This window comes from Amblyomma americanum, chromosome 8, assembly GCF_052857255.1.
Source record: "Amblyomma americanum isolate KBUSLIRL-KWMA chromosome 8, ASM5285725v1, whole genome shotgun sequence".
Taxonomy (NCBI): domain Eukaryota; kingdom Metazoa; phylum Arthropoda; class Arachnida; order Ixodida; family Ixodidae; genus Amblyomma; species Amblyomma americanum.
This window is the reverse complement of record NC_135504.1, coordinates 99,359,962-99,431,722: the sequence shown is the minus strand read 5'-3', so window position 1 is coordinate 99,431,722 and position 71,761 is coordinate 99,359,962. Positions and strand designations below refer to the sequence as shown.

General features: G+C 47.3%; 2 protein-coding genes and 1 long non-coding RNA gene across 4 annotated transcripts; 1 reads left to right on the top strand and 2 right to left on the bottom strand.

Moving 5' to 3' along the window:
- Positions 1–35,878: 35,878 nt before the first annotated feature.
- Positions 35,879–37,844, bottom strand: LOC144100582 (uncharacterized). The gene is made up of 3 exons (XR_013307744.1): positions 37,753–37,844; positions 36,624–36,704; positions 35,879–35,971 (listed from the first exon to the last, which is right to left on the bottom strand). It is a non-coding gene; the product is annotated as an uncharacterized LOC144100582 (long non-coding RNA).
- A 2,529-nt stretch (positions 37,845–40,373) lies between these two features.
- LOC144100581 (uncharacterized) lies at positions 40,374–63,305 on the bottom strand. Of its 2 annotated transcripts, none has more exons than XM_077633478.1 (11): positions 63,196–63,305; positions 61,277–61,323; positions 58,990–59,218; positions 56,563–56,669; positions 54,642–54,688; positions 52,146–52,362; positions 49,914–50,004; positions 48,787–48,867; positions 48,044–48,134; positions 46,060–46,194; positions 40,374–40,518 (listed from the first exon to the last, which is right to left on the bottom strand). In XM_077633478.1, exons 4-7 carry the CDS (start codon positions 56,613–56,615, stop codon positions 49,920–49,922), a joined length of 402 nt encoding a protein of 133 aa, XP_077489604.1. In that variant the 5' UTR covers positions 56,616–56,669; positions 58,990–59,218; positions 61,277–61,323; positions 63,196–63,305; the 3' UTR covers positions 40,374–40,518; positions 46,060–46,194; positions 48,044–48,134; positions 48,787–48,867; positions 49,914–49,919. The 2 variants fall into 2 exon arrangements, with proteins under 2 accessions (XP_077489604.1, XP_077489605.1); XM_077633479.1 differs by having other exon boundaries at positions 63,196–63,299.
- Positions 63,306–66,629: 3,324 nt separating this feature from the next.
- LOC144102640 (uncharacterized) lies at positions 66,630–67,436 on the top strand. The gene has a single exon (XM_077635860.1). The coding sequence runs from the start codon at positions 66,630–66,632 to the stop codon at positions 67,434–67,436; it is 807 nt and encodes a 268-aa protein (XP_077491986.1).
- The last annotated feature ends 4,325 nt before the right edge of the window (positions 67,437–71,761 follow it).

Genomic DNA, 71,761 nt, shown 5'->3' with positions numbered 1-71,761 from the left:
CTTAAAATATCCAAAAAACATCTTATACAAGCTTATTCTGAAATCAAACATCAAATCTCGCATTTTGTTTTTCATTTTCAGAAATTATATAAAGCGCACTTAGGACAACGGACAAGGGAGACCAAACACAAGTGTTTGGTCTCCCTTGTCTGTTGTCCTCAGTGTGCTTTAAATAATTTTGGAAAAGGGAAGATGGTACTGCACGTTTATGCTTCTTTTATTTCAGCATCTCAAACGCACTTCTGCTACTTTCAGCTGTCAGCGGCGCTCGGCTGATCGACAAAATAAGATCTTCGCAATCCGCCTGCAATATGCCCGCTGTATAAGGAATCTGCGAACAAATTTCATGTCAGCCAGGTGAGAAATTGCATATGCCTTCTGTGGAAGGGCATAGAGTGTATTTTCTGACGACTTCCTCATTACTAATTCCGAATGCATCACTGACTTACTTGTCCGACCCTTTCGCCCCACCTCGCCGTATTATGCTGCGTCGCTGAGGTGCACGTCGAACAGAATTCGGCGCGAGGTAATATACTGGAAGATGTTTTCTACACCGATGACTGACATAGAAACTAGAATGAATATTAAAACGAGGAATGAGACTTCGTCACGGCTCGCGCAGGTATTAGCATATACATGGTAGTTTTAGGAGAATAAATGCTTGAGCGAGTGTTGAGACATGCTATGCGAAGAATGGCGCATTGCATCGACACAAACAAGCATTTCTGTGTGTGTGTCCTCTTCTGGCACTTGCCAGTTCCTGCCGCGTCAATCTCCTCATAGTTTCAAGATTTGGCGTTGACAGGAGTACTGTGGTTGGAAGCGCACTGGCAAAACATGTGATTACTTAAGCCATCAAAACCTATTCAGTGAGTTAAAAATTGATATTGAGATACAAAGTAAGTGTGTAGAACACCTTATTATTATTGTGCCAATCTATAAGTTGTATTCACTGCGTGAAAGAAGCATTCAGGACAACAATTTCGGAAAAACAAGGTGTGAATTGCTCAGCATCCTCCGATTTCGTCATGATGTAGTCCGCCATCCATTTTATCGAATCTATTGCTCTCTGCAGTCTACAAGGGCCAGCAACCTGAAGTGGATGGCCCACCACGCCAAGGAGTGCAACAGCAGGAGCTCCAGGGTGGCTTTTGTTGCCAGCTGGCCAGTTGCCAGGTAGGTAGTGTTCCACTGCAGCAGCAGGGAGGTTTCCTCCAAACCTCAGCGCCTCTGCTACACGGTGGTGCAGGCAGCCAGAAGGCAGCCGACAGGCAGCAACAACGGGCCACGAGCATGATGGGTTTGATGGGCCCAGATCTTGGACGCAACAAGGTGCACATTCGGCGACAGGCAGCGGGAGCTGTCCCTATGGGAGGGGACCCCACTGGGCCGCCATCCATAAAGCCAAGCTCCATGCAGAATGAAGGTGAGCTTTCAGTCAGGTGGGAGCAGCAAAGTAAACATGCAAAATGCAAAAGTAAAAATCCAGCCCCTTCCTAAAACTCTGTACATCGTCTCGTAATTCCCTTGGGGCACTGTGGAAGATAAAGACCTCCTCAGCCAAACAGGAGAGCGCCATGAAAACTGTTCCTCCGTCCCTCGCCGTTTCTTGTCGTCTGCTTACGGCGTATACATATGTGGTTAGAAAAATAGAATAGGCGATGTCTATATATTCACGCAGATGCAGCGACACGTAGAGATAGAGCATCCGCCTCGCGTGCAAGACTACCGAGGTTCGAATAACTGTGCCGCGCAATTCTCCACCGGGTTAAAAAAAAATCCCCTGCGTCGAAGTAGGTGCCTGGAGGATTAGTGCTCGGGCAGCTGCATTCGCAGCTTCGTTACCACGGAGTCCCTGCTGTGCCGGCGCCCACACGATGCGCCTAGGCTTGGGTTAGACGTTTACTAACGGCGTTCTAGAGTATATGTGATATGCTAGAGGACATACCTCGCCCTTGACATAGTTGTTGCAAGCGAAGCGCGAATATGTGATGGCAACCTTGCATTGGAGGTCTGCAACCTCGAGGGCGATAACGACTTCTTCAGCCCGGTGGGTATTCTCGGCGTCGAAGGAGATCCCATTGCAAGGAGAGCCCATTTCAAGTTCTGGGGGACTACGACTGCTGTCTAGTGGCCCAATAGAGTCGGACCTGCGACGCCAACATTGAACACGGCGGGATTAGAACCAGGTTGTGCATCCAGCGGCCGAGCACGCGCTGTTTTCCGGCTTTCGTGTGTTTGTGTGTGGCAAGGTGTTGGCCCATAGCCATTGCCACCACAGCTCTGGGATATGGAATGGTTCCTCCAGGATAGAGGGTATGTTATTTTTTGAGGCGAGTGAGTATACGTCCTCCTGGCCCCGTCTGCTGCAGCCTCGTGTATTGGCTAATGAGATGAGCCTCCCACAGCTCCGGGTAGGCATTGAGCACCCTCAGGGCCGTGAGGCGGGCCGTGGAGGTGGTAATCGGGAGGCCCAGAGCTCGTTTCACGACTTTGAGAATGCTGACGTCTAACTCTTTTTTGTTAGCTGCAATGAGGCAGAGGTAAGGCGCCGAGAACAGGATACGACTAGAAACACAAGCTTGAGCGAGACTGAGCGCATCGCGTCCGCGCGAGCCACCGCGTCGGTTAGACACGCGTCGTAGCATACGGCCTACCATTTCACACACGCGCTTGAGTTTGGCGACGGTGGTGTCTGAATTTAGCGAGCGATGAATGTGTAAGCCCAAGAATCTGATCTCGTCAACCTCGCAGACAAAACCCTCGCGGAGGGTAAGGCACATCGCGGTAGAGTCGGTCTTGCAGGTACGATTTTGTAGCAGCTAGGATATGGCTGGGCAAGAACGAGCCCGCATGAATTGACGTAAGTCTCGATCGACTATGGTCGTGGCTTGCTGGAGGTTCCCCCCCATCTCACCGGCGCTGTCTTGGTTGCCCATAGTGTTATGTCGTCAGCATACATTGCGCGGTACACTCTCTCCACCCACTCTAGCAGCGAAGGTAGCTCCATAATTGCGATGTTGAACAGCAAAGGCGAGAGCACAGCGCCCCGAGGAGTGCCCCTAGTCCCCATGCGGCAAGGTCCGTTCTTTTGGTCATCCATCCAGAGCAGGGCCTGCCGTTGGGAGAGGAAGTCCCGGACATAGCTGAACGCCGCAGCTCCGCAATTGGTGCGGCTGAGGTTGGACAGTATGCTGCCGTGTTTGACGTTATCGAAACCGCCTTTAAGGTCTAATGAGAGAATAGCGTGACCTCTGCGTATGGTTTTTCGAGGAATGGTGATATCCTCGCGGAAATGTAAGAGTGCGTCTTGGGCCCACATGTGCGAGCGGAACACGTACATGGTGTACCCAAACAGACCATTGGGTTCGAAATAGGAATATAACCGGTCTGGAACCATCGTCTCAAGAGTTTCCCAACACGAGAGGTTAGCGCAATTGGTCTCAAGTTGTCAAAATGCACTGTCTTTCCAGGCTTAGGAATGAAAGTTACGAGGAAGGTTTCCCATTCCCTAGGGAGGGGAATCCCGCGCCAAATCTGATTGATATAGTCCAGGAGTTGAATGTACGTCTGGTCGGGCAGGATCGCTAGCAGCGTAACTTTAATGCGATCGCGACCGGGAGCCGTACCCTTTCTCATTTTGTCTATGGCTACTTTGAATTCATAGAGCGCGAAAAGAGCGGCCAGGTACGTGTTGGGTTGTCCTGCATACTGGAAGTCAGGACCTTGTGGGTCCTCTGTGCAGCTAAGGAAGCGCTCACAGAGAACCTCAACTACCTGTGCATTCGTGCCCGAGTATTGTGCAGAGCCCCCTTTAGGTTGCATTGTGTTTCACCTCGCGTGTTGGACGAGTCGAGGAGAGCGCGAAAGAAGTGCCAGGTTCTCTTGGAACTCAGGTGTCCTGCAGCTTGGTTGCAGCGTGCGGTCAAGTTGGGGTCAACCAAACGCACGGCATATTCCACGGCCTGTGTAGTGAGTTGTGCTATGCGTATCCTGCGACGGCAGTTCGTCTTGTGTGTGCGCTTCCATCAACGGATGACACCGCGGCAGGCCACCGGTGGTCAGCGCAGTGTGGTCGCGCTGCAGTGCAGTGATGTCTGGCCCAAACGTTGTACCCCTCGGTTAGTAGGACGTTTGGGATCGGAGCCTTGCGGAATTGATGCCACTTTGTGAGTTGGGCATGGCCCCAGCGTTTGCGGGACGTGTTTGTGTGAATGGTGACACGGAGTATGCAGTGGTACCTACCAAGGGTATTGTTAACTTGCGTGTGCAGTGGATTTGGCGAGGATGAGGTTGCGTACCATGGACGCACCGACCCAAGTGGGGTAGATGGGGAGCGTAAGGGGCGTCAGTTGGAGCCGGGAAATTAGTTCGGACAGACGTCGACATCTAGCGTCGTCCTCACGGTGGCCCCACTAGATACTGTGGGCGACGATAACGATTCGAGCCTTGCCTGCCAACCGGGTAGCCTTGTAGAGGATCTTGTCGAAGGCAACCCTAGTCCATATGGGCGGGACATATACGTTCAGCACTAGCAGGGAAAACTCCCGGCGTCGCAAAGGAAGGATTTGGACCATTGAACAGTCGGTGTAGTCGTCCTTGGCCACCGCGGAGGAAACTTCGAGTATTACACTGTTAAATCTCTAAGGGCTCTGCTTGAGGGGAACGGTTAAGTGTTTTGGAACTAGCCATGGTTATCGGCAAATGATCGAAAGCGAAATTCGTAGCCTTTCAAGAAAGTCTCTCCAGAGTCAGGCAGGGCTGGGCTATGGAGGCGGTCGCCCCTTCTTGGGCATTAATGGAGCGTCTGACTTTACTCATGACCTCCCCTCGCGCAATGTCCTGAAACTGTTACACTTGAGGATAAAATAAAGGAATAATTTATGCGTTAGAATGTCAAATAATGTTTCGTGTGCTAACCTTCTTATATAAAGAGCTTAATAAAAAAAAGCTGAGAATCTGGAAACTGTTCAGTTTCTACAAAAGCATTGTACAGCACAGCCAACTGTAGGCATGGCTGTCAAATCGTGGTATTCGTTCCTTTTGCACAAAATATTTCAATGCTCGCATTTTGTCTCTTTCGCATCACAGCCCTTGCTGATAAATGTGCGTTTTTCTGTCAGTATTCCTTGCAGGACTTTTTTCGGTCGCTTGTTACTAAAGGATACTTTTGTTTTGGAATCGAAGGCACTGCCTCTTTTTTTCGGCAAATGAAAGTGTTACGTTTGAAGCCAAAATAGTTTTCGCCTCCGCGTGGTTCTTTAAAAGCAATAACGAAACCCTAATTTTTAACAATGCAAACGCTGTGCACCGGAGCGGTCAACCTCTTGTGATGAACCAAAAAGGCCGAATGTTGATGAATGACGGCAATAAACAAAGTTCAGGTGTTGCGCGACACCAGCTGCGCCTGATTCACAAGCCCGCGTCGTTGAACTAAGGCGAGGTAGAACACTGTGCATCTATCGCGATTACGGCAAGCGCTATGCAGTGAGAGTAACTATACGTAATGATATGGGTCGTCTCGCGGAGATACCCGTGAGGAATCTTCAGCGCGTCCGTTCTTTTCTCCCTCTTGCAGTGTCACTGCCGTCGCCTATAGGGCCCAAAAGTGGGCACCTCAGGCCCGCTCAGTTGTGGCTGTCGGCCACCAGCGACCAAGACGGCTCTTATGACTCGCCTGGCATCCCCGCGACACCAGTGTCGACCACCCCTGTTTCCACTGGACAAGTACGTACCCTCGAAAATCCCAGAAGAGGCGAAAGTTGGCGAAAAGTCAATCGAGAAGTGTCGTGCGCTTACAGGCAGCTCTTCAAGCATGCATGTTGGCATTTTCCAGACTTCTGTCTTTCCATGTCAGCACAGTAGGCAACAAACTGAAAAGGAGAAAAGCTCAAGATGCCAGCTTCTTTTTTGCAGGACGGATCGAAAATAAGCAATTCAAACTACCTCAATCAAGTCATTTAAAATCCTTGATGATTTCTATTATGCCCCTGCCTGCTAGTGTGACTAGAGACTAGTTTCGTGCATGTTACTAGACCCAGTGCGTGCGAAGGCTGCTGCAGTGCAAGTTGCTCGTAAATTTTCGAAAAGTCCACTGCCAATTATTTTCTTTGAGTGCTCGTTATGATAGCGTGCACAGGCAGGCAGCCTTAAGGGCACACAATAAGTCGCAGGTCGGCAGGCGGCTACTTGTGTGGCGACCACTCATCTGGGATATTTGGCGAAAACTGTACCCAGATTTATGGCAATCCCTTGTACCCCTACATGCATCCCCCCTTAACTTACCAGTCAATTAGATTTTAATTCGAAAGCATTATATGTCGCATTAGACCAGAAGCCGCCGTCCGCTGTCTATGGCACAAAATTCTGAGGATGTCAGAACATCGTTTGGCGCGGCACCTGATTTCATTTCGGTGCCGCGTCATCGTAGTCAACGCCCCTGCGCATGACCACATGTGGATCAAGATTTTCGCCCGCCAACGACCGACCCCTTGACAGTGCATGCATCATCATTCATTGTCAACATGCGCAGAGTACTGTGCGCCGGGACTCCAGGTGGCGGCACAGTGCAGTCAAGCTATAACTGGGCCTCGCGCTGACTTTGCAGTCACTGGGCACGGGCTTTTTGAGTTAGAAGAGTGTTCTTTTTTTTTCGGCGTAGCAATTGTCAGAGGTGTAGAACAACAAAATGCACCTAAGACGTGCTAACTAGGAGGCTAGCTAACTAAACTATATTCATTTTTAACTATTACTGGTAGGCTCCCTAATTATTGAGTGGCGCGTAGCCCACTGTAAGTTATATAATAATAATATTAAAAATAATAATAATTATAAATGGGTTTTGGGGAAAGCAAATGGTGCAGTATCTGTCTTATATATCGTTGGACACCTGAACCACGCTGTAAGGGAAGGGATAAAGGAGGGAGTGAAAGAAAACAAAAAAGAGGTGCCGTAGTGCAGGGCTCCGGAATAATTTCGACCACCAGGGGATGTTCAACGTGCACTGACATCGCACAGACACGGGCGCCTTAGCATTTTGCCTCCATAAATATACAGCCGCCGGGGTCGGGTTCGAACTCGGGAACTCCGTATGAGTAGCCTAGCGCCCTAACCACTGAGCCACCGCAGCGGGTAAGAGCACATCTTTAAATTACTAAATTCAGGATAAAATGTGCAAAATATAGACAAATATCAAAAACTTAAAGTAATATTTTCACGCTTTATGTAAATTGTTCTAATCATGGTCCATATAATAGCACTAACAATCAGTAAAGTTTTTACTCTTGAGTACTACATTTCTAAATATAAAGATTCTGCCTAAATTGCACGAGAACAAACTCACGTAGAGAAATTTCGGAGGGCACCCACGTCCGCCCACGTGCAGGGATGCGAAAGCATGCAAGGAACTTTCTAGAACGTTTTTTTCCACGGCGACTGTAGGCATTGAATTTTTCCTGTCGTTTGTCACTTCTTTTATTTATTTTTCACTTACTCTTGTATAATCTTTTTACTTATTTTTATGTAATATCCGCATCAGTTTTTAAAATTTTGAAAACGCGTTTACCCTCGGTGCTGTGGCCCGAGAAATTCTGGCTTCATCGTGCCAAAATACATGCGCTTTTGACAAGGTTGCACACAAAGCAAACTTTCCAGCACACGTAACTCGGCGAAATATCCGAAGTCTGTTGAGCCACAGCCCCGACAGTAACAGCATTTTCGAAAATCTGATAACTGACATGTATATTACATGATGTGGACAGCACGCCTCTAAATAATTAAGGAGCATAACAGTAATAGTTAAAAGGTTAACTATTCAGTATTAGTTAACCAGTTTCAGCTCTATTCTAATGTGCTACACGGTTGACAATGCTATGATGAAAAAGCGCTCTTCTAGTCCAAAACACCTATTTTTAAAAACCTCAGGTAAAACACCCTGTATAACACTTAGCATTCTCACATGTAAGCAGTCAATTACATATTACAGAGGCATTCGTCATTCGCCACCTGCGGTGTAACCTAGGGGCTTAACCACGACGTCATGACAGTCAACACCATTGGCTGGAGGGCTCTCTCTGAGCGGCCTTCCCACGCCGGATAGAATCGGCTGCTTAGAAACTGTGCGTGTGTCGCATCTGTGTCATAGCGTCATTTTCTACCAGTGCGGCTGCTGCGACTTGGTAGGAGCGTTTGCATATTCTCAATTATTTTCTTTTTTTTCAATAAAACTCTAGTGGCAGATGGATTTTGTTAAACCCCCAAAAACCCCATAAACGTTAAACCCCCATAAACCAAACCACACATAGCTAGCATAATGGTAATTGCGTCGTGATTTTGATAGGAGCAATTTTTGTTTTCGGTGAGAAAAAAAATGGGAGTTGAATGCAGCAGATGGACTGTTGTCCCGCAATTCCGCTGGACTGCACAACACGGCGGCAGCGGCGCTCCTCGGTATCCTAATCTTCCATGTGCTCTCACCCTGACTCTCACATTCAGGCCAGGGGGAGGAAAGCGCGAGCAAATTCCCTTTCCGGCTAATTGGAGAAACCTTCGCCGAAGCCGCAACTGGTCCGCTATCCGCTATGAACGTAACTGACGGAGGAACTGGCGCTAGCGTCTGTGATGAATTGCGAGGTATAACCTCAAGAAGTTTCTGAAACCAGAAAAGATGGATCTCTCTCTTTCACATTCTCTATCCCTTCTTAATTTCTGACCCGCGCGGCCGTTGTAACCGCCTCGCATTCTTTGCGTGTTTCGCGAACTCGGTCCGTCTCATTATCTCGGGCCCTGTCGCCTGCTTTGCGGCGTCTGTTACAGACGCTTTGGCGTCGTGCTCCTTCATGTGTTAGTGATGTCGGTGCTGCGAGAGCTACGGTAGTGTTTGGTTTTGTCCTTGTGACCTTAGAAATTGCATGCGACTAAGTTCTGCGACACTCGCACGGATACGACGAAACCTTCTACCTGCTCTTGCTTTCTAGGGAGCCACTGCTCATTTCGACGCCGTGGAACATGAACTATGATTTAAGTACTGCTGTTGACGAAGGAGTCATTTTGTTTTGTCCGCAGAAGAGTCGGAACATCGTGGGGACCGATTATTAAACTATATGTTAACCGAATTCCATTTGTATTTGGATCCGGGCCGCTCCGGTCGCGTTTCGATGGAGGCGAAATGCTAGAGGCCCGTGTACTGTGCGTTGTCAGTGCATGTTAGAAAATCTCAGGTGATCGAAATTTACCGGAGCCCGCCACTATGCGGCGTCCCTCATAGCTTAAGTCGCTTCGGACAGTAACCCCCGTAAACTAACTTTGATATCGCATATATTATTAGCATGGACAGCCAAGGCCATTGCAAGCAAGTGGTTTGCTTTCATTTGCTTAAATGATCCTTCTGTATCGTGTGAAAACTTTGCATGGAATGCATGTATTGCGTGAATGATGCGCGAAATGATTCACTGAAAACGGCAGCCACGCCGTTTGAGAGAAAACGCCTCTGGTGCATCGACACATATTATGCGCATTGTACGGAATGCTGTAACATGGTCATATAAGTTTATTTTCGGAAATATCTCTTTTAGACTGAAAGTAACGGCAATGACATATGTGTCAATAAAAGCATAGAAAATAAGTTCCCTGTGCTCTGTATACTGGTTCAGCGCTGCTGTTACCATTATCATTGCTGGCCCGCAGTGCAACCAATTTTAACATGCCGCAATAGCAAAGAAAGGCGTACGAAAACCAAGTAAAGCGCTGCGCGTTGCCATGCGCAGAGCTGGCGGACAACGATGCATGCGCCCACCACCCCTAGCGGGCCCCATTTTGGACCGGTCCGTTCGTAAAGATGATGCCTTGCGAACACCCTCGTTGTCATATAGATTCCCTCTGCCTCCTTCCACTTCTTTGTGGAAAACAAAGCTTGTATGTATGAATCGAAAGGTCAAAGGTCATGAGCAGGTGGTGCGACACCATGATGGTCCACAGGGTTAGGCTGAAGGGCTTAGCTGTGGTGCGACTTATAGCCATACGTGACCTCTAATTCGATGATGGTCAAATTTAGTGCCCCGCGAGACCATAGCGCAGTGAACCCTTCGCTTCAAAAAGCCGCCGCGGTGACTCAGTGGTTATGGCACTCGGCTGTTGACCCGATAGACGTGGGTTGAATTCCGGACGCTGCTTTCGAATTTAGATGGAGGCTAAATTCTAGAGGCCCTCGTACTGTGCGAAGAAAGAACATCAGGTGGTCGATATTTCCGGCGCCCTTCACTATACCGCTTCCCTCATAGCCTGAGTCCCTCTGGCACGTTGAACCCCCCCCACCAAAAAAAAACCAGTAGGTTAGGAAACAAATAAGAGATAAGTATGTCAGCGCTTATATCGAGAGTACGAAACTGATGACAGCAGACGAACAGAAAATGGATAGTCATCCGGACGATCTTCCAAAGGAAAGGAAGTGCAGCAGGTTGTGGTAGGGAGTACGGTGAGTACGTTCGTTTCAAAACCGCACTGGGGAAAAGCTGTCTTCCTTGGCATGCATCAATATTTACGGCTCAGTGTTGCACTATCGTGGTCACTGTGGGGGAAAATATAAACGAGAGAATCAAGGGCAGTATTATCTGCACTGAAGCACTAAGCACACACAGGTCAGTGCACTGGTAATGCAGTCTTAGCATTACTTGCGATAATAATACGTAATAAAGCCAGTGCCACAACAGATGGTAAAAAAACTACAGGATTGGTCTTGTCTGCTTTAGAGCGGAAATGCGAAAGCCTTTCCCTTTCCTCCTTCTTTCTTTCTTCATTTTTCATTTTTTATTTTTGAAATTTTGTTTGCATAATTTATATTCTGTATTTTATTACTGCTTTTTATTTACTAATTAAGCCTTCTCGTGCATTTTTATCGTTTTTCATCAGATCAGTCACACGAAACTTGATTCAAATACAGCATTTTTCATTAAATCAATTTAATTAGCTTATTGCAATGCATCAAACAAGCTTTTCCTATTTCAATATCCACTCATGCAACACCTAAAACAATTAAACTTTTGAACATTTATCTCATCAGAACGACGTAATGACATAATCGTGCGGAGAAAATTTTCGGACAATTTTTGGCCGGCTCGTCATAACCATATAATGCTTTCTTATTAATAATCTGAAATTTCGCTGGGTCCCCAGTTTGGTCGGTATTACTAACAGCGAGCGAACGGAACTGTGCACTGCAAATGCACGCAACGAGGAACCCAAGAACAATAAATGTGGCTCACATAGATTGCTTGAAGTTCATGATAGTCCTTGAAATTCATGATCCTTGAAGTTCATGGTGGTAAATAACAAATTACGTCTAGTTAGGCCCATAATATAGCAAATTATTGTTTCATGCAGCTAGCTCGAGTCACTTAGGACGCTTCTCGCAACCTAATAATCAACCTCCCCAATCGCATCAGAGAATATTACATGGAAGAAATTGCGGTCGTTGGCGGCACTTCCTGTGTTTTACTACTTTATAAGAACCACACCTTCTGTACAATTATTATTTTATTAAACCTTTAATTATTTTATACAGTTCAGAAACAGCCTTGCGTTTGTCTCGTGATGGTTTGTTTGTTAAGCCCCATGATGCAATGCTTGCCACATGACCACTTAGTGGCCTGAGGCAGGTGAGAGGCTTCTCCTCGGGCCTAATTTCTTCGGTCAGTCCACTTCCTATTCTGTTGTGTAATACTGGTTTGCGCTACACAGAGCATCTCTAGTGTGAATATCAAGCAGCACGCTAATCCCGCACGTATTCGTCATATTTCGCCAGAGATAGTTTGAGTTAACACTCTCGGTTGAGAACAAGGGAGTTAATTATAAGGAGGTTCTGTTTGATGCTGTTTCAGCATGCTCTGGTTTATAAAGCAACAATTTCGTGTCCTTTATGCTCCTTTAGGCGCATATTTCTTGAATTAAAAGGGATATCGTTCAGCACACTAACCTTTATTTGCATGAAAGATGCGGTGGGAGGCTTTATTTAATGACCTATTTATCTGCTTTGCCGCACGCAATACGATCCGGTATGGTTCAGATAGACTGCTAGCTTTGCTCCTCAAATATCTTCCGACGATTCGCCATTGTAGCAAGTCGTTTAATCTACTGAACTCCACAATAGCGTAGTCAGTGCAGGTACACGGTCGTCCACTCTTAAAGGGAACACGCGAGCGCGTGGCCGCGCACTTTGCAGCAGCACTGCATCCCACACGGCCGAGCATCAAGGCAAAATTGGAGTAGGGGTACATGGAGGTGGCGCTCAGTCTGCTACATCGATTGCAATACTCGCGTTTGCAAATGCAGCATATACACATTAGGTGTCAGCTTGGACTGTTTCGTATATTTGTGTCAACCACGTATGTACAGAAGAGATTTTAGAGCGAAAGCTCTACTCTTGGCACAGTTCCCAAGGTCAAATTTTGCGCGCGTTTGACCTTGAGCCGGCGGAGCGGAGCTGCGGCAAGTGACATCATACCACGTGACTTGCTGTGGAGAGGCGCCGCAGCTGCGCTGGCTCGGAACCTCGCCGCTTCTGTTACACGTGACTAGCGGGGGGTATGACAGCTGTGCTCAGTCGTTCAGTTTTGCCATGGATGAGGCGCTCCCGGCACCGACTCTGGCGCCAAACTATGGGTAACCATGCTTAAGAGAGCTTTCGCTCCTATCACTATGTTTAAGAAGCGCTAAGCCGCTGCCAGTGTTTAATCTTTTTCTGCCTATCACGCGCTCATCGCAGCCCAGGCCATTGGCGCTGTTTCTTCGTTGTCTTGGAAACACTGTCGGAGGCGGGGACACCAGAGCCTTTCCTCTTCTCGTGGTGCGTGCATGGAGAGGCTTTAGCGATGGCCAAGCTTGTATCGGCATGGCGTCGCTCGAGCGAGTGCAGTACGGTGAACATGTCCACGCCGCACGACCGCTCCCCTTCGCCCGAAGGAGCGGAATGCAAGCGGTGAGCACCTGCATCCCTGGACAAATGTAGCTCACAGCGGAGAAACTCTCCTTTTTACTCTTGCAAGGCATCAGTTCTTGAGAGAGCAGATTTGATTATTGGAGCACCGTGAAAAGATGGTCGCACCGTAGAGCCTAGAGAGCGGTGCGTCAAGCAGTGTTCTCTATAGACTGTCGCCTGGAGCCTCCTGACATCTTGAGTGACTGGTGGAAACACTCTCGCTGAACCAAAGTACTATGTCAATCGGATGCAAAAAGACGTTGAATATTCTGTGAGCACTTTGAAAAGGATGGAAGCTGTGTCAAGTCGAGCTTTCTCTGGCAAAAATTTGGAATTTGAAAATGGAATTTGGAAATTCGTAAGACACTGTTATGGAAATATTGAAGGTAATGGTCTATCATTCTGCTATGTAGCAAAATTTTTCCTTTAAAGTTTTTTCTGTCGGCCGTATCGAATAATAAAACTGCCATAGAAAACCAATGGGGAGCGCTTTTGACGATAGGAATAACGTGATAGGAAAAAAAATAAGACTGCCGTCGGGCGCTTCGCGAATATATTGTTACAGTGAAATCTAAGTGAAAAAATTGCGTTCATAAACTGTATCGCACTAAAAATGTTTTTCTCCCCACTTTTTGGGCATGAGCTTGGAGACAAGTTGCTACAGATTAATAGTTGACAATAGCGCGGTGGATAACACGGATTTGTAAGGAAGACAGATTGGAGAGTGGGTCTTTTCTCTGGCTGGCTGTTCGTGGCTTTGTTGATGTATCTACTGCGGTAGAAAATCATGCGTTCATTGCCGAGACAATCAGGTTTTAAAATTTTCCTGCCTCTTGGTTCAAACTCATGACTTGAAGGCCTGAACAGGCTTCCACAAGTTAATAGCAATGCCGTCTTGCCTGAGTGATCCGTGCAGCAAAACTCTTTCTTGATAGCTTGCTTCTGAAACCTGCCGAATGTGGCGACACCCATATATGATGTGTCCAGCGCAGCTATTAAGCGCCCGTTCCTATGTGCAGCACCGGTGGCGTTATAACCTTAAAAGCTTGATGGGCAGACTGGCAAGGGGAGCGTAAGGAGCCAGCATTGCAGTAAAACACGCAACGCGAAGGAAAGCATATTGTCACAAATGGGTTGCAGAATCAAAATGAAAGGCACAGGCCGCAAGGAATCTAGCAGTGTCCCAGCTTCTTCTTCTTCTTTTCCTTTGTAAGCATGTGACATACACACGCATGGGGATTGGCCAAGGTTCAGTAGATAATCCCAACGAGGTATTTGTGCGCCGAAAAATAGGCGTCAGAAGACTAAATCAATATAAAAATTGGAACAGTCAAATTATTTAAAGAAATATGAATTACCAGGAATGGAAGCGAGCACTTTTGGACGTGCGGTAAAATTTTGTATACAGCTAACAAGGTAATCAACCAGCTGCAAAGAGCACGCGCGACTCAATTCTTTGTCCTCAAGGCGCTGCCCGGGGACACCTGGCGGCATTATTCCCCCTCCCCAAAAAAGGAAGCAAATACGTGGGTGCACTTGGAGCGAACCAGGTGCCCGTTACTGTGTAAAGTACGGCTTTATATGCAGTACGTGCACGACCTCAGGCTGCAGTCGACGGCGCGAACTGGGCAGAGTGCCATCGGGGAGGACCTTATACGTCACATCCGTGATGCGTCGCAGCACTGTGTAGGATCCAAAGTAGCGGCTCAGGAGCTTCTCCGACAGGTCGGGGCGACGTACCGGGGTCCATACCCACACTTTATCGTCGGGGTGGTACTCGACGTGGCGATGTCGTTGGTTGTAGCATTGTGCATCCGTTGCCTGCTGCCGGCAGATGTGCATACGGGCCAGTTGGCGGGCTTCCTCTGCGTGCCGGGTAAATTCCTCCGCGTCTGGCGTGAGCGCCTGGTCGTCAAGGGGGAACGGAAGCATGGCGTCGAGCATCGTTTGGACATCACGACCGTAGCCGAGCCGAAACGGCGTAAATCGAGTTGTTTCCTGAATCGCCGTGTTGTAGGCAAACGTCACATATGGAAGGATATCGTCCCAAGTCATGTGCTATACGTTGGCGCACATTGCGAACATGGCTGGCTACTAAGGTTTTTTTTTTTACGCGCTCCGTGAGCCCGTTTGACTGCGGGTGGTATGCAGTAGCCTTGCGGTGGTTCGTATGACTCAGCTGGAACACCTCGTGCATGAGCTGCGCTGTAAACGCGGTGCCCCTATCGGTGATGACGGAGGACGGGGCGCCCCGTCGTAAAACAATGTGGTGTATGAAGAAGCGCACGATTTCAGAGGATGTACTGTGCGGCACCGCCTGGGTTTCCGGATAGCGCGTCAAACAGTCAGTCTCAACTATGATGCACTTATTGCCAGAAGACGACACAGGGAATGGGCCCAGAATATCAATGCCGACTTGGTCAGAAGGTGTGCGAGGTGGCGCAATTGGTTGGAGCAAACCTGCGGGTTTGAGCGGTGGTGACTTAGGACGCTGGCACTCACAGCAACCTCTGACGTAGCGGTGGATGGTCTTTGTAAATTTAGGCCAATAATAGCCCTGACGCACTCGAGCAATCGTGGGGAAAATCCCAAATGGCCAGAGGTGGGCTCATCATGACACGCCGAATGGATCTCATCGCGGAGGTCTGATGGCACGACTAGGAGGTAGGGCCAGTCACCGTTGCTGGAATTTTTCTTGAACTGTACGCCACTGTGAAAGCAAAAAGAGGGCAAGTGGCGGGAAAAGTGTCCAGGTATGTTAGAAGCATGGCCCTCCAGGTGATCCATGACAGACCGCAGGTCAGCGTCAGCACGCTGCTTTGCCACTAAGTCCGAACTGCTGATCACACCCAGGAAACTATTGTCATCCTCTGTGCTGTCATCAGCTTGCTCGACGCGTGCGCTTGAGTGCGTGTCGGCGTCTTCGTGTTTACGTCCGGACTTATAGGCAATTGTGGAATCAAATTCTTGAAGACGAAGGCTCCAGCGTGCTAGGTGGCCTGATGGGTCCCGGAGATTTGTAAGCCAGCACAAGGAATGGTGGTTAGTGTCCACTTTAAAATGACAGCCATAGATATAAGGCCGAAATTTCATCGTGGCGCAGACGACAGCGAGTCACTGCTTTTCCGAGGTGGAGTAGTTGATTTAGGGTGTGCGAGAGTGTGCGACTCGCATACGCGATCACACGTACGTTCCACGCCTTCTTGATGTTGAACGAGGACGGCACCAAGGCCGATGTTGCTAGCGTCGGTGTGTATTTTGGTAGCAGCCTTCTCATCGAAGTGAGCCAGCACAGGGGTAGTGTGCAGCCTTTGGCGCAGCTCTGTGAAAGCTGCCTGTTGCTCGGCAGTCCAGACGAACGGTGTATCGTCACGTGTTAAACGGGTGAGGGATTCAGCGATCTTGGAGAAGTCGGCCATAAAACGACGGTAGTAGGCGCAAAAACCCAAGAACCGCTTCAGCGTTTTCTTTGTAGTTGGACGGGGAAACTTGGCTACGGCAGCAGTTTTCTCGGGATCGGGTCGTATGCCATCGGCGCTCCCAACATGGCCGAGATACTTGAGCTCTTTGTAGCCAAAGTGGCATTTCTCGGCTTTAAGTGTCAAGTCGGCCAACCGCCGGGCATCCAACACGGTCCGCAGGCGTTCAAGGTATTGGTAGAAACTTTCTGAGAACACCACCACGTCATCTAGGTAAACTAAAGAGGTTTTCGAGGCCAGCCAGGACAGTATCCATCATGAGCTGAAACGTCGCTGGAGCAGAGCAAAGGCCGAAGGGCAACACCTTAAATTCATATAGGCCGTCGGGTGTGATGAAATCCGTTTTTTCGCGGTCACGTTCATCAACCTCTATCTGCCGATATCCGGTCTTTAGGTCGATCGACGAAAAATACTTGGCGCGGCGAAGTCTGTCGAGCGAGTCGTCGATGCGGGGCAGCGGGTAGACGTCCTTTTTCGTTATGACGTTCATCTTTACGGTAATCCACGCAAAAGCGCAGTGTCCCATCGTTCTTGTTAACAAGCACGACGGGCGACGACCACGGCCTCTAAGAGGCCTGAATAATGCCATCTGTAAGCGTCTTCTTCACCTGCGTTTTGATAGCGTCGCGCTCCTTCGGGGGAAACGCGGTACGGCTGCTGTCGTATGGGGCGAGCGTCATCGGAATTATTATCAGATCCTTCGTGATCGTCGTTTGCCGCACTTTCGAGGAGGATGCGAAGCAGGTTTTGTACTGGAGCAGTAGGGCGCGGAGGTCGCGCTGTTGAGTCGCTGAGAGCCCACAGCTAATATTGATCCGATCAAGGGACGTGTGCAGATGGTCCATGGCCTCGGACGCAAAGCACTCAGTGACATCGGCCAATTGGTCGGCCCACGCGACGACAGTATCTCGGGAAAGGTGACGAGGTTCGCTCGTATAATTAGTAATCAGGAGTTCCGACCCACCGTTACGGAGGTGTACAACACTTCGGGCCGCGCAAATGCTATGTGTCAAAAGCAAGGAAAGGTTGCCCTCGGCGACTGCAGGCCCATCACGTAGCCAATCATCGCATTCGACGTTTGTAAAAACACTGGAGCGCGGCGGGATCAAGACACTTTCAGTCGAAATACGAAGGGCGGAGCTGCGTTGCCGAACGTCGGTGTCGTCGGCTTTCGCTGTCGAAAACGTAACGGTTCTGTGCCGCAGGCCAATACAAGCACCGTTCTCACGGAGAAAATCTACGCCCAAAATCAGGTCACGAGAAAGGTCGCGGAGCACCATGCAGCTGACTATGAATGTCGAGTCGCTGATCTGGACCCTAGCCGTGCACTGTCCAAGCGGAGTAATGATATGGCCCCCCGCCGTCCGGATCTGCACGCCAGAGCAAGGGGTTGTATCTTTCTTTAGAAGTGCTGCCAATTTGCCACTGATAATTGAAAACTCCGCTCCTGTGTCCACCAACGCGCTAATGCTGTGACCATCGAGAAGCACGGGTATGTCGAGGAAGAAGCGGTCCTTTAGTTCAGCTGCTGTCGTCGACGTCGTCAAAGCTCTATCATCGGATGTCTGCGTCGTCTGCATCGTCAGGGGGTCTTTACAGCGTCGATATCCAGCGGCCACGCCCCCGGAGGTCGCTTTCCTCAGTTTTCCCGGTGAGGGCTGGACGAGCGGTCTGCCGTCGCTCACGAGGAGTTCTGCACATTCGGTGAAAACGACGGACGGCGAGGTGACGGTGATCGAGACTGAGGGTGCGCCATGGACCACTGAGGTTGCTGGGTCAGGTACTCTTCAATCTCACGGGACAGTTGGCCAAACTGGGGTCTTGGTGCATCGGAGGGAAAACCCTGCAGGTGAAGCATTCGATATGGGCGCCGGCGGAACAGGTGACCGGGCTCCCCAAAGTGGAAGCACGAACGCCGGCGGTCAGGGCCACGCCAGACGTCCGCTCTGCGCAGGGATTCTCGATCACACGAGATGCGGTGCTGCCCCGGCTGCACGGAGGATAGCAGGACGTCGTGATGGTTGGGAAAAACTGCCGCTGGATTCGGGGCAGGGCGTCACAGCGCGTCAGCGTAGGTCGGGCGGCAGTAGTCTGTCTGGTTGGGTGGTGGAAATGCCGGTGGATTTGGGGCAGGGCGTCGCAGAGCTTCAGCGTATGTCGGGCGGCAGTAATTTTTCTGTGTAGGCTGTGGATCGGTGTGTAGTAACGGTGGCCTGATAGCTTGCGGCACCTCTTCGCGGATAACGCTCATAAGGGAGCTGGCCGCTGGCTGCGACGTACCACAAATCTTCTGTAGCTCCTCACGGACAACAGCGCGGATCATGTCGCGGAGAAGGTCGGTATTGCTGTTGGAAACCGGGAGGGACTCCGTAACAGAAGCAGCAAGGACTGACCGGTCGTACGCGGTGGAACGCTGCCGGAGGACCTGCTCCATCGTGACTGCCTCTGCTAGAAACTCGGCAACAGTGATGGGGGGGCCTGCGCACGAGGCCGGCGGAGAGCTGTTCTTTAACACCGCGCATTAGGTGGCGCAGCTTTTTGGCTTCCGACATGGCTGGGTCAGCCCGTCTGAAGAGCCGCGTCATGTCTTCGACGTGCATGGTAACAGTGTCGTTGGGCATTTGCATACGGGACTGCAAGGCTCGTTCAGCTCACGTCCGCATTTCTTTCAGATCGGCCCACTCGAAGCCCTCAGCAACAGACAACTAAGTGAATCTGTCTGATTTGCTAAGTACGCATTTGACCACTGATGCGCCCGCCGCGGTGGCTCTGTGGTTAGGGCGCTCGGCTACTGATCCGGAGTTCCCGGGTTCCGACCCGACCGTGGTGGCTGCGTGTTTATGGAGGCAAAAACGCAAAGTCGTCCATGTGCTCTGCGATGTCAGTGCACGTTAAAGATACCTAGGTGGTCGAAATTATTCCGGAGACCTCCACTACCGTGAGATGTGGCGCCCCGGGAAAATAAACTCCTAACTGTAAGCTATGCAGGCCTAAAACACGATGAGATACGAACGCGTGAACAGGGCATCCGCATTCGGTCGTGTTACCCAACCCTGCAGGACAAAGCCTATACCATGGCACTGAACTCGAATATTAACTTCTGGGAAGAAAGCAACTTGTTTTTGTAGCTCTGGGGTCCACTTAAGGGGACAGGGTAAGAGAAAATCTGAAAATTTTCGATTTTTCATTTCTGTTAAATTGCTAATTCTGCATTCTTTTCTGCACTTTTCCTGTATCGCAATATTTTCTGCGTTGTGTATTATTTCACTTTAAAGAATAGCTTTGCCAGTGAGGAAGCACGGCCAGGCCCCATTTTTGGTAAAGGCAATGTCTTACCAGCGATTTGAAACACAATTCCATGACCGGAACTAAATGTCTCTTACTTCAGTTTGAGTAAACACACATTTAGGAACAATCTCGGAGCTCTCACGCTGCCTTATATCATTTATGGCCTTCATTCGCGTCATCTGGTCGCAAGATCCAAAAAATACATCTTTAGTACCAGAAGCACTAAGTATGCGCACAGCAGATGCTCTCATAACATGGAACGGTGCTAAAATAGCAAGCGCAAAGATCTGCAGCCCTTTTGGCTAACCTGGAGTAGCAACTCTCTCCACCGGCTGAAAGACGTTGACCGGTGACTAGTTTCGTCTTGTGACTGAGCAGCATAGCAAGTAAAAACAAAAAGTGTAGGAAACTAAACGACCTTTAAAAAACCCTAAATTAAATTGGAATAATGACTATCGAGGTCGTGCCTGTGGAATAAATTGGTCAACAAATGTTTTCAAAGCGAAAAAGTTGGTAATATTTACTTTTTGCTTTGAACTCATTTATCTCAATACAATTTTTTTGTTAAGACGTACCATTTTCTTCAAAACAATACAAGGCAGAAGGCCCATTCTCTTTCTCGGCTTTTTATCATCATGTGGGGATATACTGAACCAGAATTAGCCATGCGAATTATTTTGCTTAATATTCAGAGGTAGTCGGTTATATTGATTTTAATGGCGCAAAAGCAGCTTCGCCAAAAGCAGCCTTGATTATTATCTAGTCCTGGAGAGAAACATAATAAAAAATTAGTGTTTTAATAGTGTTACAAAGTGTTGATTCGGTCGAAAGAGTGCAACGCAAGGATAAAAGTGATACAAACAGTTATGCGCTACCTCTATTGGTTGTTGCGGAATGTGCACCGAAACATGCCCTACAATACATGGGAAAGATGGGGCTTACCCTGTCCCCTTAAAAAGCAAAGCACAAAATGGCCGGTGTGTGCCTCTTACGTTGAGGCAAGGATGTGCCATGCAGTGCATTACAGGACAACAATAATCGTCGGTGATGACATTCAACTTCAAACAATTTTCTTCTTGCCCAAGGCAGAAATTGCTTCGTTAAAAATCGCAGAGCGCAGTTAGGATCATATTAGCTATTTGATAAGCCGTATTTTTTATTTTTACTTGGTATGCCTCTATATCGAAGTTAAGGCTGAATACGCCACAAGTCGGACATTTTTAAAACCTGGGACCTTTTTTACGTTAACTTTGTTTTATTCCACTTCAAACATTTTTACCAAGTATTACACGTCCTAGAAAGTCGATGAAGGGTTTTGTGATACCTCTTAAGTGTCGCATACGCTTTTTAAAAAAAAAATTTAGGCCGTATATTTTGCGTTAAAATGAAGAACTAAAAATTTATACAACATGTTCTGCTGGCAGTTTATTCTTGGTTGACACTAAAGCACTGTGCGTGTACATTGTTCGCGAAAAATTTCGACCGTGGAAAAGAATTTCTTAATGACACCTAGTTTTGCACTCTTCTCGAAAATTCAGAGCAATGTCATATGACTACAAGTTCTTTTCCCCAAGATATTGGAGGAAATTATTTTCGACCGTCTGATAAAGGGTCTTAAATTTTGGTTGAGAAATCAGGGAGGGTCGAGCGCGAAGTCTGGTACGTTTGGCGCGGTGTTTGGCTTGGAAGCACATAGTAAGGAGCACAAAGCGGCACCGAGTGCCATGGTCTCTTTTAAGTTCCTGTCCTTTACCACCAGTGCATGTTTGTCAAGCCGTTCTTTGCATTTTCCACACTACCCGAGGCAGCTGAAGGCGGTCGTCGGTATGAGTAGCTAATCCCAATGTACCCTAGCAATACACACGCTCCGTCTCAGGCTCTCAGTTTGCAACGAAATGGAGTGAATAAAATATTTTTCATTTTTTATTTCGTTCATTGGTTTCAATCTCGTTACGGAGGCCGTAGCAAAGCCAAAAGGCAAGGCGCCTAACAGAGGGTTATGTGTAATCTATTCAACTACTTCACGTATCATTAGCAATGTTCACATTAAAAAAGAAAAAATAGTGACATGGGAGACAACAGCTTAACTGTTGTTGCCCGGGCAACCTGAAGTTCAGGACTTGGATATAAATTTTTGTAGAGCGCTGCAGACATATCCCTGCAACCTTTGTTGAGGGCTGTCGCGTAGCAGCCGTTGTCGAGACGTGACGACCGAGACGTTTCGATGCGTTTCCCTGAGCAGCCAAACTGAGAACAATGTTCTCTGTGACACAAGCTCACTTTATCCAGCTGCACCGTAAGCATCCAGTTCCGACATAGCAAGCCAGCTAAAAAGGGTCGGTAACCTCTCCGCTACGTCTTACCGTTTGAATTGCAACTCAACCAATCATTGTAATCCACTGAGCCGAAGTACCCGGGTTCGAACCCTACCGCGGCGTCCGCGATTCTACAGGGGCGGAACGCAAAAAGGCACCCGTGGGCTGTGCGATATCAGTGCACATTAAAGGTCTCCAGGTGGTCGAACCTACTCCGGAGGCCTCCACTACGGCATCTATTTCTTCCTTCCCTCACTCCCTCCTTTATCCCTTCTGTTACGGCGCGCTTCAGATAGCCACCGAGTTATGTGAGACAGTTACTGCGCTATTTCCTTTCCTCAGGAACCGATTTTCGTATTAATCTTTGGAGAATTGAATTTTTGGCCGCGAAGCCCACACATCTAGCAATTTCAATTTATGGTCCATTCAGGGAGGCATCTGCGTTTGTGTGTGATCTTGCAGGCGAGCAAGACATTCCACTTACTTTGAGTGGTGGGCCATTGCGGCAAGCCGCCGTGGGCAAGAACTACATAGAGCCTGGAGGAGGAAGGTAAGGGCCCATTTCATCTCCTTGGAACATGTGTGAGGGTTCGATGGACGAAGGAGCGCAGTCTCTCATACGAGCGACGATGGTATGGTTGAAGTTGAAGCTAGCTGTACTGACTAGTCCTAGTATAACGTGGCCCACTGTGTGCAAGAGGATGCGCCGAATATAGCCGGGATAGAAAGCGAACCACTATTAGTTGATAGCTTCCACTGTATCATGCAGTAAGGACTTATTTTTAATTCTGAAACTGTATACTTCCATGATCGGCACCCCTATCGCCGTGCATTCACTGTTTGTATGCAGAAGCCACATGGCAGTAAGCGGATGGTCAGTAACGTGAAACACGGGTGTATCATATGTATATGCGACCAGGGCTGGTCTTGTGCGGAGCTGAAATGAGGTGCGCGGTCGCAATCACTTTCACGTGGCATCGAAAAGGGTCCTTGCCTCGTGCCACTTTTCTACGAAATGGTCCGAGCTCAAATGCGAATTTTGTGATCATGTAACCAAATATCGCTGGGCAAGGTAATGAATACCGGTGCCAAAAACGGGTGCTCCGAGAAGGTCTTCGAACACTATTTTCGTTTAGATTGAATAGAGCCGCGTTCGCGCCGGTAACACAACACATCTATGGTACGCGGTCTGCAGTGACAGCAGGGACCTGTAGCGCTTGCCGGCCGATTTGAAGTGCTTATGCCGCAACTTCCGTTTTCTAGAAATAAAGGGACAATAAATGTTCACTGCTTGAATTCCACGTCATAATGTATCCTTTGGCTGCCTTCCGAATGACTCTAATGCTCACGTAATGCGAGACCCAAATCCTATGCTAGGAGTTAAAAAGAAAACACCTCTACATGATGGAGGGAAGAGGGGTCGACTCACTAACGCTTGAAAGTAGGAAACGAGTGAAAGCTGTCGTCTTATTCTGTAGACTTCCACTCCGGACCGCAAGACACTCTTCATCACGCCCGACGGGCTCTTCGTGCCAGCAACATTTCATCGGGTTATGAACAAGGTGTTGGCAGGCTTCAAGTGTCAAACCTGCTTCATCAACCTAGACGACATTGTTCTCTTACGACTAACTTTGACGAACATCTAAAGAAATCGCACGCACTACTCGAAGCAGTCGAGTCTTCTGGGCTTACATTAACACCGCAAAAATGCCGCTTCGACCCTTACTGGCTGCGACTCCTAGGCCACATTAGATACATTATTAATAGGGGGACCCTATCGGTTAGGGATATAGTGGAATAGCGGGTCACCAGTGCGCATGCGCTGGACAATAACCGGAAGGGCGTTATTGCTCTGAGCCTGCGCACTGGCGCCCCGCTATTCCCCTATTCTGTGGACGGATGGGGTCGTTCCATTCCGAAAGTCTCTATCAGCAAGGACTGCGTCGTTCGCGCAGATATGTTGGGTATTCAGGTGACTTGACAGCGTCGCTTGAACACCACTATGGTAACACGGTTGGCGTAGTCGCCACAGCAACCGTCCGAGATATGAGCGATGCGCGCTCATTCAAGCGCAGTTAGGATGAGGAGGAGGAAAAAACGTTATTTGAGGCCAGAACTAAGGCCCAGGGAAGAACAGCGCTTGCTCCGCCAAGGCCTGCTGATAACCTGCCGAGTGCGAGTGAAGGCAAAGCACTTCAGAAAGGAGGGGGAGGGAGAGGGAAATAGGCAGGATCGTCAAGAAGCTCGTCATTTTTTTATATCTTGCTTCATGGAGGACTCTAAAGCTCCAATTCCATCGGCCCTTTTCAGCGCGCGTGCTGTGCGCTTGGGCGCCCACGCGCCTGCCGGAGGAAGTCGGCACATGCGCAATGTGTCGGCCGCCGCCAAGCGCATCCACAGACGCTCGGATCCGACAGTGCCAGGTATTCTGCGCACGCTCTACTCGCGGCAGCCCTTTTTTTGCGCGTACGGGCGCGGCGCTGGGCGTGCAGGCGCGTGGGACGCAGAAGTGTCTATGGAGTGCGACCTCAAGTGCTGCAAACGCGGAAACCTAAACCGCGGGCACTTTCTCTTTGAGCCAGTGAATGCTTGCATATCGTGGATCTAATGCTTCCAATGAGGTAGCACCGCAAAATGGTGGATACCGTGACATAAATAAACATTTTTATTTACTTCCCATTGTGAACAGACTCTATGCCTTTTCATTTTCTGCAGGAAACCAAGGCGACGGTGACTTCATCGGCCTGTCTCCTACATATCGAAAGAAGTGTTTTTATCGCCCGTAGGCATCTTTTCATTTATATTCCTTCTAAAACCTGAAGTATGCCCAGTCCGGGAGGGGACCTCAATCCAGGTATTGTACGGTGTCTGCCGTCAGTCTGGCCCTGCCAACCAGCTTGCGCTGGACATCCAGGTCCGAGCTCGACAGCGCCGCTTACCATTGGGCGTGGAAGGGGTTGGGTGACACGGGGAACTGCCGGATTGAGTTGGAACGCCCGGAAGTTATGCACGAATTTATCAGCTCATTGTTCATTGTAATGTGAAAGTATTATATGCCTGATCGTCAACGAAACCCGGCGTCGGCGTTGACCAGCAGCATTGGCCGCAGAAATCCTGGCTCATGTCAGAGCTGTATCAGAGAAAAATAAAAATCTTCCGAAGGTGCAGGAATTGAACCGAAGACTTCCAGACTGCAAAGCGAGCATGGAACCCACCAACAAAACCGGTTTGCTGCTTGGCGAACAAAGGTTAACCAAGAATACGCGTTGCCGTACACGACTGCCCTATGCGACTATGCTAAAAGACGTCTTCTGAATCCGTCTTCTCGGCATAGTCAAGAAGCTTAAATGTAGTCTTTAGAATACCTCTTCTAAACTCCGTAAAAGAACTTCTGGAAATGCGCAACAGGAAGACCTTTTGTCTACGATTGCAGGTAGTTTAGAATATGCTTGCAAAATGATTTGTTGCCCCCATTTCGTTCCCGCGAATTTTGTTCTTGTTCAGCAAAAGAGGAGCTACAGCACAGTGGGTCCCCGTCAAGCATTCGCTGGGCACTGCACAACCAGCCTCCTGTACGCTGCAACCGTGACGATGGCGTCAACTGCTACTGTTTCGCGTAAATGAGGAAAAATGTGAAAACGCTTTTTATTATGAGGAATAAAAGATCTTATCCAAAACAAACGGCAGTAGCAGCAGCTCAGCTGATTACTAAATGGGGTAGCGGAGAAAAAGAGCGTCCTGTGCCCGGTCCTGTGCCAGTTGCGGCCACCTTATACCCGCCAACTTCTTAGTCTCATCAGCCCACCTAACTTTCTGCCGCCCTCTGCTACGCTCAGCTTCTTTAGAATCCACTCCGTTACCCTTACCTTACCTTCACATTACATGCCCTGAGCAAGCCCATTTCTCCCCCCTGATTTCGACTAGGATGTCATTAACTTGTGTTTGTTTTCTCACCCACTCCGGCCGCTTCCCGTCTCTTAACCTTATACCTACCATTTTTCTTCCGATAGCTGGCTGACGTTTCCTTGAGTTGAACCCCGTTCGTCAACCTCCGCTTATTCTTGACGTCACAGTTAGCACCTGCTTCTCCTTGTTCATTTTGTGCAGCGCGCAGCCAAACAGCGGGAAAACGCGGAAGAGACGCAGAACAAGCGCTGTCAACGTCAATTCTGACTGAAACAAATGAGTGGAAATGATATCGGGTTCGCATAAGCACAATTAACGTTACTTGGACGTCGTTCGCCATCGAATCATTTCTCAGGCATGGATTATTTCTTTCCTGAAAGCAAAACGAAAAAACGAACCCGGACTGCACAGTTAAAGAAATAAATAATTCGAAGTTCAATGGCTTCCACGTTACTCCAGGACTAAGGAACGAAACGTTACCAAGCCTCGAACCATGAAACGTTCCATTGAATCGTCGCGTATTTGTGCAAGCGTGAAAGACATTGCTGAATAGTTCTTGCGCATGCTAGAACAGCTCATAGGTGGCAGTAGCCTAGGGTCTTCGGGAGCAAAACATTGCCCCGTCTTCGTTCGCTTCTTTTCTTCCAGTTAGGCAGCGCAAACGGCCTACTTTCCTGTTTACACGGCTTTCGAAGCCTGCGTCATCATCCGCTTTTCTTAACTGGTCTATGCAGATACGTGTCCCTGGTGTTGTGGTATTTCTACATTTACTTACACAGACATGCACAACTAAATCCAGCCACTTAGAGCCGCCCAACGCGGCGCTGGAGCAGTGGGAGGTGACGCTGGCCAGCGGAACCCTGAAAGGCAGAGAGGCTCTAGTCGCCATCCCCAAAGCGATGGAGGAAGCTACTGGAATCCTGGACCGAGGACACCACCCACAATCTGCTTCGGTCGTCATTAAAATATTTATTCTCTCTCTCTTAACCGGACAACGTGATTAAGCTCTTTCGCCATTTGTAGACCTTTACACACCGCCTCGCTGAGCCGCCGCTTCTCTTCGTAATAGGCGGTGTGCTCACCGTTCTGCGCTGTTTGGCACGCCATAGTGTCCGAATGCTCTGTGTGCAATGGTGACACGTTGGGCCGCTTTGGGTGTCCCTTAGCATGTATAGCTACATAAAGATGCCATTGGCGAGATAGCAGAGCCTTTCAACCGGCTCGCTTGAGCAGTCACGGCGGCAGCACTGCTGGCTCCAAGAACAGGGCGCTCTGCATGTGCTCCGCAAATTGTCGCCCCTTCCCTCTATGCACCTTATATTGCGTTACCTGTAAAGTGCAGAGTCATTATAGGTTGCACAATGACTATGCCTCATGACTATGAATACGAGTCATGTTTTCATTGGTCATAGTACTTCACGTTTCATCATGGCTATACACCTCCGCTTACATGTGTTCATAGGCCACAGCGGACGGCTTTTTGTGCTAATGGGGCATATAATGCTGTCGCATTTAAAAACGCCGTAGCTGCATTTGCTTCGCAGGCAGGAGTGGCGAGTTTCGATCTCTAGTGGCGTCAGGTACCCACCGGTGATACAATGGGTGCAAGCTTTACCGTAGCCTGGCGCTAGACTTCTTTGCTTTGAAATTTTTGGGAAATGGGTCTTTGAGGTAACCTTGAGTACGTGCATATTTAACATGATGAGCGATGAAATACAAGTCGTAGCATTAAGTGATCGTAGCCTGGTAATTTAAGGCTAGCCGCAAACATTTAGCACTGCAAGCACAACGTTTCGGGCGGTATGCATTCTTGGTCACTTCATGTACTACAGGAAACTGTCTCCGGTCCACTTCAGATAAAGGCCGCTGTCTCTCTGCACACAGTGCGGGCAGGGCACTTTTTTCTTTTTCGCGCCCTCTCAAATATATGTCTCAGCACACAGTACTCGTGCTTTGTACAAGATGTCCGCGCTGTCCTTACTGCTCTAATAATGGGAAAAGGCATAGGATATAAAATCAAGGGCTGTAGTCTCACTACACCGGTGTCCAGCCGTCGACACTGTAATCCTAGCCTGGTGCTCGACTTCCCAGCTCTGTTACCTTGACCTGCAAGGTATACGCCAGAAATGAAGATGAAGCGATGGCCTCCTTAAGCTTCTTCAGAAGCACACGAATCTTCCAGAACATTTGCGAAGCCAGGTCGTGATTTCTTTTATTGTTCAGGTAACAATGTCGTCACATCAGAGAAGGCAACGGCGTGAGCGTCAAAGTATGGTGACATTTTCAGGTGATCCCGCCGGCTCTCGGTGATCTTACCATTTTTCTGTGCTGCTGCTTTGCGTCTCGCCTGCTGCATCCGTCTTTTTTTCATACGGGGTCTGCATCTGAAAAAAATAAGTAGGTCTACTGTCATACACCTGGTTTAAGTAAAGAAGGCATGCGCTGAACCTCAGCGGAGCATCAACCGTAGGGGTGCCAGAGTGGTTTGAGAATGCCATACCTATGCTGGAGGCGCGACGTTCGATTCCCAGTTTTGCCGGTTATTCACAAATTTCAAATGAATTCAAGCCTTCCCCATGCATTGTGGTCTGCTTATATTCGGGTGAAATTCTTGGAAAATGGTTGTTCGGCCCCACCTGGTGTAGAGAAGAAAATGCTCCGCGCCGAAACGCTTTTGGCCACAGCTTCCCTAGCATCATTAAAATTATTCATCACTCATACTCATACTCCAGTCAGAGCATAGCGCTGAAAAAACTAGCCAGGTAGCAACATTAAATCAGAAAGCCAGAAAATGTGGACAATATACCGTAAAACAAGTTTTCTGAAAATCACATTAAACCAGCACATGCGATCATCTTGTTCCTTCCTGGAATGTTGGTAATTCCATGTTCTATCTGCGAACAATTAAAAACCCGAAGGGCGAAACCATGTCAAGAAAAGCCATTTCTAGACGATTTTGAAGAAGAGGATTGCGTTCAGCTTTTCAAACAACTAATAATGCAAAATATAATTTGCTATGAAACGACGAACTTATTTGTATTTATTCTCAGGGAGCTTTCTCTCCCTTAGGCCAGGAATAAAATTGTGCCGGAAGTCAAACTGCTTCCATACACGCATAACTCTGCATGCATGGCGCAGTAGGCAGTATTCCGCTCTGAAGCCCGGTGAGATCGGTGAGTGACTGGTACGCTGAAAGCGTCCACAAAGCGGCCGCGTGTAAATGTCAGCCGCTCTGCGTGCGTTCAGAGTCGAACTCCCCATATGGACATGAGCCCGTCACGTATAGTGGACAACGTAACACGTGAGTCAAAATACAGTCTCAAGACAGATTTCGCCTACAGCGCAAGCCTGTTGTGTCATCGAGATGAGCGTCGTTCAAGGGACGCCGTTCACGAAGTTCTGCTTTTACTCCCAATGGCAATCCAGATATGTTCATAAATAACGAAACAGTCCTTACATATTCTACGCTGACGGTAACTGCTTAGGCTGCAAAGGCTCTTCATCAGGGAAACGTTTAATGGTGCAATGGTCAGCACCTCGCCCCAATACAATCGTGGAATCAGGGTGGAATGGACACTAAACGTGGAGGTACGCCGCGTAATTCTGAACCAAGAACTACACCAATACGTATTCGCAGAGTGGCTCTTTTGTCGAGTTCTATTTTAAAAAAAACATTTCTTCGGACTGCTTCAAATGCATACTTTTTGCTTGAGTGCATGGACTATATTAGCGACTTATAGCTGCAAAAAAAAAAGAGAACTCATTCAGCTAAAGCGGCCCGCGGTTCATTCATTACGCGCCATTTTATACTCTCACTTCCCTGGATGTTAACAGAGCATAACTCCGGATTTTGATGAGGAAAACGCTGCCGTGCCTGCTAACAGATCCTTCGCCACCGTTCATTACGCATCCTGATCAATCACGTGCCCACAATTCCAGAAGCTACCTCCGGTAAGTGTGTGTTTGTTCAAGGTAGGAAAGAGAGTTTCTCTCTCAATCAGAAACGGGAAATATCTGCGCACCACGTCCGAATTGATAGCGTCCGAGCATCAGCTCAACTCGAGGGCGCACATTGCGAACTAAATTCTGATCTGATTTGGTTTGGTTTATTTAGTGTTTAACGCCACAAAGCGATTCAGGCTTTAAGGGGCACCGTAGTGAACGGCTCCGGAAATTTCGTCCTCTTGGGTACTTAAAACGTTCATAGACATCGCACAGTACACGGGCCTCGAGAATTTCTCCTCCATCGAAATTCGACCACCGCGCCAGGGATCGAACCCGCGTCGTTCGGGTCACAAGTTTTTTTTAAAATAACAAAAGCATTTCTGAATACGTTTAACGCATTGAAGCTCTTTGTGGAGAGGTTAGTTTGCGTATCACTGAGTCGAATGCAAATTTACCAAGTCTATAGGCTGGTGTGCATGCTCAGGTGGATGACACGCGTTGCTGTAGGTAGTCATCAATCGCGCATTTCTTTTCCAGTCAGTGAACTCGAAATCGGCGTCGGCACACAGCTATGCGCCGTTTTAGCATCGTTCGCAGTGCAGTGTGCCATGTTAAACAGCGCACTATAATCAGCTAGGAAGAGCAAGTGATCAGTCGCCAAGCATGTGGAGCGGTGAGCGTTAACACTTTCACCCATTCCTGCTAGGGTGGCAGAGCCACCCGGCCTGTTCTCCAGTAGCGAGGTGATGATCGGGTTTGACGTTGACGGTGACAGACAGCAGAGCTTCGAAACGTGGGATGAGCGTCAGAAACGTGAGTATTAACGCCCTAGCGTTAAAGGCCCCGTTCGTCAGAAAATGCGGTGTCGGCGTTGTGAGCGAAAAATCCCGAGCGCAGCTCTGGCAGGTGACGCCCAGAGCAACCTAAGAGGCAGGTGGGTCACCTTGCTCATGTGACATTGCCGCTTCACCACAACCTGCCCACCGGATAGTGAACGAAGTGCCCACCGTGGCAGGTGGCAGTTAAATAATCATTGGTCGCTTGGGAAGAGCAACCTGGGCCACACAAGGCCCACCGCTGGGAGCACCTGCCATCGCAGGGCAGTGGCGCATCGCTTAAACCAATTCACCACTGCGCCAGGAGGGGTGTGAGGACTTCCAGGTATCTATAAACGTAAAGCAGAGAATGACCTTGTGCATATATGGAGTTAAGCCATCATTACGCTAGCAGGAAATACTCTTTCGGAGCTTCATTGCCCCTCCAATTTTTTTCAGTGCCATGATGGGCTAATGAAAGAACGTTGGGTAAAGAAAGCATATGACGCTACCCCTCAAGAAAGTGGAAAAACGCACTCATCGAACGGGCCCCGGCAGACAGCGCACACTTCCACGTGTAGCTCATAGAAGCACTTTCTTGACCCCCAGAGTCGCGTCGACAGTGGTTCATGTTGAAAGTTTTTTGAATGTGTCAGTCATACCAAATCGCATTAATCAAGTTTAGGCGACCAGAGCTTTGGAAACATGAAAAGTATTGATGGTGGAGCAGGCCTAAATACATTTGTGCTGGGCGTTTCCAGAAAAAAAAATCAGAGGTTTTTTGTTCTCTCTGGGCCTATCCACGTGCGACACTGTTGTGTTGCAATTCTTTTAGTCCATTTGTCACACAGTTTCAGTCTATTCGCAAGGGAATAATACCTTCACTGTGTGACCCCACCACGCCAGAAAAACAGTTAAAAACACTGTGAATTTCTTACTGCATTTTCTCGCCTGTACCAAGTGTGCATCACAGCTAGACAATCGGAAATGATTCACGATTGCTACCATCTATTTGTTCAATCTCGGTGCCTTTCTTATCTACCGCTAGTGGTAGAAAGCTTTTATCGCTAAATTTCTGGTCCCCCATAGAGCTGTAACAATACTCAAACTAGAGCAGACAGCTATGTTTGGTGGCATGTTTTCTTCTTTTCAACGATGCGGAAGAGACCACTACGCATGAATCGCCGTGTGATATTCGCCTACGACCGCTATAAATTTTACAACCGAATTTTTCTGTAATGCTGTTTCGGTTCAGGTTTCAACAAGAGGACGAAGGCTGTTACGTCAGAGAGTGTTTTTGTATCACGTGACACATGAAAAACTGCGATATAATCGCTGCTTCATCGTTTTAAATCGCTAAAGTGTTGAACCCAGCCTTCCTCAAGAGTCGGAATGAGGACGTATGTAGAAGCAGTGATTTTATTTGCAGTTTTTTTATGCCAAGCGTGGCCTATAACCAGCCTTTGACGTCAAAGCCATCATTCGGCTATTGAAAGCGGCACAGCCCGAGAAAGGAATTCGATTATAAATCATTTAGCGGGTGCAGGAGAACACCACGTGGTAATCCATGTATTATAATGTCTCAAACCTCATTACAAAGAAGAAAATACGCAACCAAAAGTTAGGTGTCTTTACTCTTAATTCTACCGCTTTAAATACTGTACTATATATATCCTCTCCTATTACCACGTATGTGGCATAATCAAACCGCAGGAAAATTAACGTTTTAAATTACCAGCAGCACGAAAGAAATGAGCGCCATGGCCGCAGTGCAAAACGCGGAGAACATCTCAATAATTCACATCTGATTATTTGCATTTTTAAGTCTTTACGGTGCTGAGTTTTGCGACACCAGACAGTTATGGTGCATGTTCGAATAACGAAAAATATGGGCACAGGCGATGACATACGTTTTTTTCGAACGCTTTTTGGCTGCAGAAGTTCTTCACATACGACGACAAAGCAGCCACCTTTGTCCAACGCAGCAACCTTGAGGCCATTAGAAACCATGAACTCAAACAATGAACTGAGGTTCAAAGACCTATGCTCCCACCGATCAGTCCTCGAGGCAAGGCCTATGCGCATTGTCATTTCACGTTCTTGTCTTTCCCGCCGTTCAAATCTGCGATGTACTATTACATGACTACTGGACCAACAGAGGCAAGCCCAGGTGTGAATACAGAACTTCTACATTTAAATCAGCAGCGTGGCTTTTTGGGCTTGCCAGTGCGTAGTCAATAAACACTGTACCACAGCAGAGGACGAGGATACAGATAGGGAGCAAACACTGCCTCAGTGTTCGACTTAAGAGCATGAATTGCGGGAGCTTGAAGTGTTTACACCGGTCTGCTCAGCAAACGTGGAGAAGACCAAACCCAAACTTCCGCGGATGTTTTCTTTCCGGAATCATCTCCTTTAAAACACAAGCAGTGCCATCTACCTCATTGATTTCGCACTACAGTTGCTAATTGCAGCCACCTTCGCTATATCCAGTATATTTCCTCGTTATATCAGTTAATAAATCTTTAAACGTGTGCACCAAAACACGAGGAATCATTTGACACCATCCGGAACACCCCGCAGCAAACGGTTCGGCCGTAATGGCTGCCTGAAGGTCCTCGTAATGCACAGTGGGGGGGAGGGGGGGGAAAGGCCGTCGTTGCGAACCCCACACATAATTTGGGCTTCAACTGAATTAGTGATTTTATCCTCAGGAACATGCCAAGTAATTTGACACCACTTCGAACATTCTGCGTCAAACGGGTGGTCCCCTAATTTTATAGAAATGGTGGTCCTGTTAAAGGGTGTCCCACGCTGAAGGCCGCTGCCTATAGCACTTATAATAAAATGGATCGAAAGTATCGGTATCAATTGATGCGCTACGTGCTCACTAATGTTGTAGTGTGGTCACGTGGTTATTGTTTTGGTCAATTTGACCTTCATTGCAGACGGACGCGTCGTAGAGAAACGTAAGTGGTAACGCTCTTAAAACACGAGCGCTGATTTCCGGAAGGTTTTGTTCGTCTCAAGAAGCACATTTACATGGCTAACGAGCGGTCGGTTAGGCCGAGAAAATTTTTCCGATTTGCTCTGATTTGCGCGACACTCTGCATAATGGCATTGCATTGGCCTCGTTCATTAGTCTAGTGCTCATTAGCAGTCACTGACCTGTCCGCCGTAGTGTGATGAAGGCAGCGACAACTATGGCAGCATGTTAGGGGCTATGATGGTCACGCGACGCAACTATTTCACACCATCACGTGGAATCCGACAGTGCGAAACAGTCGGGGCTGCTTGGTGGCTCTGAAGGAGGGGTTTTTAGGAAACGGTCATCAGCCAAATTGATTAACAAAGAACTCAGACACACCACACCGAACAACGAGAGCGATCGTGCAGCAAGCAGTGAGCTGCGTAATTTTTCTATTTACACAAGCCCACTCTGTGAACACACTGTGAACGAGATCCCGCACTGTGCTTATGACACTCATATCGCTGAATTTCGCTGAAATAAAGGCACCTTTTTCTCTTTTGTGCGATTCAATTAAAAACCTCGAAACGATCGAATCAGTTTTTTGAAGCGCTTTAAGTTATGTTAGACGGAGAGCAAACATGAGGAGTGGTTTTGGAGGATTACAAAAACGGCATCCAGCCAACTATCCTATTGACCGCAGTGGTGGGCTAGTGGTTGAGCATCCGCCTCGCATGCGGGAGGTGCGGCGTTTGATCCGCAGTGCCGCCGGGTACCTATCGGTGATTCAATGGGTAAAAGCTTTCCCCTGGTCTGGTGCTGGGCTTAACCAGGATGAAGTGCAAGGGAAATGAGTATTTTGCGCCACTTAGGGCAAACGAAAATACCAGGTGCCATGGCGCTTTTTCGCCGCCGATTCTCTTGTGCCATTAAAATTCACTATCATCATGATCGATTCTATTCGAGAATATCTGTGCTTGCGTCATTTGACGCAATATTATGGCGCATTTTACCAAGTAGCCAGGCATTACGTATTCCATATGAGCCTTGCGTTTTACACTTCTCCACATGCACACACGCACGTACGCACGCACGCATCGAAAACAATTTCTCCGTGATATTCGCTATTGTATTTAGGCAACGTGGGAGTATATTTTACGAACTCGTTTCAAAGTCAAAGAGTTTATTCAGGCAACACGTGGTGCAGTTGCCTAGGGCGCAGACCAAAATGCAAATGGATGCCTGACAAAGAGTCTGCACCCTTCTTGCTCCCAGTCGAGAGCACAAGACATTCAGCGCATAAAATAAAGACTAAACGAGATGGAAATACAGGATGGTCGGTTAACATTGAAACTGGCGTTATTTCATATTGAATATTTATGTACAGTAGTTGGGCAAATACTGCGAGAAAAAGAGAATAAAAATAAAAACAGTGGCCATGCCGGCAGTGACAACAGATACATAGTGGCAGTGACAACAGATACATAGTGATGCTATTTTTGAAAGCTTTCAATGATTGACTTTTCTGAATAATGCTTACAGCAGGATGGTGATCATTTATGAAACTGGAAATTGTGTAGCTAAGTTTCTGGTTGCCGTAGTACGTACGCATTTTTTTCTTATAACATATGTGCCGGGTGTTGTAGGTGTGTGTTTTCGTTAGATACTGATGACAACAAGCGGTAGGATCAGACTGAATTTGTACGTAAGTAGCTAACGCTACCTTTTTGTTTATAACGTTCCACGGTGTAAACAGTTGGTGTTTTCGTAACAATGGGGCCGTGTGGCTAAGGTATGGTGCATTATCTATTAGTTGCAAAAATTTCTTTTGTAATAAGTATATGTTTTCTAAGCTTGTTTTAGGTGCTGTGAAGTGCATGGTCAAAGTCAAGTGTATTCTTTTGTCAGTAGACTTTGTGAAGCCGGACGTGATGCAAACGGTGTCAAAGGTTATTCCATGCATGACGCGCATCTTGTGTTGCTCGCATACTGTTTGCTGGTCAACGAAGGAGTGGTCCCGTTAGAGAAGTGCCACTGGAGTCCAGCGGATCCTGAAAAACATTTCGCCACGGCCTCGAATCGAGCAGCAATGGGCCCCGAATGATTTAGGAGGTACTCGATAGTTAAGCAAGAAGGTTTGGCACGATGCGACAGAGTTCAACGTGCAGGGAGCAGCAGCGCCAATTATACTTACAGCCCGTTATCCTGCGGCATGCGTAGCACCATGCAGGACACTGCAGTTCAGGTCGATCAAGCCGAGTACGACGTCAACAGGCGGCAGCTCCCTGCGAAGACAGCGCGTACGAATATGGCCGCGTGTGCAGTAAAAAATATTACTTTCAAGCCTTGAAACAAAAACTTGAAGCGTGCAGCCACTCTGAGAAATTTACTCTGTATATAAGCCCTATCGTGTCAGACAACTAGAGCAGAAGTGCTTCTGAGTGCCGCCCACTCGATCCGCACCAAATACGCCAATCGATGAAGTAAAACGCTTATTAACAATGGGTTCGTCTATGGCTTGTATCTCTCTCCCAACAGCTACAGCATGACAACGATAGGCCTAGCGCATCTTTGTGCTCCATTTTTCTCGGTGTTGCATGAGACCTCATGAAAAGGGATGAATAGTCATGTTAATACAGCCGCCCGCTAAGCTTTTCAGTTCCTGCAAACAAGCAGCCATGCTTCGTGAAAGCAACTACTGGCGCTGTTTACAACAAAGGTGATGTCCCTGACAGCTACTGCCAGGATGTATTGTTTAATGCTGCTGTAATGGCACAGAACTGCCCTTGTTGAGCACGCTTGATGGTGAGCGTTCCAAAGAATGTAAAACGTATGGCAACCCACCCATCATAACAGCGCTCCTACAGAGAAATGGTGCATTCCGGACTCCCATGTCGTTCGGAGCCACAAACTTATGCTTCGTGGCTGAGGACTTACTTGGACTCTTTTGACGGTCAAGAGGTCTCCGCGGGTAGAAGGCCTGTCGGTTTCATTCCGGACGCTGGCTGAAACTAGTGCCTGGAATAAAAGCAGTTACGGATGCAACACTTCTCAGCACTACCTTAAAATACCGAGCATACGCCCATGCTCGAATAGCGCCCACTCCTCTTATTCTTGAAAATTCGATTTCTGTAAAAAAAACGTGAAACACTAATGCGATTATGTCCTGTATCTGGGAGTTGTTCGAAAACATGGCAACAGTATCTCAAGCGCCCATCATTCGGTATATATGCAACGCTATTAGGTAATTAGGGAAGCTATGAACGCGGGAATTAGACCATTCACACGAGGCACCGAAGATGAAGGTCATGCAGTTTCCGAGGCATAGCAGCAGAGAAATTTGACCGAGGGATGCGAAACGACTCGCATCAGTTTTTTGAAGCGTTGAACTTGTGTTAAGCGGACATCAAATATGGGAATGGCTATGGGAAACTGCGAAAAGAGCATCCAGCCAACGATCCTATTTCACGATATATATATCTGTTTTTTTCGGTAAATTGGCCCAGTATTATACCGCATTTCACCAACTAGCCAGCCATTTCTTATTACATGTGAGCCTTGCGTTTTACACTGATCCACACAAACAAACACGCACGCACATCAAAACTAATTTTTCTATGATATTGGCTATTGCATTTAAGCAATGCGGGAGTACATTTTTCGATTTTGTTAATATTCTTTTGGTCGGTATAGTCTTTATGCAGGCGGGCATGAAGTTAATGGCGTCAAAGATAATTTTATGCATGACGCTCATCTTATGCTGCTCGCATACTGTTCGCTGGTCAACGAGGGAGTGACCCCGCAGAGTACAGCCAATGGAGTCCAGCGGATCCTGAAACCCATTCCGCCGCGTCGTTGAATCCAGCAGCAGTGGGCATGAATGGTGCAGCTTGAAGTCGCACAACAGTGTTCAGCACGCACAGCACATTATGGTAGTTAGTTAGGCCAAAAAGTGCTCATTACATGAAGGTTCTAGTTAAAAAGGTGCTCGATAGTTAAGCAAGAAGATTTGGCCCTGTGCGACAGAGTTCAAAGTGCAGGCAGCAGTACCGCCCATCATACTCACTGCCCGTTATCCTGCAGCATGGGTAGCACCGTTCAGGACGCTGAAGTTCAGGACGAACAAGCCGACTACGATGACAACTGGCGACAGCTTCCTGCGAAGACAGCGCGTACGAATATGGCCGCGTGTATCGCAAAAAAAAAATACGGAGGCTCTTAAGACTACGTACGTGGATTGGTTGCGATGGCATGTTTTCCTAAATTTTTATTTCCTGTTTATTGGTTACTGTATTATTTGTTTACTAATTTTTCTCTTCCTTTATAGTGACACGCCTACTCAGTAGCATACAGTCGTAAGACAACGCATATATACTAGGTTTACATATACGTTCGCAAAGGAGCAACGCGGTTTTGTGGCCCATGGATTGCGTGCTCGACTCCGCAGTTTGAAAGTCCTGGTTTAAGGTCGCCGCGCCTTTTAAAGAAATTATTTTTACACCACGGTGATGCCATGCAAGATTTTTCGTTACAACATTTGCGGTCAACAGCACCCTGTTTCGTTCCCGATAAGCTGTATAATGCTTTCCCAATAATACAGGCGCCGAAAACTTTCCCGAAGGCCGAGCTAGAACTCTGCATTGCATGCCACTGAACATATTTTTGGATCCCTAGCTCTCAGTTTTTCCTCTCCATCGAACACTGAGCAGGAACTGTTTTGTCCGTTCTGGGAAGATAGGTGCACTACAATTGTAAAGAGGAAGGCACTCGGCAGCTGCAGCGGAAGAGCCGACACGCGCCGGGAGTCGAGAGCGCCAACCGTTTTGGGCCCGGACCGTTCCCTGCCTGCTCTACCCTGCCTTCGGAACCGACATTCTCCTCCAAAATAAAGCCAGTTTAATATTGGCAGAGGGGCGGGCTATCCGGTGAATTTTAATTTAACTTTTAGTTTTGTTCTTTTTTTATACTGACACGAACTATATACTTCTTTGAATTGCTAATTTAGCACGTACGAAGCACGTACGGAGACCGACACCAGCTTTACGGATCCTGCTCCATTTCCTCCGACATTGCAAATGACGACTGCATAAGCAACGTTAGCATAAATGTCTCGCCGTCTACCGATGGCCAACCACCAAGAGAAATGAGGCCTGATCAGGATAATCAGGCCTTCAGAGCGGGAGCACTCAGGAGGTGACCCCGTTCCTACTTAGAGTCACTGGATGCTGCTCAGAGCGAGTACTACTGCTAAGCCTTTGTGCTCTTGTACAGAGCAGCTCCTGTGCTGCTGAGCGGACATTGGACGTCGTGAAAAAAATATTAAGGGTACACTTAAGCTCCGCTGAAAGGGCATGGCATGATAGCGTAACGCGTTTAGTGTCCATGTATCCAGAATTGTTCATTGTCTGCTTTGCATTCATAGATCGCCAGGTGTCCTCATACTACAACTGGCGCATTGGTATTGGGGTTAAAAGATGCTCCACTGCCCCGCGATGGCAGGTAGCTGTTCCCAAGAAAACCCAGACTTGGACAGCAATCCCGATCCGCCATATGAGCGCAGGGAGGCAACCCTTCAAGAACAGCCCCCGGTGGAGCTGGTGAGACTCAGGTTGCTCTTCCGCAGCCACGCCTCCCGACCAATCAATCATTCAGTTAATTGGCGCCTGGTACGGTGGGCAGTTTGATAACAATCAATCAGTGACATTCAATATACCCGCACAACTCCCGCCGGCAGGCTTGCATTTTTTTTTTTTTTGCTATGGACGGTCTTGCCACCGTCAAAGGCGTTCGCCATTGCTTGTCTATGGCAGTCTTAAGTGCTCGATGCGAGAGATGAAAATTCTTCAAGAGAAAGATGTTGGCACACAACTGAAGAATGGACCGTTAGCTTCAATATTTTTATAACAGTACCTTACACATTTCTAATATTGAAAACTTTTTGTCCAAGAAAGCAGGACATGATAGACTGTCTACAAACAATGCAACCATAATCCATAAGGTACCCACCGGTGATGCAATGGGTGCAAGCTTTACCGTAGCCTGGCGCTAGACTTCTTTGCTTTGAAATTTTTGGGAAATGGGTCTTTGAGGTAACCTTGAGTACATGCATATTTAACATGCAATGAGCGATGAAATACAAGTCGTAGCATTAAGTGATCGTAGCCTGGCAATTAAGCCTAGCCGCAAACATTTAGCACCGCGAGCACAATGTTTCGGGCGGTACGCATTCTTGGTCGCTTTATGTACTACAGGAAACTGTCTCCGGTCCACTTCAGATAAAGGCCGCTGTCTCACTGCACACAGTGCGGGCAGAGCACGTTTTTCTTTTTCGCGCCCTCTCAAATATATGTCTCAGCACACAGTACTCGTGCTTTGTACAAGATGTCCGCGCTGTCCTTACTGCTTTAATAATGGGAAAAGGCATAGGATATAAAATCAAGGGCTGTAGTCTCACTACACCGGTGTCCAGCCGTCGACACTGTAATCCTAGCCTGGTGCTCGACTTCCTTTACTTCCTTTAGATGAATCTAATGCGATATCAGCTCTGTTACCTTTGCCTGCAAGGTATACGCCAAAAATGAAGATGAAGCGATGGCATCCTTAAGCTTCTTCAGAAGCACACGAATCTTCCAGAACATTTGCGAAGCCAGGTCGTGATTTCTTTTATTGTTCAGGAAACAATGTCACATCAGAGAAGGCAACGGCGTGAGCGTCAAAGTATGGTGACATTTTCAGGTGATCCCGCCGGCTCTCGGTGATCTTTCCATCTTCCTGTACTGCTCCTTTGAGTCTCGCCTTCTGCATCTGTTCTTTTTTCATACGTGATCTGCATCTGCAAAAATGATAGGCACGCTGTCATACACCTTGTTTAAGTAAAGAAGGCATGCACTGAACCTCAGCGGAGCATGAACCGTAGGGGTGCCAGAGTGGTTTGAGAATGCCATAGCTATGCTGGAGGCGCGACGTTCGATTCCCAGTTTCGCCGGTTATACACAGATTTGAAATGATTTCAAGCCTTTCCCTTACATTGTGGTTAGCTTATATTCAGGTGAAATGCTTGGAAATTGGTTTTTCGGCCCCACCTAGTGTAGACAAGATAAATGCTTCGCGCCAAAACGCTTTTGGGCCACAGCTTCCCTAGCATCATTAAAATTATTCATCACTCATAGTCACACTCCAGTCAGAGCATACCACTGAAAAACTAGCCAGGTAGCAACATTAAATGAGAAAGCCAGAAAATGTTGACAATAAACCGCAAAAGCAAATTTTCTGAAAATCACATAAAACCAGCCATGGGATCATCTTGTTTCTTCCTGCAATGTTGGTAATTCCATGCTCTATTTGCGAAAAATTAAAAACCCGAAGAGCGAAACCATGTGAAGAAAAGTCATTTCTAGGCGATTTTGAAAAAGAGGATTGCCTTCAGCTTTTAAAACAACGAATAATGTAAAATAAAATTTGCTATGAAACGACGAGCGTATTTGTATTTATTCTCAGGGAGCTTTCTCTCCCTTACGCCAGGAATAAAATTGTGCCGGAAGCCAAACTGCTTCCATACACGCATAACTCTGCATGGCGAAGTAGGCACTATTTCTCTCTGAAGCCCGGTGAGATCGGTAAACTGGAGCCACTGGTGGAGTGACTCGTACGCTGAAAGCCTCCACAAAGCGGCCGCGTGTAAATGTCACCCGCCCTGCGAGCGTTCAGAGTCGAACTCGCCATATGGACATGAGCCCGTCACGTATAGTGGACAACGTAACACGTGAGTCAAAATACAGTCTCAAGACAGATTTAGCCTACAGCGCAAGCCAGTTGTGTCATCGAGATGGGCGTCGTCCAAGGAACGAGATGCGGTGTGTTTAGCGTGTTCCTGTCCCTGTTTTCTTGCGCCGTTGTATTCAGTTCACGAAGTTCTGCTTTTACTCTCAATGCCAATCCAGATAAGTTCATAAATAACGAAACAGTCCTTACATATTCTACGCTGACGGTAACCGCTTAAGCTGCAAAGGCTCTTCATCAGGGAAACGTTTAATGGAGCAATGGTCAGCACCTCGCCCCTATGCAATCGTGGAATCACGGTGGAATGGACACTAAACGTGGAGGTACGCCGCGTAATTCTGAACGAAGAACTACACCAATACGTATTCGCAGAGTGGCTCTTTTGTCGAGTTCTTCGGACATTTCTTCGGACTGCTTCAAATGCATACTTTTTGCTTGAGTGCATAGACTATATTAGCGACTTATAGCTGCAAAAAAAAAAGAGAACTCATTCAGCTAAAGCGGCCCGCGGTTCATTCATTACGCGCCATTTTATACTCTCACTTCCCTGGATGTTAACAGAGCATAACTCCGGATTTTGATGAGGAAAATGCTGCCGTGCCTGCTAACAGATCCTTCGCCACCGTTCATTACGCATCCTGATCAATCACGTGCCCACAATTCCAGAAGCTACCTCCGGTAAGTGTGTGTTTGTTCAAGGTAGGAAAGAGAGTTTGGCTCAAACAGAAACGGGAAATATCTGCGCACCACGTCCGAATTGATAGCGTCCGAGCATCAGCTCAACTCGAGGGCGCACATTGCGAACTAAATTCTGATCTGATTTGGTTTGGTTTATTTGGGGTTTAACGCCACAAAGCGATTCAGGCTTTAAGGGGCACCGTAGTGAACGGCTCCGGAAATTTCGTCCTCTTGGGTACTTAAAACGTTCATAGACATCGCACAGTACACGGGCCTCGAGAATTTCTCCTCAATCGAAATTCGACCACCGCGCCAGGGATCGAACCCGCGTCGTTCGGGTCACAAGTTTTCTTTAAAATAACAAAAGCATTTCTGAATACGTTTAACGCATTGAAGCTCTTTGTGGAGAGGTTAGTTTGCGTATCACTGAGTCGAATGCAAATTTACCAAGTCTATAGGCTGGTGTGCATGCTCAGGTGGATGACACGTGTTGCTGTAGGTAGTCATCAATCGCGCATTTCTTTTCCAGTCAGTGAACTCGAAATCGGCGTCGGCACACAGCTATGCGCCGTTTTAGCATCGTTCGCAGTGCAGTGTGCCATGTTAAACAGCGCACTATAATCTGCTAGGAAGAGCAAGTGATCAGTCGCGAAGCATGTGGAGCGGTGAGCGTTACCACTTTCACCCGTTCCTGCTAGGGTGGCAGAGCCACCCGGCCTGTTCTCCAGTAGCGAGGTGATGATCGGGTTTGACGTTGACGGTGACAGACAGCAGAGCTTCGAAACGTGGGATGAGCGTCATAAACGTGAGTATTAACGCCCTAGCGTTAAAGGCCCCGTTCGTCAGAAAATGCGGTGTCGGCGTTGTGAGCGAAAAATCCCGAGCGCAGCTCTGGCAGGTGACGCCCAGAGCAACCTAAGAGGCAGGTGGGTCACCTTGCTCATGTGACATTGCCGCTTCACCACAACCTGCCCACCGGATAGTGAACGAAGTGCCCACCGTGGCAGGTGGCAGTTAAATAATCATTGGGCGCTTGGGAAGAGCAACCTGAGCCACACAAGGCCCACCGCTGGGAGCACCTGCCATCGCAGGGCAGTGGCGCATCGCTTAAACCAATTCACCACTGCGCCAGGAGGGGTGTGAGGACTTCCAGGTATCTATAAACGTAAAGCAGAGAATGACCTTGTGCATATATGAAATTAAGCCATCATTAGGCTAGCACAAAATACCCTTTCGGAGCTTCATTGCCCCTCCAATTTTTTTCAGTGCCATGATGGGCTAACGAAAGAATGTTGGGTAAAGAAAGCATATGACGCTACCCCTCAAGAAAGTGCGAAAACGCACTCATCAAATGGGTCCGGCCAGACAGTGCACACTTCCATGTGTAGCTCATAGAAGCACTTTCTTGAGCCCCAGAGTCGCGTCGACAGTGGTTCATGTTGAAAGTCTTTTGAATGTGCCAGTCATAGCAAATCGCATTAATAAAGTTTAGGCGACCATAGCTTCGGAAAAATGAGAAGTATTGATGGTGAAGTAGGCTGTAAATACATTTGTGCAGGGCGTTTTCAGAAAAAAAAATCAAAAGTGTGTTGTTCTCTTTGGGCCTATCTGCATGCGACACTGTTGTGTTGCAATTCTTTTAGTCCATTTGTCACACAGTTTCAGTCTATTCGCAAGGGAATAATACCTTCACTGTGCGACCCCGCCGCGCCAGAAAAACAGTTAAAAACACTGTGAATTTCTTACTGCATTTTCTCGCCTGTACCGAGTGTGCATTACAGCTAGACAATCGGAAATGATTCACGATTGCTACCATCTATTTGTTCAATCTCGGCGCCTTTCTTATCTACCGCTAGTGGTAGAAAGCTTTTATCGCTAAATTTCTGGTCCCCGCATAGAGCTGTAACATTACTCAAACTAGAGCAGACAGCTATGTTTGGTGGCATGTTTTCTTCTTTTCAACGATGCGGAAGAGACCACTACGCATGAATCGCCGTGTGATATTCGCCTACGACCGCTATAAATTTTACAACAGAATTTTTCTGTAATGCTGTTTCGGTTCCGGTTTCAACAAGCGAACGAAGGCTGTTACGTCAGAGAGTGTTTTTGTATCACGTGACACATGAAAAATTGCAATATAATCGCTGCTTCATCGTTTTAAATCGCTAAAGTGTTGAACCCAGCCTTCCTCAAGAGCAGGAATGAGGATGAATGTATAAGCAGTAATTATATTTGATGTTTTTTATGCCACGCGTGGCTTATAATCACCTATTGACGTCAAAGCCATCATTAGGCTGTTGAATGCGACACAGCACGAGAGAGGAATTCGATTATAAATCATTTAGCGGGCGCAGGAGAACACCACGTGGTAATCCATGTATAATAATGCCTCACGCATCATTACAAAGAAGAAAATACGCACCCGAAAGTTAGGTGTCCATACTATTAATTCTGCCGCTTTAAATACTATACGATATACATTTTCTCCTATTACCGCGTACGTGACCTAATCAAGCTGTAGGAAAATTACTTAATGTTTTAAATTAATAGGAGCACGCAAGAAATAAGCGCCGTGGCCGCACTGCAAAACGCGGAGAACAACTTAGTAGTTCACATCTGATTCTTTGCATTTTTAAGTCCTTACGGTGCTGAGTTTGCTGACACCAAACAGTTATGGTGCATGCTTGAAAAGGTGCATAAGTTCTTCAGACACTACAACAAAGCAGCCACCTTTGTACAACACAGGAGCCTTGAGGTCATTAGAAACCACGAACTCAATGGACTGACGTTCAAAGACCTATGCTCCCACCGATAAGTCCTCGCGGCAATGCCTATGCGCATGTTTTGTCGTTTCACGTTCTTCTTTCCCGCCGTTCAAATCTGCGATATACCATTACATGGTTACTGGACCAACAGAGGCAAGCTCAGGTGTGAATTTAGAACGTCTACATTTAAGTCAGCAGAATCGCTTTTTGGGCTTGCCAGTGCGTAGTCAGTAAACACTGTAGCACAGCAGAGTACGAGGATACAGAAAGAAAGAAAACACTGCCTCAGTGTTCGACTTAAGAGCGTCGACTACGGGAGGTTCAAGTGTTTACACCGGTGTGCTCGGCAAATATGGTGAAGACCAAATCCAAACATCCGCGGATGTTTCCTTTCCAGAAATACCCCTTTAAAACACAAGGAGTGCCATCTACCTCATTAATTTTGCACTACTATTGCTAGTTACAGCCACCTTCGCAATATCCAGTATATTTCCTTGTCATATCAGATAATAAATTTTTAAGTGTGTGCACCACAACACGAGGAATTGTTTGACACCATCCGGAACCCCGCTGCGTCAAACGGTTGGGCCGTAATGGCTTCCTGAAGGTCCTCGGAATGCATGGTGTGGGGGCGGAAAGGGCGTCATTGCGAACCCCACACATAATTTGGGCTTCTACTCAATTAGTGATTTTATCCACAGGAACGTACAAAGTCATTTGACACCATTTTGTACAATCTGCGTCGAACGGGTGGCCCCCAAATTTTATGCAAATGGTGGTCCCAAAAAAGGGTGTCCTATGATGAAGGCCGCTGCCTAGCACTTATAGTGTAACGGATCGAAAATATCGGTATCAATTGAGGCGCTACGCGCTCACTGTTATAGTGTGGTCACATGGTTATTGTTTTGGTCAATTTGACCTTCGCTGCCAACGGACCAGTCCTTGACAAACGTTAGTGCTAACGCACTTAAAACACGAGCGCTGATTTCCGGACGTTTTTGTTCGTCTCAAGATGGACATTTACATGGCAAACGAGTGGCCGGTTAGCCCGAGAGAATTTTTTTCGATTTGCTCTGATTTGCGCCACACTCTGTATAGTTGCATTGCATTGGCCTCGTCCATTAGTCTAGTGCTCATCAGCAGTCACTCACCTGTCCACCGTAGTGTAAGGAAGGCAGCGACAACAATGGCAGCATGTTAGGAGCCATGATGGTCACGTGACACAGGTATTTCGCACCATCATGTGGGATCCAACAGCGCGAAACAGTCGGGGCTGCTTCGTGGCTCTGAAGAAGGGGGAGTTTAGGAAACGGTCATCAGCCGAAATGTTTAACAAAGAACTCAGACACATCACACCGAACAACGAGAGCGATCGTGCAGCAAGCAGCGAGCGGCGTAATTTTTGTATTTATGCAAGCCCACTCTGTGAACACACTGTGAACGAGATCCCGCACTGTGCTTATGACACTAATATCGATGAATTTCGCTGAAATAAAGGCACCTTTTTCTCTTTTGTGCGATTCAATTAAAAACCGCGAAACGACTCGAATCAGTTTTTTGAAGCGCTTTAAGTTATAATGTTAGACGGACAGCAAACATGAGGAATGGTTTTAGAGGATTACAGAAACGGCATCCAGCCAACTGTCCTATTGACCGCAGTGGTGGGCTAGTGGTTAAGCATCCGCCTCGCATGCGGGAGGTGCGGCGTTCGATCCCCAGTGCCGCCGGGTACCTATCGGTGATACAATGGGTACAAGCTTTCCCCTGGTCTGGTGCTGGGCTTAACCAGGGTGAAGTGCATGGGAAATGAGTCTTTCGCCCCACTTTAAGCAAACGAAAATACCTGGTGCCATGGCGCTTTTTCGCCGGAGATTCTCTTGCGCCACAAAAATTCACTATCATCAGCATCGATCCTATTTGAGAATATCTGTGCTTGCGTCATTTGACGGAATATTATGGCGCATTTTACCAAGTAGCCAGGCATTACGTATTCCATATGAGCCTTGCGTTTTGCACTCATCCGCAAGCATGCACACACACACACACGTACGCATCGAAAAGAATTTCTCCGTGATATTCGCTATTGTATTTAGGCAAGGCGGGAGTATGTTTTTTGAACTCGTTCCAAAGTCAGAGTTAATTCAGGCAACGTGTGGCACAGTTGCCTAGGGCGCAGACCAAAATGTAAATGGATGCCTGACAAAGAGTCTGCACTCTGCACCCTTGCTCCCAGTCGAGAGCACAAGACATTCAGCGTATAAAATAAACACTAAACGAGGAAACAGAGTGGTTTCTAACATTGAAACTGGCGTTATTTCATATTGAATATTTATGTACAACAGTTGGACAAATACTGTAAGAAAAAAACAGAATAAAAACAAAAAGAGTGGCCATGCCGGCGGTGAGAACGGATACATAGTGATGCTATTTTTTAAAGCTTTCAATGATGGAATTTCCTGGATAATGCTTACAGCAGGATGGTGATCATTTATGAAACTGTAAATTCTGTAGCTAAGTTTCTGGGTGCCGTAGTTTGCACGTATTTTCTCCTTATAACATATATGCCGGGTGTTGTAGGTGTGTGTTTTCGTTAGATACTGATGACAAAAAGCGGTAGGATCGGAATGCATTTGTACGTAAGTAGCTAACCCTATCTTTTTGTTTGTAGCATTCCACAGCGTAAGCAGGTGGTGTTTTTTAAACAATGGGGCCGTGTGGCTAAGGCATGGTGCATTATCTATTAGTCGCAAAAATTTCTTTTGTAATAAGTACATGTTTTCTAAGCTTGTTCTAGCTGCTGTGAAGTGCATGGTCAAAGTGCAGTCAAAGTCAAGTGTATTCTTTTGTCAGTAGACTCTGTGAAGCCGGGCGTGATGCAAACGGCGTCAAAGGTTATTTCCTGCATGACGCCCATCTTGTGTTCCTCGCATACTGTTTGCTGGTCAACGAAGGAGTGGTTCCGTTAGAGAAGTGCCGGTGGAGTCCAGCGGATCCTGAAACCCATTTTGCCACGCCGTCGAATGGAGCAGCAATGGGCACGAATGGTGTAGGAGGTGCTCGATAGTTAAGCAAGAAGGTTCGGCCCTGTGCGACAGAGTTCAAAGTGCAGGGAGCAGCAGCGCCAATTATACTCACTGCCCGTCATCCTGCGGCATGCGTAGCACCGTGCAGGACGCTGCAGTTCAGGTCGAACAAGCCGGGTACGACGTCAACAGGCGGCAGCTCCCTGCGAAGACAGCGCGTACGAATATGGCCGCGTGTGTTGTAAAAAATATTACTTTCAAGCCTTGAAACAAAAACTTGAAACGTGCAGTCACTCCGAGAAATTCACTCTGCATATAAGCCCTATCGTGTTAGACAACTAGAGCAGAAGTGCTTTTGAGTGCCGCCCACTCGATCCGCACCAACTACGCCAAGCGATGAAGTAAAACGCTTATTAACAATGGATTCGTCTATAGCTTGTATCTCTCTCCCAACAGCTACAGCATGACAACGATAGACCTAGCGCATCTTTGTGCTCCATTTTTCTCGGTGTTGCATGAGACCTCATGAAAAGGGATGAATAGTCATGTTAATACAGCCGCCCGCTAAGCTTTTCAGTTCCTGCAAACAAGCAGCCATGCTTCGTGAAAGCAACTACTGGCGCTGTTTACAACAAAGGTGATGTCCCTGACAGCTACTGCCAGGATGTATTGTTTAATGCTGCTGTAATGGCACAGAACTGCCCTAGTTGAGCACGCTTGATGGTGAGCGTTCCAAGGAATGTAAAACGTATGGCAACCCACCCATCATAACAGCGCTCCTACAGAGAAATGGTGCATTCTGGACTCCCATGTCGTTCGGAGCCACAAACTTATGCTTCGTGGCTGAGGACTTACTTGGACTCTTTTGACGGTGAAGAGGTCTCCGCGGGTAGAAGGCCTGTCGGTTTCATTCCGGACGCTGGCTGAAACTAGTGCCTGGAATTAAAGCAGTTACGGATGCAACACTTCTCAGCACTACCTTAAAATACCGAGCATACGCCCATGCTCGAATAGCGCCCACTCCTCTTATTCTTGAAAATTCGATTTCTGTAAAACAAACGTGAAAAACTAATGCGATTATGTCCTGTATCTGGGAGTTGTTCGAAAACATGGCAACAGTATCTCAAGAGCAAATCATTCGGTATATATGCAACGCTATTAGGTAATTAGGGAAGCTATGAACGCGGGAATTAGAACATTCACACGAGGCACCGAAGATGAAGGTCATGCAGTTTCCGAGGCATAGCAGCAAAGAAATTTGACCGAGGGATGCGAAACGACTCGCATCAGTTTTTTGAAGCGTTGAACTTGTGTTAAGCGGACATCAAATATGGGAATGGCTATGGGAAACTGCGAAAAGAGCATCCAGCCAACGATCCTATTTCACGATATATATCTGTTTTTTTCGGTAAATTGGCCCAGTATTATACCGCATTTCACCAACTAGCCAGCCATTGCTTATTACATGTGAGCCTTGTGTTTTACACTGATCCACACAAACAAACACGCACGCACATCAAAACTAATTTTTCTATGGTATTGGCTATTGCATTTAAGCAATGCGGGAGTACATTTTTCGATTTTGTTAACATTCTTTTGGTCGGTATAGTCTCTATGCAGGCGGGCATGAAGTTAATGGCGTCAAAGATAATTTTATGCATGACGCTCATCTTATGCTGCTTGCATACTGTTCGCTGGTCAACGAGGGAGTGACCCCGCAGAGTACAGCCAATGGAGTCCAGCGGATCCTGAAACCCATTCCGCCGCGTCGTCGAATCCAGCAGCAGTGGGCATGAATGGTGCAGCTTGAAGTCGTACAACAGTGTTCAGCACGCACAGCACATTATGGTAGTTAGTTAGGCCAAAAAGTGCTCATTACAAGAAGGTTCTAGTTAAAAAGGTGCTCGATAGTTAAGCAAGAAGATTTGGCCCTGTGCGACAGAGTTCAAAGTGCAGGCAGCAGTACCGCCCATCATACTCACTGCCCGTTATCCTGCAGCATGGGTAGCACCGTTCAGGACGCTGAAGTTCGGGACGAACAAGCCGACTACGATGACAACTGGCGACAGCTTCCTGCGAAGACAGCACGTACGAATATGGCCGCGTGTATCGCAAAAAAAAAATACGGAGGCTCTTAAGACTACGTACGTGGATTGGTTGCGATGGCATGTTTTCCTAAATTTTTATTTCCTGTTTATTGGTTACTGTATTATTTGTTTACTAATTTTTCTCTTCCTTTATAGTGACACGCCTGCTCAGTAGCATACAGTCGTAAGACAACGCATATATACTAGGTTTACATATACGTTCGCAAAGGAGCAACGCGGTTTTGTGGGCCATGGATTGCGTGCTCGACTCCGCAGTTTGAAAGTCCTGGTTTAAGGTCGCCGCGCCTTTTAAAGAAATTATTTTTACACCACGGTGATGTCATGCAAGATTTTTCGTTACATTTGCGGTCAACAGCACCCTGTTTCGTTCCCGATAAGCTGTATAATGCTTTCCCAATAATACAGGCGCCGAAAACTTTCCCGAAGGCCAAGCTAGAACTCTGCATTGCATGCCACTGAACATATTTTTGGATCCCTAGCTCTCAGTTTTTCCTTTCCATCGAACACTGAGCAGGAACTGTTTTGTCCGTTCTGGGAAGATAGGTGCACTACAACTGTAAAGAGGAAGGCACTCGGCAGCTGCAGCGGCAGAGCCGACACGCGCCGGGAGTCGAGAGCGCCAACCGTTTTGGGCCCGGACCGTTCCCTGCCTGCTCTACCCTGTTTTCGCAACCGACATTCTCCTCCAAAATAAAGCCAGTTTAATATTGGCAGAGGGGCGGGCTATCCGGTGAATTTTAATTTAACTTTTAGTTTTGTTCTTTTTTTATACTGACACGAACTATATACTTCTTTAAATTGCTAATTTAGCACGTACGAAGCACGTACGGAGACCGACACCAGCTTTACGGATCCTGCTCCATTTCCTCCGACATTGCAAATGACGACCGCATAAACAACGTTAGCATAAATGTCTCGCCGTCTACCGATGGCCAACCACCAAGAGAAATGAGGCCTGATCAGGATAATCAGGCCTTCAGAGCGGGAGCACTCAGGAGGTGACCCTGTTCCTACTTAGAGTCAATGGATGCTGCTCAAAGTGAGTACTCCTGCTAAGCCTTTGTGCTCTTGTACAGAGCGGCTTCTGTGCTGCTGAGCGGACATTGGACGTCGTGAAAAAAATATTAAGGGTACACTTAAGCTCCGCTGTAAGGGCATGGCATGATAGCGTAACGCGTTTAATGCCCATGTATCCAGAATTGTTCATTGTCTGCTTTGCATTCATAGATCGCCAGGTGTCCTCATACTACAACTGGCGCATTGGTATTGGGGTTAAAAGATGCGCCACTGCCCCGCAATGGCAGGTAGCTGTTTCCAAGAAAACCCAGACTTGGACAGCAATCCCGATCCGGCATATGAGCGCAGGGAGGCAACCCTTCAAGAACAGCCCCCGGTGGAGCTGGTGAGACTCAGGTTGCTCTTCCGCAGCCACGCCTCCCGACCAATCAATCATTCAGTTAATTGGCGCCTGGTACGGTGGGCAGTTTGATAACAATCAATCAGTGACATTAAATATACCCGCACAACTCCCACCGGCAGGCTTGCATTTTTTTTTGCTATTGACGGTCTTGCCACCGTCAAAGGCGTTCGCCATTCGTTGTCCATGGCAGTCTTAAGTGCTCGATGCGAGAGATGAAAATTCTTTAAGAGAAAGATGTTGGTACACATCTGAAGAATGGACTGTTAGCTTCAATATTTTCATAACACTACCTTACACTTTCCTAATATTGAAAACTTTTAGTCCAAGAATGCAGGACATGACAGACTGTCTACAAACAATGCAATCGTAATCCTTTTGAAAGAGGTATTTGCATTCTACCACATAGGCGATAAAATTGTCATATTCAGCATAGAGTCTGCACTGACGGCTCTCAATTCAACATGTAAACCTCGGCACAACTTCTGGCAGAAGCAAAACAACAACAAGCAAGAAACGTGACAAAAAAAAAAACAACAAACGAACCAACACTAGAAACAGAGAGACAAAAAATCTTCGTTTCTGAAAGTGAGTTTTCGACAACTAGACACAAAGCAGACACAAGGGAATGTATTGCTTAGCTAAAAATGGGAGAACCGCCCATGTATGCAGGAGTTCCAGACGCTTACCATGGGCTATTTTTCTTGGTGCGATCTGCGTTGCCGGAGCATGGCAACGCAGAGATATTCTTCGCACCGGGCTGCTTCAGAAAACGCCTTCTTGCAGCGCTGTTTCTACCGCCGGTCGCACCAACACGAGACCCGAATCCGAAAGATGCAGCGGCGTGACACACGATGCCGAATGCCTCTTCCGCTTGTCTCCATGACAACGAAGAAACTGCGTCCTCTTCCGCGGCATATGTAACAAGAGAAATATGGTCAAGAATAAATCCAAACGTTTCCTGATGCGCAGTTGCTATTCACGCAAGCGCAAAGGAAAAAAAACGCGAAGACGTCACTACTGATTTCGCCTTAACCACCTTCGGTTTCGTGGTTGGTGCAAGCGAATTCATCCCGCCATTAGATTTCAACGAGGACGCCACCTTTCTTTGACGACTCAGTGAACGACAAAAGTCCGCTACGTGCGCATAGAAAAATAGACCCGTTAGCGAACACAGCTTCGTAATACGGCGAAGTGGCAATGAGTGGAGAGTATACCCACAAGCTATAGGAACAAGACATCGATTAGTTAACACCAACTTTGAACTCTGTATGGCAGCGATTCTTTTTTTTCTTTTCCTCTCTTTTGCATCAATCCCATTTACACAGGAAGCTTGGAACACCATGTAGTTATAACACCAGAATGCCTGATATAACGCTTAGGTCTCTACCGACGAACAGATGTGCTACCCTTGTGCTTTGTGCCCCCAGAGCTAAATTTCGAACCGGGAGGCACTGTGCGTTTTTTTGGGGGCAGTGAAGGGGTCCGGAAATCTCGATCACCTGGAGTTTTTTAACGAGTACTGACATCGCACAGTACACGGGCCTCTAGAATTTGGCCTCCATCTACAGTCGTACGCCACGGCCGGGATCGAACCCGCGTCTTTCGAGTCAGCAGCCGAGCACCATAACCACTGAGCCAGAACGGCGATTGCCACAATTATTAGACGCCTTTAGTGAGCCGTGTACCTTGTTACCCTTACCGGTACCGGAGGACCGTGTGTCCGCACGCGAATCCGCATGCGCAAATCACCTTGACGGTGCCAGATGGCGCCTGGTACACGGAAGCTAAGCACGCGCCTGCCGTATCGGGACCAATCAGTGCGTGCTCTCCGGTGGTGGGCGGGCTCCTGCTTCTCCGGTAACGGTAACGTAAAGACGGTACACGGTACGCTGGCGAACTGTCGGCATAACCACCAAAAAACATATCTGGCACTGTAAAAACTGCGAAAGTGACTAAGAAAAGGCCACCGTGATAGCTATCGAGGAACAAATGAACAACTGTAGATGTTGGAAAAAAGGGCTACTGATTGTGTGAACGAGGGGGAACACTGAAAGGTGAACCTCTACCTGTTCAACACTCGTGCTCAGGCACAAACGGCCCTTGCGCAACGCTCCCCGCTGCGCTGTCTCCACCGCCGATCTCTAACCACGTGAGACTCGAGATCGAAACACCCAGCAGAGTGACATATGATGCCTGATGCTTCTGCTACAAGTGTCATGACTTTCTCTGAGAGCGCCATAGGACCCATTAGTTATAATTACTTGCTGTCTACCGTGAACAATTAACGGCCGAACGAAAAGGTATATTTTGTCGCGATGTTCTCTCTTAGGTTAGTGGTTGTTGGGGATGAGGCTTCAACCCCATCGCAGGCCACCAGGGTTGGGGATTAAATCTCTCCGAATGGAGAATCCCCAGTTTTGATTCTCATGCTTGTAAAAAGATAAACAAACCCTACTGTACAGTTCTGCTCCTTAACGGAGTCCGACAACGCCCTTCGGAGCCGGGGCCTGCGGTGTTGAATAAGTAAGCCAACTCAAAGGCCCGTCCATCTCCAACTCTGCATCTCCAACTCTGGTGGCACCGGCGGTGTTGAAGCGCAATCCCCAACACTGATGGCCTGCGATAGTTTTGGAGCCCCATTTCTAACATGGTACAGGATACCGAATTATGAATGCGCAGATAAAGACAAAGGACGACAGAACTGGAAGACACGCCAAGGCAACAAAAAGAACGATGCATTTTGGATCCTGCGGATTTTCTGCAAAGAAGCTAATAAAGAAATCAGAGTGCCTGGTCTATGCTGCGAAATGACTTGGAGAGTTTCCAACAACTATATCTAAATGTTATTGAAGCTGACTGGCAGGCTGCTATCGCCATCGTTCTGAAGGGTCACTCCGTTGAGAAGGTATAACTTCATATCTATGGCTGTGCAAAAGGCCTAGGCGGACAAGACAGCTTTGGCGCTTCTGGACAAAGTGGCCCTTCAAAATCAGAGAAGAGTTCTGACGCCCAAGGCAGAGGAGTTGAATTAAATTTTTGCTGTGCCCAAAACCGACAAAGCGCTAGTCTTGGCCAATTCTTTCATGCTATGTCTTTACCTGCGCTTTCAAAATTCGGTGCATAGTTTTAAATAAAAAACTGAGTGGGGTTCACGCTGGTGTGTGGAAGTAAAAGACCCGTACCTGGTTGCTTGCGCCTTCCAAGTCCTCTCACTGGCTCCTTCACCCTTCTGAAATAAAGATAAAGGTGTTCGCTGGAGAACCTATCCAAGCGACAACAACGCATAGGAAGTATTATGAACCCAACGTCATCACAGAAAAAAAAATTGTTTTTTTGATAGTCTGCTACGCTTAGCCGTGGGAATAAATATTATAATTCAAAGATGGATGTTGGCGGTCAATGCAGTCCAGGGAAAATACAAGCATTTTCTCTCCCATTCTTACCCTCTGCCATTCCTGGAAATTAAGCGAAATAAATTGCGTACAAAACCATTGTATTATTCTTACCGTGCATACTGGCAAATAAAAAATTCAAGGCGAACGAAAGTTCTGTATATTGACGATCGCAAACTTATCACCGCGGAAATGCGCTAAAATTTTATTAACTGGCGTTCGCGTTTGAAGTGCGCATGCTAAATGTTGTTTAGCTGTACCATCTCAGTTTCAGGTAGTCCATGACAACTAATTTTTTAACCACATACATAAAAAAGGTCGTGCAGCCAGAAAAAAAAATCGCCTAAGTGCACGTTCGGCAAAAAAAAAATTAAGTGCCCAAGCTGTATACCGTGTACTGTTAGGTCTGCATAGAATACAAGATTCCATTCTTTGTAGATCGATACAGCAGCTTCACTAGGAGAAAGAGCCGCACTCCGCTAACAGGCACACAAGAATCAACAGATGAAAAGCTAAATACACTACACAAGTCCGGCATGCCAGTAGTTTTGTTTCCAGAACTATGGTAAAGAGAAAGGTTAGTTCTACGAAGTGAAATGTCACGATTTTAAGGCAGCAAAATTTACGAAGGCTTGCTCGATGATCGCCTGTAGATGAGGTTTCTATAAATTCTAGTATTGCGGCACTTAGCGAAATAATCTGAGTACATTAACATACCGCTAGAACCAGAACCGGTAACCCATAGCAATTATAGCTGTGGAGAGCTGTGTCATAGTTTCCAGACTCATAGGGAGAGATAACTGCGCAAAAACATTTCAGTAACGTGCTCGTATTCGACAGCCGCGGCCGGGATCGAACCCACCTCTTGCGCGTCATCAGGCGAGCGCCATAACCACTGATCCACCGCGGTCATGTGACCTTTTGACGCCATCACAACCTGGCCGCCGTGACAGGAACAACCGACCAAACAGATTGAGAGGTTAGTGACCTTCTGACACCGTAAATGTGCCCACGGTGACTGGTGGCAACCCGGTAGAAAATCTGATTAGACCCACAATTTGAAAGCTCACCCCCCACCCCCCCATTCCGCCAGGAAGATTCCAAACGGCCCCCAAAATTACGCCCACTCAAGAAAATTGAGGTTGAAGAAGGAGGGTTAGTTGACGGAGTACCGTTGATTAGTGAGTCGGATTGCTTTAATCTTTCAGTATAATCGAATGGAAGGTACTCAAAAATTCTAGAAGGGCCTTCCTCGTGCATATCGTATAAGGGGAATGGAAGCTTTTCCGACCGCAGTTTTGGCGCGAAAATCGCAACAACATTAGACTGTAGACACCACATCAAGCAACCTAAACGCTTTTGCATTTTCTTCTTTAACAATGTGGTAGACAAGGCTCCTAAATTTTTTGCTCTTTTCTATGAAGACCCAAAGTGTTATTCCTTTTTCACTTGCCACTCTGAAAAATTTGTTGTTGAGGCACATTGCTACACTTTACACACCTTCTGCTCCTTAGTCCTATTTGTTAATTACGCCACGAAGTCATCATGCTCTTGTAAAAGATCGTAGTTTTTATGTTGGTCATCCACGACTGAACATCGATGCTATGATGTTCGTGCTATGAACGTTTTCGGCAAGTTGTGAGTTGAATGAAACAATTCCATTGTTAAACCACTACAGCTCATGCACTCATTCTAAGCAACGATCACTCACCCACAGACTGTAGTGGAAGGGACACTGGGTGGCCAGGTTCCCTGGACGGGCATCCACACGCGACGCAGGTATCTCACACGAGGAAGCGGGCTTCGGCTTCGTCTCACCTGCACAGGGTAAATCCCACCTGAGGATTTCTCACTCATAAGAAAATCAGCAGCGACGATAAGACAGCAATGTTAATTTTTTTTTAGGAATCAAACAGCCCTTCGTTCTCTAGTGCTTAAAAAAACTCCGGAGATTTTTTGTTTTCACTCAGTGGTTGATTAATGTTGCTGAGGGCTTTCTTGGCAGAGTACGAGAAAGCCCTCATGCTTAGTTTATAAATTTACTGATACATGTGGTCTTTTTTTTTACCCACACTTGGGGAGTACTTCTTTATAATTCCTTTACATCAGCAAAATCTTTAAGCGGGAACAGGAACTGCCGCGTGAAGTGCGGAAGGCTGCTTTGTGTGACGTCAGCCGCGGTGCCATTCTTGGGAAGAGAGGACCATGTGCGAGCTTCCCGCATTGTGCCAAAAGCCAGTCGGCGACAGAACAGCACGTATACAAAGAACGACCTTCAGTTCACGGTTACTGCTCGATGTACTCCGACAATGACGGCTGCTTAACCAATGTTAGTATAAATTGATCGCTGTCTACCGATGATCCATCACCTAGAGAAAAGAGGTCTCATCAGGATAATCACGCGTTCTGAGCGGGAGCACTCAGAGGTGAAGCCTACTTAGAGTCACTGGATGCTGCTTAGAGTGACTACTCCTGCTCAGCATTTGAAATCATTTAGATTGACCCCTGTGCTGAACGAACGCTGGACCTCGTGACCGCTTTAAGGGGTATGACACGATAGCGCAAAGAGTTAATGCCCATAGATCCAGAATGGTTAATTGTCTGCTTTGCATTCGTAGATCGCTGATCGTTCTCAAACTAGTGTAGCGGTTAAAATATGCCCCACTTCCCCGGCACGTAGCTGTTCCAAGCACAGCCGCCGGTGGAGCCTGCGAGACCCAGGTTGCCCTTCCCCTGCAATGTCTCTTCAGCTGTCATTCGTTTAAATGACGCATGCCAAGGTAGCCAGTTTACTCACAATCAAGTGGGCAAGTTGTGATGGCGCCACATGGTCACGTAACATATTTGACAGGCGCCTCATTCCGTTTGTGTGCTTGTGCTCCCATGTTTCAAACAATCGCCGATGCCCAAGCCGGGCAATTTTTTTCGGACATGGTGGTAGTAACAGACAGATTAAAAGTAATTATACGGATTGCTTGCATGCAGCCGTTCAGGCAGCGGTTATCACTTGCGCTAGATTCGCAGCACGGACTCAGTGCTTGAAAGTCAAATTGAGTTTTATTTCAAACGAAAGGCGGAGACCAGTTTGCATTATTAAATTACTCGTCCTAAACATAATTTACTCCTGCCGGTGACAGTTTACATAATTAAAACTACAAAAACAAATCGAAGTCTACAAAACGGTGTAATCACAACCAAATATTCTCGACAAAATTATTCTCCAACAGGAAAGAGTTTAGGAACACAATTTTTTCATATATTGTAAGACCTCACTATAACAATCAATTTAACCGCAAATCTCCCGTCGACTATCTTGCATTTTTTTTGCTATTGTCGCTCTTGCCATGCCAAAGGCGTTTCCCATTGGTTGTCTGTGGCAGTCTTAACTGTTCGATGAAAGAGATGGAAAATCTTTAAGAGAAAGATTTTGGCTCAATTCGGAAAAATGGACCATTAGCTTCAATATGTTGATAAGAGTGCCTTACACTTTTGTAATACTCAAAATTTTTTTCCAAGAATATTGTGCTCGTTAGACTGTCTATAATCTGAAGTATAAACTTTCTACAGACAACGTAACCATAATGCTTTCGAAAGAGGCATCTGCTTCCAACCGCATAGGTGATAAAATTGTCACATACTGCATCGAGTCTACACTGACGACTCCGTAATCAGCATGTAATGCTCACAAATACTGCTGAAGGAAGCAAAAGAAAAAACAAGCAAGAACAAAGAAATGAGAACAAAAAAATTGCAGTGCCTTAACTCTTCTAACACTGGAATTAGGAGAAAAGCAAGCACGCTTGCTAAGCGTCTGAGTCTCGCCCATGGCAGCTCCACCCAAAGGTCGCCCAGTCAAAGGTCAGAGGCCAACTCAATGTCATGGATCAAGGACAGGGGTCAAGGGTACGCCACCATAACTGTCCCACATACGCTTATCCTTGGTTGGAATGAATGTCGTTTAAGGCCGTTGTGCTGGCTGCCCGAAGACTGCTTTACCTAGCGTGGTGAAGCATTTAAAAACCGCTTAAAAACAAAACAAACGACCCTACAACTAGACACAACTAATCACGAGAGAGTGTATTTATCAATTAGAAATTGCAGAACGCGACCTATGTATGTGAGAGTTCCAGATGCTTACCACGGGCTCTTTTCCTCGGTCCGATATTCACTGCCAGAGCATGTAAACCAGGAGATATTCTTCGCACTGGGCTGCTTCGGAAAACGCCTCCTTGCAGCGCTGTTTCTGCCGCCGATGTCATCCACGCGAGATCCGAGACCGAAACATGCGGCGACGTGACACATGCTGCACGATGCCGCTGCCGGTTGTCTCCATGACGACGAAGAAGCTGCGTCTTCTTGCACGGAGTCTACAACAGAAGTACAGTCAAAAGTAGGTACAAAAGTTTCGTGATGGGTAGTTGCTGTCAACACGCAAGTGCAAAGAATTAAAAAAAAGGTCACAGCCTTCACTACTGATTTCGCCTTAACCACATTCGGTTTTGTGATCGGTGCAAGCGAATTCATCACGCCGTTGGATTTCGACGCCACATTTCTTTGACCACTCAGTGAGCGATTAAAGTCCGCTACGCACGCATAGAAAAATACACCAGCCAGCGAAAGAGAGCTTCGAAATACGGTGAAGTGGCAATGGGCGGAGAGTATGCTCACAAGCCAGGAACAAGATATCGTTGAGTTACCTGTTTAGACTGTGCGTAGGTTAACACCAACTTTGAAATCAGTACGGGTCCGATTATTTTTTTTTCTTCTCTTTTTTGCATCAATCCTGTGTACACAGGAAGTGTGGAACACCATGTAGTTAGAAAACCAGAATCCCTGATAAACGCTCAGATCTGTGCCGACAAGCAGATGTGCTACACTTGTGTTTAATGCCATCGGAGGTAAATGCCACCGGAGCTAAACTTTGAACCGGGAGGCACTTTGCGTTTGTTGGAACCGGTTGTTTACTTTAGATTAGTTTCCGGGGGTTAAACATTCCAAAGCGACACAGGCTGTGAGGGACGCCGTAGTGAAGGGGTCCGAAGATTTCTATCACGTGGGATTATTTAAAATGGACTGACATAGCACAGTACACGGACCTCTAGCATTTCGTCTCCATCAAAATTCGACCACCGCGGCCGGGATCAAACCCGCGTTTTTCGGGTCAGCAGCCGAGCACCATAACCACTGAGCAACTGCAGCGATTGCGACACTTAATAGAACCCTTTTGGTATGCCGTGTACCGTGTTACTGTTACCGGTACCGGAGGACAAGGTGTCCGCATGCCAATCCGCATGTGCAAATCACCTTGACGGTGTCAGATGGCACGTGGTACACGGATGCTAAGCGCGCGCCTGCAGTATCAGGACTAATCAGAGCGTGCTCTCCAGCGGTGGGCGGGCTCGTGCTTCTCCGGTAACGGTAACGGTTAGACGGTACAGGGTGCGCTGGCGCACCGTCGGTATAACCACCAAGAAACATGTCTGGCACTGTAAGGACTTTCAAAGTAACTAAAAAAAAGGCCACCGTGGTAGCAATCGACGAACAAATGCGTAACTGTAGATATTGGAAAAAGGGCTGCTGATCGTGTGAACGACGGGGAACACTGCGATGTGAACCTTCTCCTGTTCAACGCTCGCGCTCAGGTACAAACGGGCCCCTCTGTGCACAAATTAAGAGGACGCTGAACGTCGCGGAAGCACTCACACGTCTGATATACTGCTAGCCCTGCAGATGGTCTGCCTCATCCGTTGACTACCGCTGCTAAGTGCCACGACCTCCTCTGAGAGGGCCGTAAGACGCATTAGTTATAATTACTTGCTATCTTGAGTAAATAACAACCGAGCCAAAAGGTATATTTTGTCGCTATGTTTTCTCTTAGGCTAGTGGCATAGCATACCGAATTTTTAAATGGGCAGATAAAGACAAAGGATGACAGAACTTGAAGACACGCCAAGGCAACAAAAACAACGACACATTTTGAATCCTGCGGATTCTCTGCAAATAATCTCATAAAAAAATCACAGTGCCTAGCCGACATTTTGAAAGGTCTCAAAGAGTTTCGAAGACCTGGATCTAAAGGTTATTCCAGCTGACAGGCAGCAGGGCACTTTCGCCGTCGTTCCGAAGGAACTCTTCGCTGAGAAGGAAGAACTTCATATCTACGGCTGTGGAAGATGCCTAGACGGACAAGACAGCTTTGGCGCTTCTGGACAATGTGGCCCTTCAAAACCAAAGCGGCAAGTTCTCACTGCGAAGGCAGAGGAGTTGAATAAAGTTCTTTCTGCGGCCAAAAGCGACAAATCGCCGGGCTTGTCCAATTCTGTCATGCTATGTCTTTACCTGCGCTTTCAAAATTTGGTGCATTGTGTAAATAAAAACACTGAGTGGGTTCTACTCTCCGGTGTGTGGAAGTAAACGACGCGTACCGTGTATCTGGTGCCTCCCAAGTCCTCTCTCTGGTTTCTTCGCCCTCCTGAAATAAAGGTCAAGGTGTCCGCTGGAGAATCTACCAAGCGACAACAACGCTCAGGCTGTATTGTGAACCCAACGTCACCACAGAAAAAAAATTGTTTTTTGATTGTCTGCTACGCTTAGACGTGGGAATAAATGTTATAAACCAAAAATGGGAGTTGGCAATGCAGTCCAGAAAAAATACAAGAACTTTCTCACATTCTTACCCTCCGCCTTTCATCCAAATTAAGCGAAATAAATTTCGTTCAAAACCGCTGTATTATTTCTACCGCGCATACCGGAAACTCGAAAAATCGCGGCGAAATGCAAGTTCTACGTCGTGACGATGGTGACATTTTCGCGGTGGAAATGTGCTAAAATTTTGTTAACTGGCGTTCGCGTTTGAAGTTTGCGTACTAAAAGTAGTTATCTGTACCATCTGAATTTAAGGTAGGTCATGATAACTATCTTTTTAACCACATATTTAAAAAGTCGTGCTGCCAGAAAAAAAAAATCCGCCTGAGTCTATGTTGGCAAAATAAAAGTGCCCAAGCTATATACCATGTACTGTTAGGTCTGCATACTATACAAGATTTCATTCTTTGTAGATCGATACAGCAGCTTCACTAGGAGAAAGAGCCACACTCCGCTAACAGGCACACAAGAATCAACCGATGAAAAGCTAAATGCACTACACAAGTACGGCATGCCAGTAGTTTTGTTTCCAGAACTATAGTCAAGAGAAAGGTTAGTTCTATGAAGTGAAATGTCACGAATTTAAGGCAGAAAAAATTTACGAAGGCTTGCTCGATGATCGCCTGGAGATGAGGTTTCTATAAATTCTAGTTTTACGGCACTTTGCGAAATAATCAGAGTACATTAACATACCGCTAGAACCAGGACCGGTAACGCACAGCAATTATAGCTGTGGAGAGCTGTGTCATGGTTGCCAGACTCATGGGGAGAGATAACTGCGCAAAAACATTTTGATAACGTGCTCGCATTCGACAGCCGCGGCCGGGATCGAACCCGCCTCTTGCGCGTCATCAGGCGAGCGCCATAGCCACTGATTCACCGTGGTCATGTGACCTTGTGACGCCATCACAACCTTCCCGCCGTGACAGGTACAACCGACCAAACGTATTGAAAGGTCACGTGACCTTTTGACACCGTATAAGTGCCCATGGTGGATGGTGGCAACCTGGTATAAAATCTGATGAGCCCCAAAATTTGGAAGCTCACCCCCCCCCCCATTCCGCCAGGAAAATTCCACACGGCCCCCAAAATTACGCCCACTCTAGAAAATGAACCAAGCTTATGATTAATCAGGGTTAGTTGGCGGAGTACGGTTGACTAATTGATCGGATTACTTTATTTCTACAGGATAATCAAATGGTAGGTACTTAAACATTCTAGAAGGGGCTGCCTCATGAATATCGTATAACGGCAATAGAAGATTTTGCGACCGTAGCTTTGGCGCGAAAATCTCAACATTAGACTAGATGCCATATAAAGGAACCGTAATGCTTTTTCATTTTCTCCTCTAAGAATGAGGTACACAAGGCTCCTAAATTTTTCCCCTTTTTCATGAAGACCCAAAGTTTTATTCATTTTTTACTTGCTACTCTATACAATTTTTTGTTGAGGCACAGCAGTACACTTTAGACACCTTCTACTTCTTATTCTTCTCTTGTTAATTACCGCAGGAAGTCCACATGCTGCTGTAAACAGCGTCGTTTTCATGTTGGCCATCCACCACTGAACATCGATGCTATGGAGTTCGTGCTATGAATGTTTCCGGCAATTTGTGAGGTGAATAAAATACTTCCATTGCCAAACCACTGCAGCTCAATTCGCAGCCGCTGTGCACTCATTCTAAGCAGCGATCACTCACCCGCCGACTGTAGTGGAAGGAACGCTGGGTGGACAGGTTCTCTGGACGGGCATCCACACGCGACGCAGGTATCTCACACGAGGAAGCGGGCTTCGGCTTCGTCTCACCTGCACAGGGTAAATCATACCTGAGAATTTATCACTCAGAAAATAAGCAGCGACGCTATGACTGCTATGTTAAATAGTTTTTTTTAAGGATCAAACAGCCCTTGATTCTCTGGTGCTTAAAAAGAAAGTGCGGAGATTTTTTGCTTGCATCAATGGCTGATTAATGTTGCTGATGTCTTTATCAGTATAGTAAAGGAAAGCCTTCATGCTTAGTTTATACTTTTACCCATAAATTTGGTCTTTTTTTACCAAAACTTAAGGTATACGTCTTTAAAGTTCCTTTACATCAGCTAAATCTTTAAATGGGAACAGAAACTGCCGCGTGAAGTGCGGGAGGCAGCTTTGTGTGACGTCGGCCACGGCGCCAATCTTGGGCAGCGAGGAACTTGTGCGAGATTGCCATGCTGTGCCAAAACCCAGTGGGCGACAGAACAGCAAGATACAAAGACCGACCTTTTGTTCACGGTTCTGTCATGATGTACTCGGACATTGACGGCTGTTTAGCCAACTTTAGTATAAATGGATCGCCGTCTACCGATGATGACCCATCACTAAGAGAAAAGAGGTCTCACCAGGATAATCAGCCGTTCTGAGCGGGAGCACTCAGAGGTGACGCCTACATAGAGTCACTGGACGCTGCTTAAAGTGACTACTCCTGCTTAGCATTTGCGTTCATGTATAGTGACACCTGTGCTGTTGAACGGATGCTGGACGTCGTGACTGCTTTAGGGTGATGATGATTATGGTTTTTTTATGGCGCAAGGGCATCTAAGGCCAAAGAGCGCCATGACCCAAGGTATTTTTCTTTTTCTCAAGGGGGGGTCAAAGACCCATTTTCCAAGCATTTCACTGAGAACCAGACCAGGGGAAAGCTTGTACTTGTTATATCACCGGTGGGTACCGCGCCATTAGGGATCGAACCCCGCACCTCCCGCATGCGAGGCGGAGGCTCAACCACTTAGCCACCGCTGCGGTGACTGCTTTAAGGGTATGACACGACAGTGCGTAGAGTTAATGCCCTAGGTCCAGAATTTCTCATTCTTTGCTTTACATTCATAGATCGCTGAGTGTTCTCAAAGTGGTGTAGCGGTTAAAGTATGCGCCACTGCCCGGCACGTAGCTGTTCCAAGCACAGCCTCCGGTGGGGCTTCTGAGACCCAGGTTGCCCTTCCCCTGCAATGTCTCTTCACCTGTCATTTGTTTAACTGACGCATGCCAAGGAAGGCAGTTAACTCACAAGGAAGTGGGCAGGTTGTCATGACGTCACATGGTCACGTGACATGTTTGACAGGCGCCACATTTCATTTGAGTGCTTGTGCTGTGATGTTTCAAACGGTTGCCGATGCCGAAGCTGGACAATTTTTTGCTGACACGGGGGTAGTAGCAGTAAGATTAAAATTAATTCTACAGATAGCTTGCATGCGGCCTTTCAGGCAGCGGTTATCACTTGCGCTAGATTCGCAGCATGGACTCAGTGCTTGGATGTCAAATTGAGTTTTAATTGAAACGAAAGGCGGAGACCAGTTTGCACACATACATCACTCGCCCTACACATACATTTCTCTTTCCGGTGACAGTTTATATAATAAAAACAACAGAAACAAATCGAAGCCTGTGAACGGTGTAATCACACCCAAAAACCCTGGACAAAATCGTTTTTGAATGGAAAAGCGATTAAAACCGCACTTTTTTCACATATTGTAAGACATCGCTATAACAATCAATATATCCAAAAATCTTCCGTCGGCAATCTTGTGTTTTTTTTGTTATCGTCGTTCTTGCCGTGTCAACGGCGTTTTCCATTGGTTGTCTACGGCAGTCATAACTGTTCGATGAAAGAGTTGGAAAATCTCACCCAGTGAGTGTAGTGGAAGGAACGCTGGGTGGCCAGGTTCCCTGGACGGGCATCCACACGCGACGCAGGTATCTCACACGAGGAAGCGGGCTTCGGATTCGTCTCACCTGCACAGGGTAAATCCTACCTGAGAATATATCACTCAGAAAATAAGCAGCGACGCTAAGACTGCTATGTTAATTGCTTTTTTTAAGGATCAAACAGCCCTTGGTTCTCACTGCTTAAAAAGAAACTCCGGAGATTTTTTGCTTGCACGCAATGGCTGATTTATGTTGCTGAGGTCTTTCTCAGTAGAGTAAGAGAAAGCCTTCATGCTTAGTTTATCCCTTTACTCATACATTTGGTCTTTTTTTTACCCACACTTGGGGCGTACTTCTTTAAAATACCATTACATAAGCGAAATCTTTAAACGGGAACAGGAACTGCTGCGTGAAGTCCGGAAGGCAGCTTTGTGTGACGTCAGCCGCGGCGCAATTCTTCGGAAGCGAGGATCGACATGTGCGAGAATTCCACGCTGTGCCAAAAGCCATTCGGCGACAGAACAGCACGTATACAAAGGCCGACGTTTTGTTCACGGTTCCTGCTCAATGTACTCCGACAATCGGGTTAATCAGGCCTTTGGAGCGGGAGCACTCAGAGGTGTCGCCTACTTAGAGTCACTGGATGCTGCTTAGAATTACTACTACTGCTTAGTATGTGAGTTCATGGTTGAGTGACACCTGTGCTGTTGAGCGGACGCTGGAAATCACGAGAAAAAAAATGAAGGGAACACACAAGTTCCGTTTAAAGGGTATGACTTGTTAGCCTAATGAGTTAATGCCCATATATCCAGAATTGCTCATTCTCTGCTTTATATGCATAGATCGCTGGGTGCTCTCATATTACCAAGCGGTGTAGCGGTTACAAGATGAACCAATACCCCGGCACATGTATGTTCACAGCACAGCCTCCGGTGGGACTCGCCAGACCCACGTTGCTCTTCCCTAGCAATGCCTATAGACCAATCATGCGTTTAACTGACTCATGCCAAGGTCATACAACAAGGCCATACAGAGGCTGGTTCACCAGTTTCCGGGCCCAGAGTATGAGCTCATAGAAATAGTAAGGCACAATTGCTTCAGGGACGGCGACCCAGCAGCCTACACGGAGTACTACAAGGAGCAAGAAAATTCTGACCTGGACAGGCCTATAACCAAAGAGGAAGTCTACGTAGCAATTAGAAATACCACTAGGAATACGGCTGCAGGAGCAGACAAGATAAAGAACGCGCTGATTCGCAACCTTAGTGATGAGCTGGTAGTCGAACTTACTGACTACCTCACCAAGCACTGGGCGGCGGAGACAGTACCCGAGGAGTGGAAGCATTCGGAAGTAGTGATGATTACAAAACCGGGAAAAAATTGCAAGTAGAAAATCTTAGACCAATCGCCCTCACGTCATGTTTAGGCAAGCTATACGAGCGGGTGGTTACTATGAGGCTGCAAAATTATATGGAGGACAACGAGCTCTACCCCCTCAGCATGTTTGGATTCCACGCTAGATTATCGACGCAAGACGTGCTCCTACAGCACAAGGAGGAGGTGATCAGCAACGTTCTGTGGAACCGCGAACACGTCATCATGGCACTGGACATTAAAGAAGCCTTCGAGAATGTTAGCCACGAAGCCGTCCTCACAGGAATGGATAGCCTGAACTGTGGGAGAAAGATTCATGGCTGCGTCAAGGCCTTCCTCTCTAACCGGACAGCAACTATCGGCCTGGAAGAAGTCAGATCTGAGAAATTTCGCACCCCAAACAAGGTAACTCCTCAAAGGTCGGTCATATACCTCATCCTCTTGAACATTGCAATGATCGGGCTAGCAAGACAACTCGAACAAATTGAAGGCACACGGCACGCCATGTGCGCTGACGAAATTACGGTATGGGTGAACCGGGGATCGCTCAGCGAAAAAGAAGAATGTCTGCAAAAAGCGGCCACCTGCGAAGAAACCTACGTTTTCACCAGGGGCCTCGCCTGCTCGACGGAGAAGTACGAGCTCCTAAGGGTGTGGCGAGGCAAACAAAATCGAATGGTCCCTACAAGCGATGAGCTCAAACTCAACGCATACCTCGAGGGGCAACCCATTCAGGAGAAGACAACCATTCGGATCCTCGGAATGTGGCTTCAGTCCAATCAGCGGTGCAATCATACTCTGACACTGCTGAAGACCGCCACCATGCAGCTGACCCGTATGATCAAGCAGAATATCCAGCAAGAGACACGTCATGAAGGAGAGTGACACACTCAAGCTAGTCGGGAGCCTCGTGGTTAGCAGAGTGGTGTATAGCCTTCCCTACCACAATTTCATCAAGCAAGAAGAACAAGCGGACGTCATACTGCGAAAGGCGCACAAAACTGCGCTTCACCTGTCGCAGTGCACATCGGCCGAGAAACTGCTAGCCCTGGGACTGCACAATACCTTCAGTGAACAATACCTTCAGTGAACTGATAGAAGCACTACTATGCTCTCAGGCGCGTAGGTTGATGCAGACCTCCACGGACAGGGTGCTCCTGCTAAGATACGGTGGCAGCAACCCGGTTCAAGAGATCGAAAGTACCGAAGACATTCCGGACAAGTATCGCAGTACACTGCGAGTCGCACCGATACTCATGAATATGGACCCGAATCTGCACAAGGAGCGTAGAGAAGCAAGAGCGGAGTACGTGCCGAAAACCCTGGCAAACAAGAACAACACAAAGTATATGGATTCGGCAATGTTTGACAAAGGCGAAAGACAAAGCAGCAGAGCAGTACCATCGGTGGTTAATTCGGACCTCAAGGAAATCACCAGCGCATCACTACAGGACTGCGCGGTAGTCGAGGCCGAAGAGGCAGCTGTAGCTCTGGCAGCACTGGAGGGCTACCGATCTGGCAGGTCCATAAATAAAAACGGACTCTCAAGCACCATGCCGTAATTATACAAACGGCAGAATTGGGCGCAGAGCACGCCACATACTCTGCTCAAGGGACCCGGGAAACAAAGTTCAGCATACCATAATCTGGGTACCAGGGCACACTGGCATAACAGGGGATCAAGAGGCGGATAGGATAGCTCGAGGGCATACCAACCGGGCGTCCGACACATCCAGCCTTGAGGAACCCGAGTCAGTACCCATGGCCTACTCAGATATCCTAAATTATTATAAAGGGGTCAGACTGAAGTATCCACCCCCACATGAGAATGCTGTTGCATGGTGACAGCTGCAGACGGGTACTTTCCCGAATCTAAACCTTCTTAATAAAATGTTCCCTACGCAGTGTGAGGCTAGGTGCCCATGGTGCGTAGAAAAACCAGATTTGTACCATATATCATGGGCCTGTAAAAAGATTGAGCCTCTAACTATCCATAGAATGAAAAACCCAAGTGCGGAGCAGTGGGAGAGTATGCTTTGCAGCGTGAGCTTGAAAGGTGCCTAGTAGAGCGAGCTCGCGAGATGGCCATACTCAGTGGAGCCTTGGACTAGGGCACCAACCCTGTGAATGAAGGCTGAAGACGTCATCAGAAGAGGCCGCCTGAAGCCGCCAAGATCTCTTGTCTAGAGCTCAGTAAATGTTTTTCCGATACGATCCGAACCCCAGCAATGCCTCTAGAGCAATCATTCGTTTAACTGGCACCTGCCACGTTGGGCCGTTTGCTCACTATCCGGGAGCAAGCTGTCATGATGTTACAAGGTCACGTGATCTACTTGACAGGCTGCACATTCTATTTGCGCGCTTGGGCTACGAAGCTTCAAACTGTCGCCGATGCCAACGCCGGACAGTTCTTTAAGACATGGGGAAAGTGAGTATAAAAAATAGGGTTATTCTACAGACCGCTTGCATGTAGCCTTTTATGTAGCTTCTCAGCAAGGACTCAGTACTTTGAAATAAAATTCAGTCTTAATTCAAACAAAAGGCAAAGACCAGGTTGTAAAATTAAATTATTCTCCAAAAACAAAGTACTCCTTCCAGAAACACTTCACCTAAAAAAAACGAAAATAGTCAGTCTATAAACGCTGTAATCACACCCAAAAATCCTGTACGAAATCATGTTTGAATGGGAAAGGGTTTATGAACGCAACGTTTTCACATATTGTAAGGTTTCACTACAACAATCAATGTATGATGATTATGGATTTTTATGGCACAAGGGCATCTACGGCCAAAGAGCGCCATGACACACGGTATTTTGTATTTCTCAAGGTAGGGTCAGAGACCCATTTCCCAAGCATTTCACCCTAAAGAAGCCGAGCAGAAGACCAGGGGAAAGCGTGTTCCCATTGTATCACAGGTGGGTACACGGCTGCACTGGGGATCGAACCCCACACCTCCTGCATGCGAGGCGGATGCTCAACCACTCGGCCACCGCTGCGGTTAACAATCAACATAGCCGCAGATCTCCCATCACCAGGATTGCATTTTTTTGCTATTGACGTTCTTGCCATCGCCAAAGGAGTTCACCATTGGTTGTCTATGACAGTCGTCACTGCCATAGAATAGACCATTAGCTAAATTTTCATAACAGTGCCTTACACTTTTAAATATTCAAACTTTTTCTCCAAGCACGTCGAGCAGGATAGACTGTCTATAATCTCAAATATAAGGTTTCTGCGAACAAATAGTAATCCTTTCGAAAGAGGCATTTGCTTCCTACCGCATTGGTGAGAAATTTGTCATACACAGCACTGCGTCTGCACTGACAACTCTTAAATCAGCAAGAAAACCTTACCAAAACTGCTGAAGGAAGCAAAACAACAACTAACAAAAACAAAAACATGAAAAAATTGGCAGTGACGAAACTTGGCTAACCCTGTAATTCAGCGAAAAGCAAGCACTCGTGCTAAGCGTTTAAGGCTGCTTTATAGCAGCTCCTCTACACGCTCGTGACAACCGTTCTATATACAACCACACTACCGCGTGCCTATGATGTGGCATCGCATGGTCTCACAAAACCCCCATCGGATGTCACCACGTGGCTTCATATCACCCCGTTGATTGTTATTAAGATCAAAGCTCAACCCAAACGTCACACAATGCCAAAGGTAAGAGATCAGCTCAAGCTCATGGGTCAGGGTCAGGGGGTCAAGGGTTCGACACCATAACTGCACGACATATGCTCATACAGGGCTAAATTTTGTTGGGCTGAAGGTCGTTCGAGGTTGTTGTGCTGCCTACGGGATGACTGCTATAACTAGCGTATTAAAGCTTTTCGGTTGAAAACAAAGCAAACGACCCTACATATAGATACAAACTAGACACAAGAGAGTGTATTGATCAGTTAGAAATTAGAGAATGGCCCATGTATGAAAGAGTTTCGGATGCTTACCATGCGCTCTTTTCCTTGGTCCAACATGCGGTGCCGGAGCATGGCAACCCGGAGACGTTCTCGGCACCGGGCTGCTTCGGGAAACACCTCTCCGCACCGCTGACTCAGCCGCCGATCTCTACCCACATGAGACCTGAGACCGGAACACGCAGCGGCGTTACACATGATGCCCGATGCCTCGGTCGGTTGTCTTCATGACAACGAAGAAGCTGCGTCCTCTTCCTTGGCATATATAATAGGATAAGCACGGTTAGGAATTGGACCGACGAATTGGTGAAGCGTAGTTGCTGTTCACGCTAGTAGCAAGAAAAAAAAAACGCGAAACCTTCAGTACTTATTTCGCCTTACCCACCTCCGGTTTTGTGATCGGTGCAAGCAAAGTGATCACGCCCCTCGCTCTCAACGGTAGCACATTTCTTTGACGACTTATTGAACGAAGAAAGTCCGCTTCGCACGCACAGAAAAATTACCAGTTAAGAGAGCTTCGAAGTACGGTGAAGTGGCAATGGCCGGCGAGTACTCGCAAGCCAGGAACAAGATATCGATGAGTTATCGCTTTAGACGGTGCGTAGGTTAACACCAACTTTGAACTCAGTATGGCACCAATTGTTTTTTCTTCCTTTTCGTTTTTGCATCAATCCTGTGTATATAGGAAGTTCTGAACACCATTTAGCTAAATACCAAAATGTCTGATAAAATGCTTAGGTGTGCACCGACAAACAGATGTGCTACATTTGTGCTTGGTGCCCCCCGGAGTTAAATATTTTTGTGTTGCAATTGACTAACGCAGGTTAATAATAATAATATAGCTGCAAACTTACCTGTTAGGTTCCGGTTGCTGCAGGAGAATATTCGGACGCCAGCCACTGCGGGGCTGGCGGTGAGGTGCGGCAAGGAGTGGCGGCGCTGTAGGAAAGCAGTGAAATGTATTCGGGTAAGTTATGAAGACTAATTATTGTGAAACCCTTGTTAATACCCAAGTAGCGCTGTTCAACATTCCAACATTTGAAAAGGATAAAAAGTGAACATTATTTCATGCCGACATACCATAATCAATAGGGGGGCCCGAAGTCAGAGTCAGAAATGGGACCTGATATATATTGGTGTAGATAAGGAAGCTATCGCCAAATTCACATGAAGGGTTATATCTTGCAAGCCTTATCGCTGCCTCCCTTCAATAACTCATATTGACAATCTAAATTTAATACAGTGATGTGAATCCCACGTAATGTTTCATAAATATGCAAATAGATGTTCC

What these genes read in the sequence shown, in the direction of transcription:
- LOC144100581 (XM_077633478.1), bottom strand. Translation starts at nt 56,615, where the DNA reads ATGCCCGTCCAGGGAACCTGGCCACCCAGTGTCCCTTCCACTACAGTC. An exon ending in CCTTCCACTACAGTCTGTGG is followed by an intron (nt 54,689 to 56,562) that starts GTGAGTGATCGT and finishes TCTTTATTTCAG; the next exon opens with AAGGGTGAAGGAGCCAGTGA. An exon ending in ACCAAGAAAAATAGCCCATG is followed by an intron (nt 50,005 to 52,145) that starts GTAAGCGTCTGG and finishes CTGTCTTCGCAG; the next exon opens with GAAGCTGTCGCCAGTTGTCA.
- LOC144102640 (XM_077635860.1), top strand. Translation starts at nt 66,630, where the DNA reads ATGAGGCTGCAAAATTATATGGAGGACAACGAGCTCTACCCCCTCAGC.